The 72,089-nt window shown below is 36.9% G+C and overlaps 1 protein-coding gene and 1 long non-coding RNA gene across 3 annotated transcripts; both read right to left on the bottom strand.

Moving 5' to 3' along the window:
- Positions 1-1,437: 1,437 nt before the first annotated feature.
- On the bottom strand, positions 1,438-5,002 carry LOC106016994 (uncharacterized). The gene is made up of 3 exons (XR_011809741.1): positions 4,609-5,002; positions 4,016-4,072; positions 1,438-2,337 (listed from the first exon to the last, which is right to left on the bottom strand). It is a non-coding gene; the product is annotated as an uncharacterized lncRNA (long non-coding RNA).
- Positions 5,003-12,911: 7,909 nt separating this feature from the next.
- Positions 12,912-70,687, bottom strand: AQR (aquarius intron-binding spliceosomal factor). Of its 2 annotated transcripts, none has more exons than XM_027457516.3 (35): positions 70,484-70,687; positions 69,578-69,634; positions 68,424-68,464; positions 67,290-67,325; positions 64,877-64,997; positions 63,424-63,564; positions 61,362-61,430; positions 60,675-60,775; positions 59,918-59,994; positions 58,485-58,549; positions 56,713-56,829; positions 55,657-55,770; positions 54,752-54,855; positions 54,158-54,260; positions 52,956-53,076; positions 51,012-51,153; positions 50,092-50,270; positions 48,312-48,479; positions 47,713-47,882; positions 46,810-47,051; positions 45,393-45,539; positions 43,744-43,813; positions 41,227-41,337; positions 39,602-39,711; positions 37,112-37,247; positions 35,083-35,292; positions 34,072-34,209; positions 33,119-33,190; positions 29,488-29,675; positions 26,512-26,683; positions 19,478-19,648; positions 18,698-18,783; positions 17,718-17,892; positions 16,512-16,625; positions 12,912-13,432 (listed from the first exon to the last, which is right to left on the bottom strand). In XM_027457516.3, the coding sequence occupies exons 1-35, from the start codon at positions 70,565-70,567 to the stop codon at positions 13,193-13,195; spliced, it is 4,392 nt and encodes a 1,463-aa protein (XP_027313317.1). In that variant the 5' UTR covers positions 70,568-70,687; the 3' UTR covers positions 12,912-13,192. The 2 variants fall into 2 exon arrangements, with proteins under 2 accessions (XP_027313317.1, XP_027313318.1); XM_027457517.3 differs by lacking the exon at positions 70,484-70,687 and adding an exon at positions 69,912-69,930.
- Between the last annotated feature and the right edge of the window lie 1,402 nt (positions 70,688-72,089).

Raw genomic sequence — 72,089 nt, 5'->3', positions numbered from 1 at the left:
CAATTTTTTTTTTCCATAAGTTTGTTTCAATACTATTTGGTTATTGTTGAGCTATAAACAAGAGAAAAAATAGAAAATATCCAAGTAATTCTGTTTGTGCTGAATAGGTCAAACACATAACCATTCTTTTGTTCCAGCACTTTGAAGGCTCCCTACAGGCAGTCCACCACATGAACCACAAACTTGTTTTAGGGTTTGAGCTTGGGTGCGTTTATTTCTCCTTCATCTTCCTTATTCAGAACACATACTATGGTCAGTCAGAATCACATATTTCCACTTTTTATCTTAAAATGCATTTTGATAGATGTTAAATCTACTTTACATTACATTACAGCTGTTTGGTATGCCATAGCAAAATTCACATGTACTCAGTTCAGCGATAATACACAGGGACAGTTAAATGTTTCAGAGATCAGAATTAGCGGGGGGGGGGAAAAAAAAAAACAAAAAACAAAACAAAAACAAAAAAAAAAAACAAAAACAAAAAAAAAAAACCAACTTCTATTTATCATCACCTAATTCAGCCTAAAATGATGCTTGATGTTTGAGGGCAACTGAGTACAAGGGTTTTTTTGAAATGCCATTCCTGTTCACAGCTTACGTGCTCTTTTTTACTATTCAAGATTCACACCCTGAAACCTTCTTCTAAGGATTCAAACCCCTAGCTATTCTGATAAAATACAAGGACTTCAGTTATGGCAAACTTTGTTTTACAGTGTCCTTTTTATTGCAGTAGCTTACTAGCAAAGATGAATGCAATTGTCTTCTGTTCTGAAAAGAGCAAAAGAAATTATCAGTCATACTTACCTTTGTCTTTGTCAAATTTTAAACATGCAAATGGTGGAATGATTAGAACCTCTCAACAGATTGGCTCTACTTTCTTATTTTTACATAACACATAATCTTCCCCAAAAACATTTTCAAAAATAGCTATGTAACTTGGGGATTTTCCAACATCCAACCTGAGGATTTTTCATTTTACATGAAAAATCCCTGATCAAACAGCCACAGTTTTGGCAAAAATAGAGGAGGTCTCTTAACTATCAAGGCCAGTCGCCAGCTGCCAGAGACCCATGCAATCAATTAAACCTCTTCAAACTGCCTTCTAGGTGTGATCATTCCTGTAAAATGCAGTTACTGTCACCCTGTCAGCTGGCCACTATATAATGTCTTTTGAAGCAAGAAAGCAAACTTTTAGAAAACAAATCTTGTTTTCATATATTTACTCTCTATTATATAAAGATAACAGAACCAGCAAACATGGGTCATAAAAAGCAAAATAAAAAATACTTTCTCTATAGACCTATTCAAATTCTTGGAAATCACAAGTATTACAAGTAGGTGGTTGGATAATGCTTAGTGTTCAAAGGATCGTAAAAATATGCCAAAAAAAAAAAAAAAAAAAAAAAAAAAAAAAAAGACAAAGTAGGAGATATGTCAAGGAAAGTGTTTACAGAAATTCTTTATTTATTTAATATACTTGAAATCAGTGCATAGAGCCCCCCCATCAGTAATGTTGTTCCACTGAAAAGCTGTTGTTCACAAGAAATTAACACAAGACAACATCATAATACAAAATATTTCTAAAGTCTATTGCAAAGGAAATAAACTAAGAAGGCACTGAAACATTTATATGAAAACATGCACACTATCAGATCAGAATTTTATTTCTCTTACTACTGAGCATTGTACACTGGAGATCAAAATATTCACAAAAATAAATTTCCAATTCAGCATCTATTCTTCTCGTGTGTCTTAGTCCCACCTATTAGGTGCATTCCATCTCTTAGGCAGTATTTTCAACCACTTAACTAGATTTTGACATTAAGCTCAAATCCTGAGATAAGCACTTAGCTACCTTCTCCATGTACACAGCATCAGTTTTGAAATTGTACCCAATTTGAATACAATAGCTGCAACTTTTATTTTGTATTCTCAGAGACAAGCCTTTGAAGTGTTAAGGTTTCTAGACACTGTAAAGAGAAATGTACACACTGAAATACAAAGAAAAATATTTAGAGTTAAAAAAAAATATGAGACTAATAGTGTAAACAATTAAATTCTGTTGTATACAGTTGAGTGCTTGTCTGATGCAGGACTGTCCTCATTGCTTAACACGGGGACTTGCCATTGCGCACATTCTGAGCACACTGCCTCCCCAAACACGCACCCTTCAGCAATGCGTCACTTAATTCATCTAGTCCTATTAAAGTAGCCAAAGGAGAAAGGAATCCATGAAGGGCACACATGATTATGCTTAAGGGCCAGCCAAGAAACACCAGCACAATGAGCCAAAAGAATGCCCACACTATGCAGTTGCAGTCTGCCATCTGAAACCTAGCAACAGAGAAAAGGAGGGTTAACTTTGATGGCAAATGTATATAGAAATACATAGATAAAACTCAATTTTGTTTGGAAAATCTTATTTTGAGGGGTAAAGGGTATTTTCAGCCAAGAAAAATTTGTTTCCTGTATTTAACAAAAGTCTAATATAACAAACACTAAGTCACATATGCCTCCTGGGAAACTTCCTAAGGAGGAAAGGAAAATATCAGATTCCATTTAATCAATAGTCTTCTAGACTAGAATGACTTGGATGTAAATTCTTAAAATAGCTCTACAAGTTGCAATGTTCTGTTTATGCATGAGAAAATAGAGCTACAGATGAAAAAACAATTGATGTTTAGAACATAATGCAATACATTAGGAAAATCCTGAGGTCCAGAAAATAGGTGGCCCATAAAGCTGCAGAACTTCACAGGTTGTCAACAGGTAACCAACCCATGGAGGATGCCTCCCATTGCTTACTCTTTGGTTTAATGAAAAATGATTGCACACAATTGTAACCAGCTTATTTTATTTTATTTTTTTTTTATCTATTTGCTGGTCCTTTTCATTATCATTTACTCTCTGTACCGAGCTTTGAGAATATGTGCTTTTTTTTCTTTCTAAATAGATCCATCAAGCCTATCATCCACCAAGATTATTAACAGCCATCTCCCCAGTGACGGAGAAGTGTCGTGAGCTGTCAGAGCATTTTATTTCTGCCTTGTTCATTCTTTCAGCAGTCTGGGAAAATACAGATTTAGTTATATATATGAAAATGCTACACAATCCAAAGCACAAGCTGGAGTTTTCAGCTAGTCTTGTGAGATGTGTTGCAGCTAAATAAACCAAGAAAAAAAAAAAAAGAATTGACCATACATAAAACACCGGACCATTTCTCAGTATTTTACTATAATAATTCAGAATTGGGATTTTATGGTAAAAATATGAATTGTTGGGATACTGAGGAAATTATTTTAATATTAAAAAAAAAATTAATATGTGCAACTTGATTATAAAAGGATTACTAAACAACCATATATATAAATATGTATATATAAATATATTCAAATATATGTTATATATATAAACATATAAGTATATAAGTATATATAAAAGTGATAAAGTATACATCAAGGAGAGGGAAACAGAAACAAAAGGTAGAGAATTTTTTTTTTCTCAGTCTAGTGAGCTATCACTGCAGGTGGTAAAGTATTATTGAGTTAGATAGGTTGTCCTAATTCAGATGCTAGTAAAATACATGAACACAGCAACAGTCTGCTCTCAAATCACGAAAGAGTAAGAAGTGCCATGTAACACAATAGTAACTCTGGAGTTAAGGACATCCTAAACAGTTCCACTTCTTTAGCAATGTTCCATTTACAAAACATTAAAAATATATCCAGAAAGAACAAATATGGCCAGAAGTATTTTTTTCTTGAGTGACATAGTTCTACCTAGATAGAGTGACTCATGGACTAATTTCATACTGATATTTCATATTAACATCCTAATGCTGTTTCTCGGTTACTATTTAGGTGAGACAACAGCAGCATACAAGCAGCATACAGAGAAAGGATGGTGTGCATTTATCTGCTGAATTTATGCAGCCTCATGATACGGTTCTGAAAAGCATACAAATGAGTCAATTATCAGTAAAACCAGAAAAATATATGGCTAGTAGCCTTACCTTTAAAGAATAACTCTATGGTCCTTTAAATAGCAGAATGTTTCTTCCAGTCTTTCACTAAAGCAGAAAAGCAAGATAAACACCTTGTTTGACTAAAGCCCTTTCCTCCTCCTTTCTGACCATACCCCAACCAATCCCCAGCAGTTAACATGGTCTCTGCCAGTGGCTTAAATGCTAGACCAGGTACTGAGAACAGAGGGCTAACTCAAACACCAGATGGCCCAAACATCTTCCACAAATTGAGGCACCCCCATGCCTGGCCTTCCCTGACAGTCCCCCTCACAAACCTTCTGCCTTAGGTGACCTTTGTCTGCAAAACACACCATGGATGAGGGCAGGCCCTCACAGCTGTGCATCAGCCACCTCCTCAGGGCAGAGGATTTCACACACACACAATCACAGAGTGGCTGAGGTAGGAAGAGACCTCTAAAGACCATTCAGTCCAACCCCCCTGCCAAGCAGGATCATGTAGAGCATGTTGCACAGGATGGCATCCAGGCAGGTTTTGAATATCTCCAGAGAAGGAGACTCCACAACCTCTCTGGGCAACAAGACCACACCAATTTCACCACACCAAGGCCAACCTGCCTCACCTGGGCCAGCAGCTGGGGGCAAGGTGTGGGCCCAACACTGCCTCACCTGGGGCAGTGGCTCAACAGGACCTGGGATGATGTGAAGCAGTTGGTGCCTCTGTTGGCAGGGGTGGTGGAGAAGAGCCACAGGGAGCACCAGGTTCCACCACGCCTTCACCTCAGGGCAGACCCCTGAGTAATTCCTCACGCCAAGCCCTGGTTACAGAGAAGGAAATACAAGCTGTTTTCTGGCCATCTCTTAACCTCTCCTCCCTTCAGCACCACCTCCCAACGGTCAACTCCTGGCCGTTGCGGCTGAGTGGCCCTAGTGGGCCGCAGGGAGCTGTACACCAGCAGTAGAACATAGCAAAACACTGGTATTAAATCTTCAGTCTCTTCTTCACCATGCATGTCCTTGTTGTTGGAAAGCTTATTTTCTTCTCCTGATAGAAAACTAACAGGCTAATCTTCAATCTGAGCAGGTATTCACTGAAGTAATATTATAAAGTGATCTTAAATTTCTGATCACCTTTGGTAAACAAACTATATAATTAAAACTGTCTTCAGACATCCCGGGTGTCCATATAATCAAGATGTCCTAAATCTGCCTTCAATACAGAAAAAGAAAATGCAGTCTGTTGTTCTATTGAATGACTTCCCTATCCTGTTCTGAGCAGATTTTACTATGTTGATAGTCCACAAAATTTAATAAAACAACTAGGAATATGTTCAAGACTTTTCTCAGAAGTACCAAAAAGATCATTGTAATTGTTCCTTGTCCCCAACATCACTGGTTTGAAAAGGATGTTGCAAGACTCACTGCTTTTTCTTCAGCTATTCTTATGTATGCAGTCTAGGAGCTAGATCTGGAAAAACAGACTTTTGAGGCTATCATGGGATGTGAAACATTCAAATATAAAACTGTAACCTGAAAAATCTGCACAAAGCTCCTGTCTAATCCCAAGAGGCTGTATGGTTCATGAGAGGCCTTGCTGTATATAGACTAAATTCAGAGCCAGGCAGTAGCAAACTAGGTTACTGGCAGTTTGGCAATGTAGGCAGATTACCTTAATACACATTTCTACTTACATGCACAGTGTTTCCTTTTCACATTACATCTTTCACAGGCATACTATATCCAGTCCAGAAAGCAAACATGGCTGATGTCTTTTTCCCTCAACTCTGTGTGATGTGACCAGATTGCAAAATGCTGCAGCAGAAAATAGCAAAACTCAGGCAGCTAACAGTTACCAAGTAGGAAGAAAAAGGTCTGGTCACCAGCAGACTGACATATTGAACTCATGTCAGAAGGTGGAAAGTATGGGGAAGATTCCCACTTAATGCTTAGCTAGCTGACTTGAGAAAGAACGCTTTTTCCCTGCTTGCATGAGTTTGAGAAGACTCATAAGCAACAGCCTGTTCCCTACCTTCTCAAAGGAGAAAGGTAGCCTAAGGTGGAGACAGGTACCAGCTGGAAGACTATTTGATCAAAGCAGATGACGGAAAGACTAAGGATATCCATGAGAAGTGAGTCCGGTAATAGATATCTCTTTAATCCCAGGATTCTTGCCCTGGTTTTTAGCTTTGTGTCCCATCAATGTACTCACTGTTGTCTGCTATTTCTCTTGGAACAGTGCTACAATCTAGATTCTGAAATTGACATATGAGACATCCCAAACCCGAAATAACTTACATGTATAAATGCTCTAACTGGGCTGTCGGTTACCTAAACTTTCCTCTTTGTATTCTTTGGGATAACATGAAGGGAGAGTGAGAACAACTCAGTGTATGAGTCAGTGACCTCATTCTCTGAGAGAGCCTTTCCAGACTCCAAAACAGAACTCCAGAGATACAGCAATCATCTTTATATCCAGTAATGGCCACCCCACTTTCACAGGAATATTGTTTTTAAGTAGTTCCTTACTATAGACTCTACTGCGATGTTTTACTGCTTTCCCCATAGGTACAAACTGCTGCACAGAAGTTCTGGGAAGGAATTGGAGCTGCCTGCCAGGATACAGTCAAAGTCAGTGCCCTAAACTTACTGTGATGCTTCTCTCCAGGAAAAGTTGAGTGCTTCACTGGAGTGAAGTGCAGCTGCAGTCTAAATTGTACCACAGAAAAAATCAATATCTTTAGACACATGGGGTAAGAAATTTGCCATTTTCATACCTGGGTAAGACCCGGTACATAAACATGCACATACACACATATTTCTGCACTAACCTTTAGTCAGCTGCACATCTATCCCAGTTTTTCTATCTAAAATTACTAAAACCTTTACCTACTTGTGCATATATATATGTATATATTTGCAATTGTATTTATAGTTCATTTAAAAGATCTTGTTAGGTGAAACATAACTGTTATTAGATTCATAAATTAAAGCTAAAGCACTGTGGTATATACATGGCTTACTGCTATGCATTATGGGGCATATCATAATATGCTTAATGATCTCTGATCTAATGCCCACCACCCTGAAAAAGAGCATGGACATATATGCATTTATAGTTCTGTACATTGTAATAATACCAAAAACATTTTAAGTCCTGATTTAAACTAGTAATTTACTGGATTGGCTTTACCTTATATCAAGTGAGGTAAAATACCAGGTTTCATACAGACAATATCAAGGATATCACATTAGTTATTATAGTAAGAATTTCTCATAAGAGTTGACTCTCTTTAAAAAAAAAATACTGATACACAAGATGTGTGTGTGTTCCCCTGATATTCATGTGGAGCATCTAAATCCACCACATTAGCTAAGGTTTTCTTTCCAGTTGGTAACTGTTTCAGCTTGGAATTACAGGAAGGTACTGTGCTTAGGACCAAGAACCAAGATGAGTCAGGACCAGCAGCTGTCCTCAATGCCTCTTCTCATTACACAGTTCAGACTGACAGAGTGCCGGTGGGTGAACACTGCAGGAGCAGGGAGCAATCTAGGACAACTGCCCCATCGCTGAAGTATCTATGTAAGGAGTAGTACAATTAGCTCATAGTACATCATAGTACATCAAATGAGTTGAGGAACAGAGTACATGAAAATTGAAGTAGAAAAGTCCTTGTCTCTGTGTAAGCACTGCTGTGCAATGACAGAAAACATTGGTGTGTTATTTGCACTATTTGCATCAAAAATACAGAACACAGCATCATATAAACCTCTATAAAGAAAATTAACTCTATCCCAGCCAGAACAAACAGACAAACAAACAAACCAAACAAACAAAAAAAACAACAGCAACAAAAAACAAGACAATACTTCTGCAGTTGGGTTTTTCTTTTTCCCTAATTGTCTTGTTTCAGTGTTCTTGCATGTGTCCTCAAGCAAAAGAGGATTACTGTTAAGGCGCTTTCTCCCCTTTATGACTCAGCATGCAAAACATGTGGTATGTCTCATTTTAGAAAACATGGTATTGCCCAATAGGACATTGCTGCCAAAAATCACTCCCAAAAATAGGGCAAGTCTGCACTGCTGTGGATTAAGGTCAGAAACAGAATCTTAGTGCCTCCATACTGAGCTTCCCCTTACCCACTTCTGCTGCCCCTAAACTACTTCCTTTACACTGGTTACGATACATTATGTCCCTAATGACCGTGCCATCTAAAAATAAGTGCTCTTGACACACAAGAGATGTCAGGCTAGCACAACAGGATGCTGAAGCGTCTCTAGATGTGTAGCAGAGCTTCTCTTACTCTGGGTTGCAGCAATTTAGGAATTCACACTTGATAAATGCAATAAGGGCGGCTTCTTTTTATCTCTCACAAACAATGCCAAGACTGATATATTCCTGACCCTTATTTGGGTCTCTAGCTTATTCTTTTATGCTATTCTCTGGAATCATAAAATTCTAATGTTTCATCAGGCAAATGTACACTGTGGCTCTATTTGTTTTCTTACAGATATCTATAGATGAACCATGTAATTGACAACAGTTGGCTCAACTTTTTGCTTCAGTCTATATTTTCCTAAAAGTGAATCATACATGTATAGAGAAATGCATTCTCTGTTTCCTCTGATGTTTTTCAAGTAAAGAGATAATGTCTGAACTATGGAAAGTTTCTTACTTGTAGCTGAAATAACTCTTCTTCTTTTATCTTTTTTTCCAGGTACAACAGTACAGCAACAGGCTTCTCTGCATTACACTTAACTAATGTTATTATTACTTGATTCAAATATCCATGTCCTTGCTCTTTTTTTTTCTTTTTCTTTTTTTTTTTTTTTTCCCCAAGGTGATAGAAAATCTAACAAAAGGTATATGAAACTATTTTTCTCAATATTACATTATCCCTCATGTGCGCCAGATTAAATTGACTAAAGCCCTTCCAGAGCAAGGCCTGGAGAAATAATCTGCCCTTATTACCTACCATAGGAGTGGGAAATATCATTTTCTCAATTCAATAGTGGTATTTAGTGTCCTGAAATATTACTATTTACAAACAGAGATTGAATAGCACTGCAAGTATTGTTTCTTCCTCTTTTCTTGCATTCTTTTAATGTAGAGATTGTGTAGATACACCTGATGGTAAGGAAAAAAATGTTTTTGAAGGTTGAGAATTATATTTTTTCAGAAACCACACAAAAATTAGGCAAATGCATGGACTTACAGAGGATGCTTAGCTGAAAGAACTTTAAGGAAAATCTTTATTAATTTGTAATTTTGATAGCTTACTTTTAAAATGTGTTTCTTAGTACTACAGCACACAAACATTGTACAGAGTTTTTTCTTTTGTCAGGTTCTTAAGCAACCAATCCTCTGAGGTACAGGACTGTATGAAAACTACACTGAGAAACCACATAGCAGGGCAAGCACTAAGGGATGTAAAAACAGCCTTCAAAAATCCCCTGAAAATATTCGTTTTCTATTGATTGATTCTGCTGGGAGGATTACCATGTTTGGCAAAGGAAGCTACACTGCCGTATGTCTTAATGGCATTCACAGCTTCTTGACTGCTGTGGGTCGTGATTCATTTGTTGGCTAGGACATTTACTTTTGTCTATTTGCCCTATGAGATTCCAAGTGTTACCTAATTCTCATTTCAGTAGAATTGTAAGTCATCTTGTTTATCCACTATATGAGCAACTTTGCCTGCAGGTTCTCTTTTTAAAATAATTCTGATTTCAAAGAATAAAAGTAGTCTTTCCTGTCCTGTCAGCAAAGGCGTTCTGTCAACAGTACTTAACTTCTACTCCACATAGGAATACTTTTCTTCAGGACTGATACCCTTTTATGTCCCATGAAACAGCAAAGACCCAATTCAAGAAGGAAGTGAAGTGGCAGAACGCTTGCTTCGCTGTTTGAAAAATGTTAGAACCTTACCCAACACATACAGCAGTACTAAGGCAAAGTCAAGGTAGGCTAGGAAAAAACAACAGCCTTGTCTTTTGGAGTTTATGGATGCTGTCATTAAGATCTCCAGCTTCTTTAATCTTTTCCCTTGGCAAACTGGCAAACTTTTTTTTTTTTTTTTTTTTTTTTTTTGGTCACATGGCCAAGCCATTTCAAAGTTCCATAAACCAAAGCAAAGCAAAAGCAAACCATTACTAAGGCATTTTCCGTGATCATTTCTAAACCTGTACTTACTGCATTATTTCAGTCACAGATGGGAAAGTGCTGCGTAAGTACAGGCCCCTATCTCAGGTATGTATGGATGAAGGATCAGTAAGAAAGTGAACTGCTCTTTGCTCATTTTTCTGGTTGTTACAGAAATGAGTAGTACATTGAATTATGGTGTCATTTATTTTTATATCTGCACAAATTAGAGTCTAAGGATTTGAGCTGTTGCTGAATAAATTTGGAAAGTAGCTTCCAAGTTGTTTCACAGGCTCAGTGTAATAGAGAAAAAATAGACCAATTAATGGAAGCGCTGGCTAAGTAAATATGAAGAAAAACCACTAACACTTCTTTAGTTTCATTTAAAATGTCCTTAGTTTTTTATTGCATGGCTTTGGAACAATAATAATAATAAAAAAAAAGCTTTTAAATATTTTCCTTTTGTTCATATGTTTAAAGGATCTTCACAAGGATTTTGTTCTCTAGGTTTTCATGCACTGCTATAATCATTCTTTGCAATAATGCTTGAATGGTGGTTGTTTTTTTCATTTTTCACTTAAAAAAAACCCACAACATATATATATATCATGATTTTTGTTTGAAATTTCAATTATCTCAGGAGTTAAATACATTATTAACATCTAGACCTCGTTGGTCGCTAGAATAAAGATACAGACATCAAAAGGGGGATGCTAAATTCCAACCAAACATTGCCTTTGGAAAACAAAGTGTGTAGGTCAAAATTAACATTATCACTTCTCCCACCAACTCTTTTTCATACTAAAGTTTAAATAGAAAATCAAAACTAAATATATTTTCCTGGAAAATGTTATGTTTATTATTTTTTGGTAAAGCATAAACTAAACCGTTTTTTTTTCTTTTTCTTTTTTTTTTTTTTTTTTAAAAGGCCTCCAAATCTATAAAGAATTTTCCAACCACTGCTACATGATAAACATTATTTTCCAGGCTTCTGAAAATGCATTCTCCCAATGCTTTCATGTTGTCGAAAAGTGTAAAGTTTAACGTACAGAAGATTGCAGCAAGGACTAGCCAATAAAATCTTTGTCACAAGTCTACTCACCATTTTAGGGCAACACTGAGGTCTAGAAATTTAACTGTATACCTGGCTGTTGTTCTACAAAGACCCAGTGAGTCAGAAGGGACCACATATGCATGCCTGCACATGGGATGCAGCATCACACAGGCCAGTGTGCTCTCAGACCAACAGCAAGATTTCACCACAAACAACATACGAATCAAGGATGTCTTCACAATCCCTTTCAGCTTTGGATGCTTTTTCTGTTGTATTTATTGATAGAATCCCTGCCAGTTAAATCATCCATTTTAGGAAAACAAAACAAAAGAAAAAAACCTTCCAGAATCCTTTACCACTGTTTCCTAAAATTCTGAGCACAGTAAGCGATTGTCAGACTCATATTTATAGAAAATGGTTTGGAAAACAAAGATGACAACCCTCAGCTGAGTTTGTCACATATTGCCTGAAGGCCCTGTATTATTCATCCCTGCTTGAACATGTGAACATTACTGCAGGAAGCTTACCACCCTGACATCAACTGCTACTTGTCCTCCAAAGGTAGACTGTTTGTAAGTAAGCAGTACATTCCTTTCCACACAGAACAAACAATGACAGAATACAAATCTGTTCAAAAGAGTATTCTTGTCTGAGATGGCTCAGCAGTGGATGCAAAGCAAACCAGAAAAATGAATACTACATGTATGTGCCAATAGTAAGTATTATGGTTTGTTACTCCTGAGCTACCCTGTAACTGACAGAGTTAGAGGGGGGAAAGGCAGGTGAAATGAGTGCACAAATATAAAATACATGTGTTTCATTGAGCTTGGCTTATATTTGATTTTTTATTTGATTATACTACAAAAATATTAAGAAAAAATAAAGACCTTAAGTTGTAGTAATAGGTTAATGTAGGTTGATGAATCTCTAATCCATTTAACGAGGAAATTCTTCTGGCAGATCCAGAACTGCAATACTTGAAACCCAAGTACTTCCCCATTGTCAGCAGTCAAAGATGTTCCTCAGGCTACTACTCTGTTTGAAAATCAAACTTGGAAATACATGTTTTATTGGGTTGCTTAGGGACATGGTTTAATGGGTGACATTGGTCACAGGGGGATGGTTGGACCAGATGATCTTGGAGGTCTCTTCCAACCTTAATGATTCTATTACTCTATCACTGGAAAATTTGCTAAATTGGCAGATATTTTTCACAAACCAGGGAAAAACTTCTCACTTGTCACTTTATGAAAGACGTATTACTCTAGGAAAGATATTACTCTAGAAAACCCACTCAGCCATTATGTCTTTACTATCAGTATTACATGTTCTGTAAATCCTTCATTTAGTGAACTGCTTTAATATTTATTCCTCATAGTAGGGCTTTATCCTAAAAATGAGAGATTCTATTTCAAAGCACTAACTTAATAATGCTGTTAAAAAGCTACACTTTTACTTCTTGTGTAAGGAATGATTCAATAAAGCTTTTTAAAAATTTCAAAGTCCCATGGTAATTCACATAGCTCATCTGTGCAATTAAATCTTACTGAACTTGAGCCTAAACCTAATATGCCATCTCAGTGTATATAAGAGCAGTTCTGCGTAAGAAATTATCCACTGTAAAATATTAAGGAAACTACAAAGACTGTCTGGTCAATACTGGATACAGTTAATCAGTAAATTTTAACGTATAACTCAGTGATTAAATTAAAGACCAATAACTTAAAAAAATATTCACAACTTGTATAAAAGTATCTTTACTGGAAAACTTATGAAAAGGAAACTATATCATTTGAGGCAATTAAACAAATTACATTACTGACAAGAACTCAGTAAAATGTTTGCCAATCATTTTGCTTGTCCACAAGGTATTCAGTGAAAATATACAAAACAAGGTCACATTACACAAGCAACCATTTAAAAAAAGTCTATGTAAAAATAGCAATCATATTTCTAACTGCTTTTTTCCCATCTGTTTTCCGAAATACAGATATGAGGACAAACATCAGTTGGATTACTTTTCAGTCTCTTCTTCAGGTTCACTGTCTTCACTATCACTGTCTCTTCCAGGGTGTTCTGGCATTGTTCGATGTTCAGCCACTTCTGCCACTTTCAATTCTTCTTCCTTTATTTCTTCTACCTTATTTTCTTCTTTTGCATCTTCCTGCATGCCTTGCACTTCAACTTCTTCTTCAGTCTCTTGAGTTGGAGTCACTTCAGCTTCTTCAGTCATGGCAGGTGGGGGCAATAAACGCTGGATAATAGAAAAAGAAGTAATTTTCAGTTTTTACAACAAACAAATAAATCATTTTAGTATCTATTCCTACTTTAGCCTAAACTGTTTGTTCATTTTAGATTTAAGGATTTGCATTAGATTAAATAACAACAAAGCCTTAAAATTTCAAAGCCTTAAATAGGCTTCTAAAGCCTTTTAGAAAGTGCCTACATAAATAAAATGTAGAGTCACCTTGGCTCACACATGGGTCTTTATTTTTTTTTTGGCATGAAGACCAGGTGTTAAAATCTCAGTACTTCCAAGTCAAGAGTATCAAACATTTCATTATTCCAAAGAAACACAAAAGTGACAGGACCACAGTAAAGCCCTATTTGGAGCAACAACCACATTCCCACCAAAACCTCATCTATCAATCATTTTAAACTCCAAGATAAGCTGGACTCCTTTTTAAGCCTGCCTTTAACAACTTACTCCAGTAACTCAGTAATTTCTCCTCAAAACATCTTATAAAGTGTTATGTGGACATTATTTATGCAAGTTTCATCCACAGCTCTAAAAGTAGAACAATTAAAGTTCAAGTAACAGGTAAAGAAATACTTAAATATTTTTCACATACTACTTATGTAAAAGTATTTTAGTGTGTTCAAAGTGCTTTGCTCACAGCCAAGAATGTGGTTTACAGGTACAAAACATTACAAGCAGCAGCTGTAAGCACGTTACAGACCTGGGGCAAACAAACAAAGAATACAGTGAGCTGAAAACTATGATGAATGCTATTCAACTCAAAAGCTGTATAGAAAATCTTATACTTCTTGCAGCTTGATATTATTTAATGACATGATAGATACTTCCTTGAATACTGTGAAGCATTTCAATGAAATGAAAATTTGATAAATCTCCTGTGGGTGATTGGTTATGTTTTGCTTAAAGGCAATTTAGCTTCTCACGTACAATTAAGCGTTTAATTATTGTAAAGTCTTATCTTCAGTTAGATGACATTAATACTACAAATTTCTGACAAGCATGGACCAAATCTATGCAGCAATTATGACTACCAGCCAATAAGTTGTTTTTTTTTCTACATACTTTAAAGTTACGCTGTTCCCCATAATCCATTTGTTCATAGAAAAAAGAATGTCTAAAAATCAGAGATCCTTTAATTACAAAAATATGCATCCTCAACACATGAGACTTCTATAATGAAGTTAGATTCATACTGTGCTTTGTGACTAGTACTGTGAGGGCCAAAGGAAAAGAATACAAAAAGAATAGAAAGAATACGAAAAGAATACAAAAATAATAGAAAAACACCATGTTGTATTAGAAAGGGTAAAAAACAAAAAAAAAGCTTTATGTCTACATTTTTTTTTTTAACTTAACTCTTTGGCTACTGCTGCAAGAAGAGCGTGATTCATTTCCACAGTAGGAAACCAGTGTTTTTTTGTTTTTTTTTTTTTAAAAAAAAAAACAACTAATTTTAGCTAGCAATGTAAGATTAGGATGCTAAAAGAAATAGCTGGTATTAGCAGAAGGTTCAGCTGCATATTCAATTAGAGAATCAAGCAAACCCATCTTTTGGTAAAATTCGGTTGCTACCATCTGCTTTTCAGGACATTCATACACTTCTGAGTGTAACCAATTGCACAGTCCACTGTCTCCTCATTAAATGCAATCTGCAATACACAGCTACAAGAAACGATTTTACTGGTATCATTCTTCTTCTTTACTCCCTTTCTTTACTACAGACAGGTAATTCAAGCATTTCCCCGAAACAGCAAGAAAGCACCCAGCCTACTTGGCAAAGACTTGTTCTAGGTAGCAAAGTACTTAAATTTGACTGAAACTATATTGCCCAGAAGAAAAAAAAAAAAATCCATGATTCATTGAGAAAAAGAAATTGAGGAAAATAAATGTTCCATCTGTAAGTATGACATTAAGCTGAGAGAGCATTTTAGGTTCTGATCTCTACTTGTTACGCAGTTCTGATATTAGATGAAACAGTCATTGGAAGAAGGAAGGAAGAGGTGACAGAAAAACACCCCTGCATTAATGAACAGAACTTAGATCTCAGAGACAAGCACCCTATTCAGGAATGGAGAGTCATGCTCACACTCTTTCCACAGTCAGCTAGAAGAAAGTGAGTAGTGTTCCTTTTACATCAATTTCTTCTGCCTTTGGAAATTCTTCAGAAGAGCAAAAATCAACAAGGAAGCTATACAGAGTACCATGTAAGAATAGGTTATAACTAATATAACTGTAAAATACCAAGGTATTAAATGTAAGGTGTTGCAGTTCAGGGATAACAAAGACTTCTCTCTCTGTTTACTGTCAACTATCCCTAAGCATCTACAGATCCAAGTGCGTTGACTAAAGGCAGCTCTCTGTATAGCATTTAAACTGTTTTAAAGCTCTGCTCATGTACATGATAAGGAGTCAAGGTGTTTCTAATGTTTTCTGCTCCAGGGATTATGCAGTGACAAAATTAGGAACAAAAGTGAGAAAGGATCTACCCCCACTTCTAAGACCATACTACTTAGCTTGGTGCTGAACAAGTCCTGATGAAAAGTTCCACTAGACACTGCAGCTGCTAACCAGCCTGGATAATACTGCCAGCTAACTTGGTTAAAATGATTTGAAGACATGACCTAGTCTCTCTATACACAGCAGCCATGTCATGAAAATATCTATTACAAAGCATTATCACACCATGCTGCAGTGCTGTAACATTACTAGCTGCACTTACCTGAAGCATAATGCACAAGTTTACCTCAAGTAAGTATCAAACAGACTAGATATTCAGTATTAATAAGGAATTTTGCGGCCCAGACAGAATTATTTTAAGCACTCAGCACTAGTTATGGCTATTTTGGGGGCCTTAAATTGGGGCCTAAGTTAGTAAAAGATGCAAATCCTGCTACTGCAAGATGTTAGAGACATCAATATTCTCACTCTCAGCCATAAAACCTTCTTGAATTCTAAACATAACAGCATTCTAAACATAACAGCAACAATCTCAAACCTCAACAGTATCCCTAGTTACTTACTGAAATTTATGTTATTTTAGGTATGCACCTTCCAATGGTAAGAAGGCCCTTACCTGTTGGTAGTGGCGTGTACTCTGTATCATGTGCATATACATGTTGTACACAAAGTTAGCCATCTGAGGCATGTTCTTAATAACATGTATTTGGTGAGATGGTCGTTCTCCGTTCTAAAGAGGAAAAAAGTAGAAATTCAGCAAGCAAAGCAACACAGCCGTTATCCAAAAAGTTGTTATACTGTTTTAGGAAACGTAAACCCAGTAAATGAAAAAATGCTTTTTAAAGAAAGAAATAGCTAAATTCTTTTTGAATGGTAGGAAATGTGGGAATTGCATTTTGAGTGACTGGATTAACCATGACACTGCAGCCCAACGAAGAAATTTCATTTCAGAAGGACAGGCTGGGTTCCAATACTTAATCCATGAAGTACACTTAGGACTCCAGTTATTTAACTCAAGGCATAAATAGTTTCAGCTCACATTAGCCTACTTGTCTGCCAGAAACCACCTCATCCTTGCCTACACTCACACTCTCTCTGACCACGTACACTTGTACACTCATTCTTTGTTGCAGAATAGACCAGTTTCAACAGAAAGACTCCCTCCCAAACATGTCATCAGTATTTAAGACCAGGTAAAGATTTCTAATTGAGTTTTGGATTCATGCAGGTACCCTCCTCAAAGCTTCAGACAGCAAAGCAGACATGTTCCTCCAGTTCTTATTTGGCTGTTTAGCATCCTACTCATTGAGTGTCCTGTACTTAAACACTTAATGTTTTACTAAAGTTCTAGTACAACATTACATTTTTTTTGTATTTATATACCTTGCTCAGCAACAATTTTAATTGCTATCCTGAATTACTCAGTCAAATGCAATTTTACCAATATTAATGAAAAGCAATTAGCTTTGTGGTTTTTTTTTTTTTTTTTTTTGAGAAGTGACATTTATTTGTTTTGTAACAAGACTAAAATTACATAACACTGGAAAACCCTACATACTTATCCAAAAATAAAAATGCAGAATTACTTTCACAGGCAGAACTTCAGAAAAAAAAAGCAGGTATGACTGATAAATTAATTTTGTGGAATAATCAATTAAGAACAGCTGGTATCGTGATAAAAGTTAACTCCAGGGACATAACTATCCAAGGAGCATTGATCTAACAGTGAAGACACTGCATTCTCGTCTCTTATATCTCACTTAAAGGCAGGCAACAAGTACACCCCATTGCAGACAGCAAAATTCACAGTAGCTGTTCCTACCTGTCTTGCTGCTGGAAAACATTCTGTGGGAATTATATGGAGGTGAAGTGGTCTAGCTGTGAGCTGGCTGAATGCTGGAGTTAGCTCAAAACAGTTCTGAAACAGAGATACTCTTGCAAAGATATAAAGGCCAAGCCTGGCTCTTGACATGGCGACAACTAATCGTCGGACATCCCTTCAAAAAAACAAATAAATTAGTCATGTTCTTTCTCACTGACGATACAATTCCAACAAAAGTAACAAGAAGTACGCAGAAGTCTTAACTAAAGTAACTATAAAGGCATCTGCTAAAATACTATTTTGTTTTCAATTTTTCTTCCTACTATAGTTTCAATAACAAACAAAATCCTAGAACGTTTACATAAAAGAGAGCTCACTACATTGTTAATGATATGAAACTCACCCTTTAGCTCTAAAGTCCAGAAAAACAGTTACGTTTTATAGTTAAGTTTTACATTGGGAATAAGTCACAACTGCCTGTCTGTATCCCTGAAAATACGCATTCCGTAACTCATCTCGCTGCTGCTGAGTAAGTCTTCCCCCACCCAACCCCAAAACGGAAGAGCAAACATTTTAAACGGCACATGATGACACAACTTCGGCAGCAAACAGTTCTGATACAAAACAAAACGCTCACTTATAGAAAATAATCTATAAGAAATTTTAAGCCTGCATTTATTCAACAAGCATTAATTGCATTCCTATTTATCTACTTAAGGTGAAACCAAGTTCTGCCCACCTGCAGCAGTATACACTTCTTATTGTGTAAGAGCCATTACTAAAGGATAAAGTGGATGTAAAAAGGGAAGCAGACAGTTGTAAAAAGGAACTGGGTCTGAATTTCATTCAACGTACAGTACTAAACTTCATTTCTACCGTATACTGAAAAAGTTGAACATTTTTGCATAATGTTTTCACATCAGAAATATGTTTGTAATATGTGCACCTTAACGTCCCTACAAGAGTATTTTCTTACATACCTAAGGTGGCCTACAGCTTTGGTACGCACTAGTGACAGGAGGATATAATCATTTTGTTGGCCTTGAAATCTGTCCACAGTTGTTACCTAAACAATCAAAAAACAACAAACTAAATAGGTTAATCTTTGCCATTTCGATTACAATGTGATATCCAAATTTTAACATCAACTTCCTATTCAGACTGTATTAAATAAGAAAGGAAATGAGAATGTTTTAATTCTGTTTTAGTTGACCTCTAACAAAAGATCATCGAATTCCTCTTTCTGGGAGATGTGAGAGTAACAGTACACAGAGTCACTTTTTTATTCAATTAGGACAGCTAACTGTGGAGTACTAATAAAAAAAAAGCTTGTGGAAAGCTACCAGTGTATAGAATTTTAACCTGCAGACACCAGAATTTTGTCAATATTATTTATTTGTAAATATTATTTGTTCCTAAGATTCTTCATCATGCATTTTATCAAATTGCCATTTCTACTCTGGGTGGATATTTCTCATTTATTTATTTAAAAGGCAGACAAAATAAATGACAAAGAATAATATTCTGTCCTGCGTAGTCAGTGGCCTATCAAACTTCACTGATTTTGCAATTTCTTTGTATGACTAATTACAAAACAGGCAAAAAGAGTAGTGAAATTCCGCAGAATGCAAGTTAGTAAGTATGTGCTGTGACTCCATTCAATCAGACTGAACAGATTCAATCATGTCATGTCATGTTATAAACACAATAATCATGAAAAAACAGAACCACTCTAATGAGCGATATATTCTGAAAGTCACCTTGTTTGGCCGTCCGATCAGGGGATTATTTCCACAACGCTGGTTAATGACATCACGGATCAGGTGTTTCTGTCCATTGTATGTTGTCAGGATGCTTATCTTGTCTGCAGGGTAACCGAGCAGGCACATATACATGAATAGTGCCACAACATACTCTGCTTCACCAAGATTCTTAAGTTCAAAAGGAAGGAAAAAGAAGATACTCATTTTGTAAGGTTGTAAAGAACAACTGTCTATTTAGAGAAAAATCTCAGGGCTGAAACATTTACAGATCTGTTGATTTCACTTCATAAAAGTCATTTTGAAGGAATAAAAGAATCACAAGTAAGTTTAATAATTGTGATCCCTCTTCAGTCGCAAAACTGCTGAAAATCTGTCAACATTATTGTTAGGCAACAGATTTAGACTTTCCAGTATCAATTGACGAGTACTCAGTTTTATTTCAATTAAATTCTAAATATTTAGTACTCCTCAAATGTATTAAAATGTTTAAAAGAAGTTAAGTGTGCTATATATGGAGTGGTAATTCATGTCGAGAAAATGGTTGATATTAATAAAGAAGGGGGAGATTTGGGAGTGTGACCATGGGGGTCAGAAAGCCCCGTGGTTGATAAGATTAGACTCTTAACGAAGAGGCCATCAGGAATATAAAAGAGTTTTGAGGGAACAAAGAAGGGTGATTCAGGAGACTCCATGCAGTCTTGGGTTGTTTGTTCTCCAGCCATTAAGGCATGGAAGTTTCTGGGTGTTTGCCATTGCTGTTATTTGCAAAGTTGTTTGACCAATGAAAAGTTGTTTTTGAAAAGGACTGCTGTGGGGAGAAGGGTATAAGAGGGGAGCCTGTCCTCAAGATTAAATTCAGGCAACACGATATAATAAAGTTATGTCATCAATAGAGAAGCAAAAAGAAGGAATGAAAAGGAACAGGCTAGCAGAATGGAGACCGGAACGGGAAGAGGCACATTGATTGCCTCATGAAGATAGGCTCGGCCAAACTCAGCAAACCGCTCAGAGAAGCTCATACAGAAAGTTGCTGGAAATGGGCGCACTGGAGCTGGAGAGAAGCTCGAGCTGAGAGAAGCAGACCTGTGCACACAACTGCCCCTCGCTGGTAAGCAGTTGCGCATTATGGGGAATCATACGTCCTTAGAAACAAGGACTGTCCTGATAACCTTACAGCTTATTCTCCTTATTAACAATCAGACAGTTAATGATCCTGAAACATGGGACCAAATTAAGGTCAAGGTGTGGGACTCTGCAACTGAAAACGGCAAGGTTGCAGTGGGATTGCTCGGCACCTGGCGAGCAGTCTCTGAGGCCTTAAAGAGCCCTGTGGGACCACAGTCAGAAACGTGTGGTTTGCCAGACAGTGAGGGAGCTGCGGGCTCCTTTACTGATTCTACTGCTACGCCATGGGCCCCTCTGCTGCTACAGCCATCGAAGGCTTTTGCTGTTATGCCCCCTGCTGACCTGGACGTGCCTTTTGACCCAGGCCTATTGTCCTTGAAAAGGAGCTGGATATGCTTTTCTTTGATCTGGGAAGAACGGGATACATAAGGCCTGAAGGCCGAGTTGCTTGACAACTTAAAGCAAGACATATTGTTCAAAGGGAATGGAAAATGGGGACTGTTAAGTCATGGAACTTAAATGATTGTTTGTTATCTTTTCTGATTCTATGTATGTATAGGCATACTCAGGTTTAGTATGTAAAAGCAATATTCTGTATATTTAGAATGTTTGATCTTCGTGTGTGCGTGTTGGTGCAGTGTAGACTCCCCACACACCCAGCGCTGATTACTTGCCTTTTATAAATATTACTAAATTCAGATTGAGTTGATACTTCATTTATAACAAGTGTTAATATTTAAATTATATTCAAAGACGTAAATATTTACATATTTGCACCTAATGCATTTATATACTTGACAGCCCAAAAGAACCTCCACTTTAATGTATTTCTACAGAACTCAAGAAGTGTTAATACAAACTTTTTCTTCTACTTAATATACCAAAAACACACCTCTTATTTAGAACTGTGGAATTATAATTCCATGTTAATAGCATTAACGCTATTAAAGCATTAATAGTTGATAGTCTACAGATATCAGTATTTACATGTAAGGGGTTTAAAACAGAAACAAACAAAAAAAAGAGGCAAACAAACAAAATCTGTGTAGCAACAGTTTAACAAGTTTTTAAACAAGCAAGCAAAAAAAATTGCAGTGAATCACTCTCCAGTATGCTCAGAAAAAGAGCTCATTGAACTAGAATAATGAAACTCCTGTCAACAATTAATTAGACAGACAGACACCTGGATTATCAAATCCAGTTATTTCTATTTCAGGCCACACCTATTCAATCTCAAAGTATCTAATGTTAAAGTATATTTCCTAACTTTTCTAAATAATAATAATAATAATAATAATAATCACAGAATCACAGAATCTCTAGGTTGGAAGAGACCTCAAGATCATCGAGTCCAACCTCTGACCTAACACTAACAGTCCCCACTAAACCATATCCCTAAGTTCTACATCTAAACGTCTTTTGAAGACTTCCAGGGATGGTGACTCAACCACCTCCCTGGGCAGCCTGTTCCAATGTCTAACAACCCTTTCAGTAAAGAAATTCTTCCTAACATCTAACCTAAAACTCCCCTGGCGCAACTTTAGCCCATTCCCCCTCGTCCTGTCACCAGGCACATGGGAGAACAGGCCAACCCCCATCTCGCTAGAGCCTCCTTTAATATACTTATACAGAGTGATAAGGTCACCCCTGAGCCTCCTTTTCTCTAGGCTGAACAAGCCCAGCTCCTTCAGCCGCTCCTCATAGGACTTGCTCTCCAGGCCCCTCACCAGCTTCGTCGCCCTTCTCTGGACCCGCTCAAGCACCTCGATGTCCTTCTTGTAGCGAGGGGCCCAGAACTGAACACAGTACTCGAGGTGCGGCCTCACCAGAGCCGAGTACAGGGGGACGATCACCTCCCTAGCCCTGCTGGTCACAGTGTTTCTGATACAAGCCAGGATGCCGTTGGCCTTCTTGGCCACCTGAGCACACTGCTGGCTCATATTCAGCCGACTGTCCACCATCACTCCCAGGTCCTTCTCTGCCTGGCAGCTCTCCAGCCATTCCTCTCCCAGCCTGTAGCTCTTCTTGGGGTTATTGCGCCCCAGGTGCAGGACCCGGCACTTGGCCTTGTTAAACTTCATACAGTTGACCTCAGCCCATCGGTGCAGCCTATCCAGATCCTCCTGCAGAGCCTTCCTACCCTCAAGCAGATCGACACACGCACCTAGCTTGGTGTCATCTGCAAACTTACTGAGGGTGCACTCAATGCCCTCATCCAGATCATTGATGAAGATGTTAAAGAGGACCGGCCCCAGCACCGAGCCCTGGGGGACGCCACTAGTGACTGGCCTCCAACTGGACTTGGCTCCATTCACCACAACTCTCTGGGCCCGGCTATCCAGCCAGTTTCTAACCCAACGAAGCGTGCGCCAGTCCAAGCCAAGAGCAGCCAGTTTCTTGAGGAGAATGCTGTGGGAAACGGTGTCAAAAGCCTTGCTGAAGTCAAGGTAGACCACATCCACAGCCTTTCCCTCGTCCACCCAGCGCGTCACTTTGTCATAGAAGGAGATCAGGTTCGTCAAGCAGGATCTGCCTTCCATAAACCCATGCTGACTGGGCCTGATCGCCTGCTTGCCCTTCAAGTGCCGCATGATGACTCCCAAGAGGATCTGCTCCATGAGCTTCCCTGGTACTGAGGTCAAACTGACCGGCCTGTAGTTCCCCGGGTCTGCCCTCCGGCCCTTCTTGTAGATGGGCGTCACATTTGCTAGCCGCCAGTCAGCTGGGACCTCCCCCGATAGCCAGGACTGCTGATAAATGATGGATAGGGGCTTGGCCAGCTCCTCTGCCAGTTCTCTCAGTACTCTTGGGTGGATCCCATCCGGCCCCATCGACTTGTGCACATCCAAGTGCCGTAGCAGGTCACCAACCAGTTCTTCGTGGATGGTGAGGGCCACATCCTGCTCCCCGTCCCCTTCCACCAGTTCTGGGTACTGGGTATCCAGAGAGCAACCGGTTTTACCACTAAAGACTGAGGCAAAGAAGGCATTGAGCACCTCCGCCTTTTCCTCATCTCTTGTAACTAAGTTTCCCCCCGCATCCAGTAAAGGATGGAGATTCTCCTTAGTCCTCCTTTTTGTGTTGATGTATTTATAAAAGCGTTTTTTGTTATCTTTAACGGCAGTAGCCAGCTTGAGCTCCAGATGAGCTTTGGCCTTCCTAATTTTGTCCCTGCACAGCCTCGCTACATCCTTATAGTCCTCCCTAGTGGCCTGCCCAATTTTCCAAAGATTATAAACCCTCTTTTTCCTCCTAAGCTCAAGCCACAATTCTCTGTTGAGCCAGGCTGGTCGTCTTCCCCGGTGGCTCATCTTTGGGCACATGGGGATAGACCACTCCTGTGCCGTTAGGATTTGCCTCTTGAATAGCACCCAGCCTTCCTGAACCCCTCTGCCCTTCAGAACCGCCTCCCATGGGACTCCACCAACCAGTGTCCTGAGCAGCCTAAAGTCAGCCCTCCGAAAGTCCAATACAGTGGTTTTACTGGTTCCCTTCCTGGCCCCGCCAAGAATAGAGAACTCCACCATTTCGTGGTCACTCTGCCCAAGACTGTTCCCGACAATCACATCCTCCACCAGTCCTTCTCTGTTTGTGAAGAGAAGGTCTAGCAGGGCACCACCCCTGGTAGGTTCACTAATCAGCTGCGTCAGGAAGCTATCTTCCACTTTCTCCAGAAACCTCCTAGACTGCTTCCTCTGGGCTGTGTTGTGCTTCCAGGATATGTCTGGGAAGTTGAAGTCCCCCACGAGTACAAGCGCTGACGATTTCGCAACTTCTGTCAGCTGCCTGTAGAACTCCTCATCCGTCTCCTCATCCTGGTTCGGCGGTCTATAGCAGACCCCGACCAGGACACTAGCCTTGTTGTCCCTGCCGATCCTAACCCAAAGGGACTCGATCTTGTCATTCCTAGCCTCGAGTTCTACAACATCGAAAGACTCTCTAATATAGAGAGCCACACCGCCACCCCTTCCATGCTGCCTGTCCCTTCTGAAGAGCCTATAGCCAGGCATCTCAGCACTCCAGTCATGAGACTGGTCCCACCACGTTTCCGTGATGGCAACCAAGTCGTAGCCTGCCCGCTGCACGATGGCTTCCAGCTCCTCCTGTTTGTTACCCATGCTGCGTGCATTGGTGTAGATGCACTTCAGCTGGGCCTTTACCTTATCCTCCGGCCTTGCCACTGCTCCCCCTGGTACAGCCCCAACAGTCCTCGCTCCAGCCCCATCCCCCTTCTTACCTAGTTTAAAGCCCTATCAATGAGCCCCGCCAGCTCCTGGCCCAGGATCCTTTTTCCCCTAAAGGATAGGGACCCGTCTACGGCCACCAGACCAGGTGCTGAGTAAACTGCCCCATGGTCGAAAAACCCAAGATTTCTGCGTAGGCACCAGCCCCGGAGCCACGTGTTTAACAGGTGGGCTTTCGTTGTCCTCTCAGTACCCCTTCCTGTCAACGTAGGGACGGACGAAAAAACTACTTGCACTCCTGCTCCGTCCACTAACCGTCCCAGAATAATAATAAAGACAGTTGTCCCAGAGCATCACTCCTTTGGCTCTAGGAGCTTTTGTCCAATTTTCAGAGTTAACTTATTCATAGCCTGTTTACATCCATTTTCTGTGAGCAAAAATATCTTTCAAGTTAAAACGTTATTCTCAATTGTGGAATTTTATTCTTCTTATATTTATACAAGGATCTTATGGCCACTTAGCATGTGTTTGACCAGGCTGGACATGTCAGCCTCATTTATTTTTTCTTATTATTAAGGGGGTTCTGCTTTACTGCGGTTCCAGCAGACAGCTTTTTACTACTTATATGCTACAGTGTTATTGCTTAAACTCCAACACCAAAAACTCTCCCCTCCAAACAACCATCACCCCAAGCTAGAAATGATAAGCAGTGGACTCTGGCTCACACCTTTGTTTCATTCAGTAACAGCATGCTAGTTCGTATTTAAAAAAATAAATAAATAAAATAAAAAGCAAGAGGAACCCAAGCATACCCTATGAATACCTTGCAAAAAAACAGATTAACATTCTCAATGATCTCTGTAAGCAAAAAAAAAAAGTGAACATGCATATTACTAGCTTAAACTATATTGAACTATATTGTTTGCATTCCATAACATTAAACAAGATAAAAGGTGTTAGTTCTCTATTTGTATTAAATTCATTAACTTGCACACAAATCCAGCTTCTAATTTTTTGGAAAACCCAAATAGATTATTTAAGTGCCAGAATGTTCCCATCTTTGTTTTTAAAACAAAATTTTAGTGAAGAAGAATAAGAGAACTGAAAATGTAAGCATCTCACTACAAGTGTCAAAGGATTTCCTATTTTAAACAAATAGATAAAGGCTGTTGTTGCTGGCTTAATTTGAAAATTTAGTCAAGAAATTTCAAGGCTAAGCTTTTCTTTTGCAATTCACTTCACCCTCAATGTCTCTCTGCTTCTTATGCATACTTGTAGTACCGTTTCTTTCTTTTATGAATGGGCTCTTTTGCATTCTTATATACAGATCAAATTAAAACACTGCCACAGAGCAAATGTTGATCCTTCATACAGAGAAATGCTTGTGCTTATTTCGTTATCATGACAGTACAGCAGCCTTTAATTTGCCACAGGCCAAAACATTGTTTCATAATGAATTATGCACCAAATCTCTGCCCCAACCCAGTAACTTTGAGAAAATGGATACAGCAAGCAGTCATTCACTTTGAGCAAAAAAGCACAACGTAACACATTATCACCCTTTTCAGCATTCAAAACTTATTACGAGGAGAAAAAAATATCATTCATATGCATGGCTGTGTTATCTGAGAACATAAGTTTAACAATACTGTAAACTGATGTTTCACTGAAGATTTAATAAGCCATATCCAGATTAAATACACTATCCACTATTTCTCTTACCTGATAGAAATAAGGATTGGGTTCAGACTCTCCCACACCATTGAAGTCTTCTACATTTATAAGCTGGAAGTCATACAAAAACCCAGCGTTGGCTGTTCTAAACTCCGGCATAAGTTGGACATGAGGCAGATTACCCAGATTCTTATAGCGCCAGTTGTAGAGGTTACATAAACTGTCCAAAACCACACAGATAAAAATAATTAAAGGTGAATTCTTGAACTTAGTACTTTTTTTTTTTTTTTTTTTCCTATTTTGTCTGGTTCTTCTTTCACATAAAACTGTAGACTTCTTTCTAGAAAGCATACAAATCTGGCTAATTCTTTACATCCTCATCACAAATGGTTGTAACCTGAAGTGAATTCCCCCTTCTCCCGCTCTATGGCATCTTATACTAAAGAACTATACATAATTATATATGTATGTACATATATACATAACTATATACTAACTATATATAACTATACAGAACTATACATATGGCATCTTATACATAGAGAACTGCTGGCAGAAACTGAAAGAACCACAGTATATTTTGCAAACTGAGAACAAAAAACAAACATTCTAATAGCAAAGTTTTCAGAAAGGGTTTTGGCAGATCTGTTCAAATGCTGCAGCTAACAGAAATTTCCTGTGGTAACTGAACATTGTCACGGATAGCCTTAATTTATCTGTGGATTCCCAAAAAGGCAATGTGATTTACCTCTTTAGGAAGAATTTGGGTATTAGAACCTGGTATTTAAGCTATTAATGAAGAAGCTAGAGGCAAGGAAGGGAAACTAAATTGCTAGATTACACACATGAGCAATTCAGTTGCTTAACTACTACCTTCTTTTAAATATTTTTTCCTGCAGTGAAACACTACTGTATAGAGAATTACTCTGTGACCTCTCAAGACTGAATTCTTTCCTGCCACTAACCAAGGTTATGAGGTCATAACCTTGAATGCTTAATTCCTTCATTTCACTTTCATCTTCCATAAATGTGGAAGAAGGTGGATGGAGATCATTACTCACTGTTATTTCAGATTAAATTGGGGAAAAGCCTGACATGCTCCCCATTTCTGCTTTGTTTTGAAGTCAGAACAAGTCATCAACGCAAAGCAGTAGGCTAAAATCATAATAAATTTGGACAGTCATGATCTTGCAGAAAAATCTCATACCACCCAGTGATGTGATGCAGTTGTGACAAACTCACACCATGAGCTTAGAAGGACATTTTATTTAGAACTAAACTATCAGTCTGAAACAGGACAGAAGCCTAAAAAAAAAAAAAAAAAGTCTCTAACAGTTTGATCACCATCTTCTCCCCACAAGATAAGCTGTACATTGAGAGGTAAACAGGCAAGTGGTCCCCTCACATTTAAGAATTTTGATTTGTCCCCTTAATGTTGAGCCAATATGTAAACATTTTTTGCCTGAAGGATATGAATATACTCTGTATGTGGTTGGGGATAGAACTGATAACTTAGCTACAGGGCCAGTTTGACAAATAAGTTTTAAGCCTGATCTAAGTAAGTGTTGATGAAAAGTGTACTGTAACTACACAGACTGGCCAGCTTGTAACACAAGAGGTCTGCCTGCAAAACGCAAAGAAGCATCTCATTCACAGAAGCATACATGCATGTCTGGCAGAAACTCAGTACAGTAGTGTCTCAGCCATAAGCCTGCTCTGCCTGATCAGCTCTCCATTGAAGGGTACAAATTTCACAAAGAAATCTAGAAGGCATTTTAACATTACAAAATTTAAGAAATATTAATGCTTCTTTACAAGGAAGAAAGGAGTAAGGGCAAATGGATTTTCTGTATTATTTGTTGTAAAGACTCTTACTGCAAAATGAATTTTATTTTCTTATTTTGTGCGTTGCCATGTATTAACTGAAAAGCAAAGGGAAGCTGACAAAAATCTATACAATTCTCAATCATCCCTGTTACTTTCAGGGACAGTAATATAACCAAAATGTCGCAATCAGAAATGCAGAACAATATCCTAACCAGGTAAAGTAACAAATACTTCATGGGGCAGTTACCTATGAGCACAAAAGTAGAAAGGTATGGAAATAATACTTGATCAAGAAACTTTCTTCACTTTGCAAACATTCTGCTGTTCCCTCTGAGATGTTGTAAAATAGTAGATGGCAAAATAAGCTTCATTTATCATCACACTGAAGCATAATTTGCATTTTTATATCATAATGTAAATAACTGTTGTCCATATGGCTAGAAAATAATATTCTAAAAGCCAACATTTGTTAAATGAAAAAAGTTCTTCAAATTGTTCATTCTACTTTATACCTAAAAAAAAGACTAGGATTTAAGACAAAGCATGTTTTTATATATATATGCATACATATATGATTTATATGGAATCATTTTCTCTTCTTTGGTTTTATTTTTCCTTATTAATAAGATGCCACAAATATGAATAAATTTGATATCTAAATTGTCATACTGAAAATGTCAGTTAAATAGATAAAAAAATAAAAGTTCTCTCTTACTATGAGGAATAAGTATCTATCTATGCACAAAAAGGCATTATGTTCTTGGGAGGACAACCTGTCTGACTATCAGGCAGAGCTGAAGCTCATCTGAAATCCCGTAATAAAAGCATCTTTTTGCAGACCTTATGAGGAATAGCAAACATTTATTTAGCCTTGAATATATTAATTCAGAAAAGGAATCTTAAAAAAAAAAAAAAAAAAAAAAAAAAAAAAAAAAAGCTAACCTTCTGGGGGAGGTTACTCTGGGGGAAGGAATACTCAGAATACTACTATATAGAATAAAGCCAATCTTACTGCATTTCAGCAAAGTAAAAACTGCCTTCTAGTCTAAGCTAGTCTAGTCTAACCTGAAACAAATGGAACAAAATATAAATCACAGTTTTGCAAACTCCTGTCTTGATAATCTAGTTTCCAATACTATACATGCATTTTTCCACTTGACCTGGTATTAGCTACACATGCCATTTTCTTTAGCTTACCTTGCTCTTGCTCTTCCTTGTGCATCCAAATCAACAGTCGGTACTCCAACACGAACAAACCGTGTGAAGAGGGACTGCTCCATGTTGGAGTATTTTTGAAAAGCCATGTTCTTAATGACTGGTGGCAACTGGTGATGGTCACCAATCATAATCCACCGCTTCAAACGACTGAATCCATCCTGAGGGTTCTAGAATTAATTACATAATTGTAAGTATTACAATATAATCAAGGCACTCAATTACAACATGTTAATAGTCAAATTAATTGTCTAAACCCTAAATTTTATTCTTAAGCTACACTGAACTGCAATCATTTTAAAGACAACTATTAACTTCTTTCTAATCTCTATGTTGCCTGCCTTTCAAGTGTTTTTGTGGTTCATATGCTTCTCCTGTTTACCTCTAGAATTCTCACATTTTCTCTTCCATGACCAAGATGTGTCACCATGGCTCTTGGACTGAAAGCCCTTCAGTATGTTATGCATAGCTGTTTCCAGTTCCCCATCGTCCTCTGTGTACCTACGTTAAGTACTGAGAAAGTTCATGAAGGACTATTTTAACAGAGGGATGTAAAAGGAACAGATGTGTGGGTAACATTACCCTGGAATCAGAATCCTGAAGATTTCTGACTGCCAGTTTTTACAGTTCTGACCCTGTTAGTATAAACACTCCTCTGATATTTCCCTGTCTCCATGGGAGAACTATTCAAGACAGAGCCTGAAGCTCCTTTTCTTGCCACTTAAAGAACTCTGAAGCCCTCTCTGATCAGGGAGCAAGGAGGGAAACTGCACTCTGGACTGTCCACCTCATCAAGCCTGAAGATTCCTTAAGAAAGGAAGAAGATGAAAAATATTTTCAATAGCTGGGAAAAACACTATTTCCTTTTCTCCAAAAAAGATTATTGATTTGGAGAAGTCCAAGTATACTACATTCTGCTCTTATCATCAGTTTTAATCTCAGACAGCAGAGAGCTCTCTGATTTTTTTTTTTTTTAAAAAACCTTCTTGCTCTGAATTACAAGTGCAAGAAATCAAGTACTACTACTTTGTAAGCCTATTTTTTTTTAAAACAACCAAAAAAACCAAACAAACATAAACAAACCAGTCTCAATTCTCAGTGACTATTTGAATGGCTCCTCAAAGAATGATCATGGGATATCCCACAGAATGTAGCTTTATCATAAAAAAAAAAAAAAAAGTTTTGCCTTCATTACAGAAGTCTTCAGCTTCTGCATTGCTTATATATGCAGAAGCCCTTATATATGCAGTGAAGGCCCTTTCCCTTCACTAACCTGATGCATCATGTTATTCAGTATTCATTCAAATAGTTAAAAAACACTACATGATGATTATTTCACTAAATGGAATAATCTCATTATAAATGAAAACTGTGGAAAGAGCCATGCAGGAATTATTCATTACGCAGCACTACAGTAGCATTAAATTCAAGACTGCCAAAAGGCAAAAACAACATTCTGGAGTATAACACTTGTCTTTGAACAGAGATTTAAATAACCTAAGCTTCTACAGACCAGCTTGCATGAGAAGCCACCCAAACTACAACTTATGCTTACATACTGTTATGACACAGAGATATCTAACTAAGCAGAAATCTCCTTATATTTCAGTTTCCCTAATTTCACTGCTGTTCTAGAGACTACAGTGAGGGCTCATCAAGTCCACAGGACATAAAGAAACCAAGTCCATTCCACTTTATTATTGTAATTGCTGAACTAATAAGTGAAAGAGAGCAAAACTGTTCCTGTTTTATGACTTGCAAAAAGCTTCAAGTTTGATTGCTCTCCATACGCCGCCCAAAAGACAGACTCCTCTTCGGAGTTCAGGCCATATTTGGGGTTTAGATGGTAAAATAACTAGTTGCCTCCCTGCTCTGAATTATCAAAACTCGGTCATCTTTACCAAATCAAAAAGGTGAAGAAGAACCATGTTAATGGCCCCAAAACAGAAGAAACCTGCAGTAAGTCTGAACACAGGACTTGGTCTTTAATAGCAGTATCTTGGATACACACATTCTTTTGTACACTAGGCCCATACGGAGTTGCTTTCCTGCAACTGTATTTGAACTTCTATTGTTAAGGAGCAAAGCGAAAAATTATAAATCTAACCAATATTTCATGGAGTTTCTGTCATGCCTTTTTCAACTGACATTAAGTTTCCTTTGGAATGAAAGTCCGAGCTTGGATGTGGTTTTCTAGAGGAATTTAAATCATTGTTTTTCAATAAAAATATTTGCTCCAAGCAAAACATCTAAAACGGAAACTTACTTCTAGAAAATGAACAGTCTCTGTATTTTTTTAGAAAGCCACAACACTAAGAATCAAACAAATAACACACACTGTTTTAAGTTTCACCAGCTTCCCACACATCATCTTCTGATTTGCAGCTAAAGAGTTTGCAGAGTTCCTGAGGGAGCCCACACTTCCCTTCCAATGGTGAATTTTTATCTCACATTAATCTGAGATTACAGAGATAACTTGAAAGGGGTTGAAATTGTCATTTAAGCTACTGGTGTATAAGAAGCACTGTTTGTTTACTTAGGAAGGCCTACAGCTCTTAAAAGTAGGTGGTGATGCAGCTCAAGCTCAGGATGCCAAAACCAACCCCAGAGCTGAGCCAACAATCTTCACCAGCGGCACAACAAATTTAAAGACAGGCTGATCTTAGAAGGATAAGAGTAAATGTTTTTAGGGAAAGATATGCAACTGTAACAGTGTTAGCCCTCTACTACATCAATCCCTTACGTTACAAGGGTAGGAGACATTTCTTTGCATACAGAGCTACTGCTTTCTAAAGACTGTCCTATAAACATACCACATGTCACACTAGCTTCAGTTTCCTTCCTTCCTTGCATTAACGGCACCCTTCCAACTGCAAGACTTCTATTCAACCATATCACATACACATTCCTTTTATAGCTACCAATTATTGGTTTGCCAAACAGCGTAAGCAGCAGTTGATACCAAACCAAGCATTTACCAACTTAGCTAAATAAAAGGTGCAAAATTATTGGCCCAAAGCAGACATAGTAGAAACAGTAACTTTTTGTTGTTTGCTGTTTTTGTTTTTTTTTCTCTCCTTGTGGTGTTATCATCATTAACATCACTTAGAATGTCTCCTCTTTACTTGGCTACAGTTTTCCTCAAAGTTGTAGATACTTGGTATCCACTTTATCTCTGTTATTTTTGACTGAAACTGAACAAGCAACACTGGCAGTCAGGATGACAGAGAGCACTTATGATCCTGGGAAACAAAGTTAGAGCAGTTATTTCATAAAAACTGTTAAAAAATATTATTTATTACAACTAGCAATGACTTAGCAATATGTATTAAATGAGAAAGAATACAAGTAAGAAAGTGACAAAGCTAGTTCACTTAAATATCTTCATGCTTCCAAAGTGAAACCCTGATAGCACTACTACTTAGTCGCAGGTAAGTAAGACAAACAACTAACGAAGAATAACATGAGAATTCTTACTGTCTGCTCAATGGGAAATACAAGTTCTATTTTACTTTCTGCACATGATACTTTCCTTTCAATATTTGGTATTGTTCAAGAACACAGACTTTCAATTACCATTTTTTTGTAGCATGTTTTATAATTTAGGTCTGACCTGCAACAGGAGAGGTATAAAGGTCTCTATCTCCAGAATCTGTGCAGACTCCTCCATTAAGATGTTGTCATACTGAGAAAATAAAAATAGAGATGCCTATCAGCCAAGTAATACAAGTCAATGTTGTTATTCAACCTACCAAAAACAAGCATCAATTGCTTATTTAGGAAATTAAAGTTTTTTTCATTAGTAGGACAATTACAGCAACGTCTTCCTTTATAGGCAAAATATCAGTACTACTAAGTCAGTGCCAGTGGGTGAAATTCTACTACATCAATGGCAAATCCATCTGTACCTATCAGGCTTTACATCTAGAAAAAAAAAAAAAAAAAATCAATGACTGAACTACAGGATATGCTTCCCATATGCCATAATCCATCCCTGATGGAAAAGCATTCTACAGTGGAGCAAACTAATTTGGAATTCTTGTAGTGAATTAGAAAAGGTGCCCTTTTGTGATCCAATGGAGTCCATTATAGAAGAAAAATACAAAAGAATTATTGGTGGTAATTTTTTTTTTCCACATCTGTCGTAAATGAATACTTAGGGTTAACACTGCAGAGTGAAAATAGCACTGCATTATAGCTATTTTTCTCAAACTGATCATTTTTTAGGTAAGCAAAGTTAGAATAGACATGTTTTTCCCCAATTCATCCTTTATTTTATCACCCAATCATATCACTGCAGTTCACCTCATATGGCAAAGCTAACTTATTTTTATGCGCATACACTATTAAGCATTTCAATATATGTAATTTAAAAGCAATCTCATATTTTACTTACAGAACCAGAAGTTAAAATTCTCTTCTCTAAAATTACAATTAAAAACAGAGGTAAAAATATGCAACTCAAAATAATCTAGATGCAAAGAATTAAGAGAGATAAAGGTCTAAATGAAGCAGGGGGAATGACTAAAAGAAGAAAAAAAAGTGTAGTATCACTAATGTCATTACTTTGAAACCTAATTCAACTAGGTCGTGTCGTTTCAGAGCAGCGTGGGTACAAGTCATAGCAATGATTTTTGCTTCTTTCACCAACAGATATTTGGATCTATCCAGGCCACTGCGGAGAAGTTCAAATGCTCTGAATTCCTGTTGTAGAAAAAAGAAATTTTGAAGAACAGAATTAAAAAATAAATAAAAATACTGCTTATGAAACATATTCACTGAAACTATCTATCTGTCCACATTTTTAGTAAAATTAAGCAAGAAAATTATGAATATGTACTGTTAACAATTCCATCTTGGATTTTTATCTATTCATTTGTATCCTAAACCTGGAGACAACAGGATTTCAAAACATAAGCTTGTTAAAGTATATCCAAGAATTCTGCAACCTGTGTGCATATGAAAATTCTCAGACCATTATTCAGTTGACTCTCAGGAGCCCTCCCCTAAACAATTTTGCTTTACTGGTTCTTCGTATTTTCATTCTGTCCTCCACTCCCCTCCCTTTTTTAAACAGCATCATAACATCACATCTAATATTAGAAAGGCCAATACAGGTAATATGATGAAAAGATACCCTGATAACCCTTACCTTAGAGCTTTTAAAAGCCTCTCAAGCAATTTTGGGAAAAAAAAAAGATAAACCATTTATGTTACACTTTTAGGTTATCTGACTAAAGGCAAATCACTGTAAATACAAAGACCCTGTAAGGATCAAGGGAACAGTGAGTGATAAGTGCACCAACTTTAGTAACATAATCAGTGAAAAAGAAGCACATAAAATGTGTGCTTCTCAGGCTTAAAATAAAACAGATTAGACCCTTGTCTCTATTGTGGTGGACACCTGAATTACTCAAAGAGGGAAGTTCTCACCTGAATGCCGCCCTGCAATCTAAAGAAGGTGCCTAAAGGCATATATTGCTTTTAGGATTTAGGGCAAACTGTATTTCGCAACTGCGTAAACTTTCTTTAGGATTAAGCAGATTCATTTACCTTTCACAGTTACACATCACTTACCTCAAGCTGAGTGAATATTTTCTTAATATGTCTAAAACAGCCTTCAGCAATCTCCATATCTTCTTCATAGGATTTGCCTTTGAAAATTGGTTGAGGAGCATTTGCAAAATACTGGTGAAAAGGAAAGAAACTGGACACGTCTGTAACATTTGGCAATTTTCCACCTTTAACTTTCACTTTGCTGATATATTCCTCCCAACGGGACATTACCTATAGTAAACAAAAGTGTCATGCAGATGTGTTTTTAATGTAGTGAAGTCATTGGACAGTTACCATCTTGCACACTTACTAAATAAAATAACTGCTTTTAATCACAAAACCAAGATGTCTACATTAGCATTTGATCTTGTATCAGGAGGACATTTTCAAAGCTGTGGTGCAGTGTGTCGATGTTGGCTGGATGCCAGACCTACACCCAATAACTCTATCACTGAACCTCCTCACTAGGATGAGGGAAGAAAATACGATAGAAAAGCTTGCAGCTCAAGATAAAGACAGGGAGATTACTTACCAGTAAGCCAGAGGCAAAACAGACTTGACTTGGTGAAAATTAATTTAACTTAATGTCAATTAAAAATGGAGTAGGACACTGAGAAACAAAGACAAAACTAAAAGCACTTTCTCTTTGCACCCTCCCCTCCTTTCCAAGCTCAACTTCACACTCTTATTCCTGACCCTTCAACCTCCTTTTCACCCTTCCTGAAGAGCTGTTCCAGCATGGGTCCTTCCCCTAGGGTGCAGTTCTTCAGAAAACAACTTCTGGCCAGGAGCCTGCTCCAGCATGGGTTCTCCAAAGGCTCCAGCTTTCTTTAGGATACCTAAAGAAAGGGTACCGCCTGTTGTGGCATGGACCTCCACAGAGTGGAGTGTGAGTATGTGTTCTTTTGTGGCCCTTTAGAGACTGACAGAGGACAGCCTGCTCGACTATGCAGTCTATGGAGAGGACAGTCCTCTCCATAGACTGCAGGAATTCTCTGGCACCTGGAGCACCTCGTCCCCTCCTGCACTGACCGTGGTGCTTGCAGGGTTGTTTCTCTATCTCCTATGCCCCTCCCTGTCTCCCCAGCCATCAGTCCTCTTTCACAGCTGGAGCGATGTGAGATGTTTTTTCATCCTTTTTTAAACATGTTTTCACAGAGGCAACACCAGCATCACTGAATGGCTCAGCTTTGGCCAACAGTGGGTTTGTTTTGGAGCCAGCTGGAACTGGCTCTGTTTAACCTAGGGTCAGCCCCTGGCTACTTTTCACAGAGGTCACCCCAGCAGCCTCCACCTTCTGATATTAAAATCTTGCCACATAAGCCTAACGCACAAGCAAACTTCCTGATCATCTCTACTTAAAATACTTTGATTTAAATGCCAAACTGGATTCCTTCAGGAGGAAATTAAACCAGAAAATGTGCTTTAGTAGTGCTCCTAGCAGTCTCCAACACTTAAATGAATGTTTAATAATGTTTAGGAACACACTACAGCTATCCCAAATTAACTTTTCTAAAAATACCTGTAGTGTGGGGATTTGGTCCTAAGTACCATTCCCCAAGTCTGCTTAAGCCATATTACTTGCTAACGTGGACACGGTCAGTGACAGGTACACGGAGGGGAATGAAGGATAAACAATATACATAAGATCACTGTTCTGTACACTATGCATCTTATTTTAACCATAAAAGCTTTCTAGAAGGAACATTAAGTAGCTGATCTACTGTTTGTCTAAAATACAAAGCATCCCACAGATTTTATTTGAAGGAGAAACTCCAGGTTAGAAAATTTGCCAGTAGTCATAAAGGGCAGGAATGCTAGCCTGATGACTCACAAACTAAGAGGCAAGATTTAAAACAATAGCAATACAAATAAGTAATGTTATAATTATGGCTTTAGCTATTATTGTATTTTGAACCACCAAAGAAAATGCTGTGTGGTTTTGTTCTTTTAAGACTCAATCCTGAAAAATTCACTGTAATTTTTATAGTGTGTTTCCAGAGACTACATTGAGGTCATGTAGTCTCTGTAAAGCTATTTTAGTCCTTACTTGGTATAAGAAAAAGTGGCCAGCTGTTTCACAAGTGTAAGAAACATCTCCCGGGACTCCAAGACTCTCTTGCAATCGCCCAACCTCTCGTAGAAGTTCAAGTCTTCGAGCCAGAACATAATTAACTCTTCCATACCTACAAAACGAATTAAGGTTAACATATTTTGTATTTCAATTTATTTAATCCCAAGTGGTTTATTTAAGTATCACAATGCGATATCACACCTACTAGCAGCTTACAAAACACAAACGTTTGCTACCTGCTGACTATTTCTATCTTGATAAGCCCTAATAATTTACAAAGTCATGTAAGAACTATTACTGTAAAAGAAGTTTTTTTATCCTATCACATCATTAAAAGTTTCATAAATATTAGTAAAAATATTCTCATAACATGAAAGCATTACTTCCTATGTGCTGTTTAGGAACCATTAGACATTATACAAGCATATGCAAGTTACAGAAGTCTATGGACCATCCATCATAACTGGAACCGATAACCCAAGTTTCTATGCAAGTCTATCTTCCTTTGGTGATATACAAAATGCCTTGCAATAATGCTTTGACCACTGTAACAGACAAGTCTGCATCCACACATAGGAAGTCCTGTACTCAGAGCTGTCCATTGAAAACCTTTTATAGCTGATTAGTTTGTAACTTACTCCTTCCAGTCTGCTTTTTCTTATCTAATTCATTCCCAGCTTTTTTCCTCCCCTTTAAAAATAATTAAAGTAATAATTTAAAAAAATCACTATCACATTTATTACATCTTCATTTTAAGATAACAAATATGAAAACTGTTGGAATTACAAATGAGGGAAACAGGGCACTTTCTTTTAAAAATGCAGATTAGTTAGAACCTCAAATATGAATAAAGGCTAAATTTTGAGTTCCTATAAAACTTACTATTCATAAAAGAAACTTTCTGCACATAAAAAAAAAAAGACAATCCCTGGGACATCAATGGGTTCTATTGTCTTATTTACAAAAGTTAGAAAAGCTAAACCTAGTGATTTTAATTTACTAAGACACAACTGACAATCATATTGTCAGCAACTGGAAAAAACAAGTTTCTCAGGAACTAGGACAGTTAAGATCATCGCAATGTTATTTTTTTTTCCTTGAGCAAAACCAATCCATCATTATTACAAGTGACTGCAACCATTTTTTTCCACACTTCCCAATGTCCTCTTACTTCTCACAGTTCAAGTCATACGCCCGCCCTCTTTTATATATTCATTCTTTGCTACAAAAGTTTTCTTTAGCTGTGATTCCCTTTGTTTCTTAAGTGACAGTACCAGTTTAAACAGCTCCTCTGTTTAAACATTTTATGCTGGCAAAACTCACTATTTTGCTGTGTCTACTGCGGGTGCAAAATAGGACAAGAAGCTTGCAAGCAGAAGTTCTTTTAAGTGGTACTGTGCCTTCTAAAGCAGCCTAACACAGAAAACATGAATTCCAAAGCAACTTAAAAAACAGTAAAATAAATACAGAGGCATATAGGAAATAAACTTCTTGTCTGGAATTACTCTGGAAATTAATGAAAATAGACAAAACAGAACATCTCAGAAAAAACTCCTTTTAATGATGAACACTATAGTTCAAGGAATATTACTAAATAGACATTACTAAATAAATATCTACTCTGACATCATTTCACTAAGTTCTTGGTTATCAAATTTCTGGGAAAAAAATTATATCAAATGATTCATATTAAAAAAAAAATCCCAAAGTATTTCTTTTGCAAAATGAAACTCAAAGATGTATATGTGAATAACTTCTAGTGACTATATATAATTTTTCCTACAACTTCTAGAAGTCAAGGTATTGCTATAACATCACAGTCCAGTTATTTCCAGTGCATGACCCCTATACCCTCACTTGCATTTATGAATGTGTGTAATCCTATTGACGTCAATTGGACTAACATGTAATATAAAACATACAAGTGTTTACCAGAACAGGTTCTCAAGTCTTTGTACTTGATAGCTTGACTTATGAATGTATTTTGCAAAATGTATTACTTAACAATGAAACAAGCAATTTTGTTATTAATTAATATTCTTAAGAAGTAGGAGCACCAAGTTTTACTTCACAGTTACACATACACAACATTCAGTACACCAGCAGAGATGCTATCATATTTGCACAAAAATTTAACTTTATCATTCAGATTTCTCCCACAAAATAGGTCAATTTTATAAAGCACGTGTGTACATATAATATAGTGAACTACTTTTACTCAAGCAGATGAATTTGTGAACAAGCAATTGCCTGATTTTGTCATTTGGCTACTGAATAAAAATCAAAATTACTTAACCCTACATTGAAAACAAGCGTACTCTACATAACTGCAATTCAATGGTATGAGAAAGGTAAAACTTGCCAAGCATAGCCCCTTGCTCAATGACAAGGGAGGTAGAATGGATTCAACATGCGGGTCTCAGCTACAATACTTATACAAGCTATCATTAGCACCTCCTTTCTCACCTGCTGAAATCTTTCTCTGTCTCTAATTCCTCTTCTCCATGACCCAGACGCAGGAGGTGGCGTTCATCAATGTCTAGAGCCATGATTTTTTCAAACAGCTGGTTCAAGGCCTAAAGATTGACAAGAGCAGGAGAAAAGGTAGCTTTTAGAAACCCTTGCAGTGAAAACCAAAGAATTACTTGTAAAACAGTCAGCAAATAATGCCTATTTTGGTATAACAAAAGCCAAAGCATACATGAAGTCAACACTGAAGCTAGATTGTGTTAATCTTGACAATGGACGTATCTGCCTGCTGAAGCTCTTGTCTTCACTTCCTTTATGCAACAATTAAATTTGATTTTACACCTTTCGTTAGATTACCTAGTCAAAAAATCTAGTTGATAAAGCCGTCAATTTATACATTTTTCCTCAAGAGGCACAGTTTACAACTAGCTTTTTTAGATCACTTTGAAACAATTGTTCATTTAACTCTTACTGTAAATTAGAAGAGTCTGGTGGTGATTGACAGGTACCGTGGCTATTCCATATGGATAAATACATTTTGCTGAACTTAAAGGTTTGCTGTGGCTCCTGCCTTAAACTCTTCAGTTTTCTAAAGCTGAGAATCCACAGCTCAATTCAATGTATTCTAAAAGAGCTGAGTCTATAAGCACTGTAACATCAAACCACAAAACTGAGAGTGAAGTACAAGCAGAGCTTGTTCACTTTTAAGTCAAATGGAAGTCATGCAAACACGTTTAAGTACATAGTCAAGGCACAGGAAACAAACCCTGCTGAGGTACTATTTTATTTCCTGAAGTGCAATTTCAGATACTCACATCAAAAATTATTTACTTTCTTTTCTCCACAACAGAAATGCTCTCAACTCTAATACCAGTTACTCACCCACAACCCGTTGCGGACTGGCCTGTATTTTCCAGGTTTTAACTTACCACCAAAGCAAAGCTACACTGTTGACCAAAGAACGGTCAGTGGAAGTACCTGATCTTACTCTGACGAACAAAGATGAAATGCTTTCCAAATGGTAAGCTCAGTTAAGATAGCTGATAAAGGAGATAGGATAGGCTACTTAGGGAGACCAGGAAATGATGACTGTAGTTTTCAAAGAAACCCTTCAAAAGCACAGATGGCTTTAGAATAAGAATCTATAATACTATTATTATTATTTTATATATGCTCAAGAATTAGCAGGCAGACTCCATCTCTTACGAACAAGAAGCAAGCGTTCATCTGAACAGGCCATTCTACCTTTCCTGCCTTTCCTTGGAAGGATGAAGCACGGAGCAACTGGTGCCTGAGAGAACTAGTTAGTACAAGTCAAGTTTGGCACGCATGCAGTAAGTGTGCAATTGTAAAAACTGTGCAGATACTTTTTTTCAGAATACTTCCTAATTTCTATCCCGTAATGAGGTAAATATCCGGAAAACCTCTAATAAATACCTCAGAAATACTATCCTTAAATTCAAAATTTTCATGGCGTATTTTAGAATTAGCAAATCTGCTCACAAGCTAACTTAAGCTTTCATTAGTAAGAAACAACTGCAGTCCTGAACATACTGATTCTCAATATCCGCTGCTCTTCTTGATTTTAACTACAGGAAAATTTCATACATGAAATATCTCACCTGATTAGAGTGAGTAACTATAAGAGTTCGTTGTTCTGGGAAATTGTGATAAAGATTGGATATTATCTGGACCGCAACATCAGTTTTCCCTGTACCAGGTGGACCCACTACCTAAAACCACAAAATAAAGAGAAGAAAAAACAAACAAAAAATGGACGATTTATAAAAATTCTGCACAGGACTGAAGTATAGCCTGTTGGGAAAAAAAAAAAAAGTAATCTCACAATCTCCAACAAAAAAAACAAGCAACAGTAACAGAAAAAACATGCTGTTCATCCCCAAGACAGGCTAAACATAAGGGAAAGAGTGAAAAAAAAAAGATACATCAAAGAAACATAACTGAGAAATAATGAGGTGAAGTAAAGAATAGAAGACTCCATTCTCTTAACTTACTTAAAAATCTACAACTGATGATACAACACCAAGAGTTAATGTTTTTAAAGGATCAATTATACCGACAACTTTAACAAATTTTACACATATGACATTTTAAAAGTGTAAATAAATATTATAAACAATATTACAAACATCTCAAGTGTAATTTCTTCAGTGTTAAGAAGCAAATAGCTGCTTTCATATATATATTTACACATAACAACATAAATTTTCTGAATAAAACAAGCATGATTTTCTAGCAATCTCATTGCTAGATTCAAAAACAAGTAGGATTGTATTTCTCAACCGTATTTGACAGGAACAAATGAATAATGACAGAAAATAAAACACAGGCTTATGCTGCATAACTTTTCTCAAGCAGTCTGCCTTCTCTCCTTGCAAACACAAACCAGGTGATTTCATCAAAAAAGCACAAATACATCCTCAAAAAAAGCTGATTTGGTCATTACTTTTTCGCTGTTGAACTACCAGACTCCCATTCAGTAACCTCTTCTTAAAAAATTAGTAAATATATTTTTAGCAAAAAAGTTAAAATTATACATATATACACACACATATAAAGACCATCTTCTCACAGATTCATATAAGCTGATGGAATATCAGGCACAGTAAGTTACTTCTTTAAAGCCCTCAAAACGTGAGACAGATGGTAATTATGATTCATTACATGCTGCAATAGAAAGTCATTTATAGCTCAGCAAATATTAAATGACACTAATAAACAGTATGCAGTGCTATTTTAAAAAATAAAATGAAAGCAAAAATTAGGTGACAGAGATACAACCTCCCCCTCATTGGCCCTGTGTTTTTTGTTTTTTGTTTTTTTTTAATTATATACTAAAAACGGTAACAAAGATTTTTAATTTCTCAGTCTTCTTTCCTGTTGACAATAATATTGATATAAAACAATACTCCTATTCACTGGTGTGGGTGTTCTTACACAAACACTCTAATTATGTAAAACCTAGCAGTTCAGATCACTGGGTTCATTCCAAAAAAAAAAACAAAACAAAAAAACAACCCACCACCCTCCAGCGCTGTTGAATAACCAAATTATTTAATTTATCACTGTGACATTTTTACAGCAGTCAAAATTAAAAACTCCTGATTTATGAATAAACCTTAAAGTTGGTATTCTATCAACATCGAGTACTGAAACAGAGAACACATCATACTCAAACACTACAAAGAACTCAGGAACTTTTATACATGGTTTAAGACATTATGAGTATCAGCACACCTAGTAAGGCAGTGACAAATGGCATACAATTCTACTGAAATTTATTTTCTCCTTTGTGTTGCACTTTTCATGTGCTAGCTACAGAGTGCAGAAGGAATAATAAAAACATAAGGGAAGGGAGAAGGAGGACTACTTACTAATGAGTACTACTACTAATAATAAAAAAAATAAAAAAAATAAAAAAAATTAGTATTAAACACCCATATAGTCCAAGAAGAGATTAACAGTACCAGAGAAGTCATTGCACTGAGGAGTCACTAGTAGGACAGACTGTACTGCACTGGAATGCAGGCACTTGTAGTCAGCTAAGCCTTGGAGACCTTTGCAGATATTCGTTGTTCAGAAATTACTTTCCTAACAAATCTACAACTCTTTTACAGCTTCTTATATCTAGAAGTCAGCAGGATATAAGGGATTATAGATTAAATTTCAGAAGACAGAAGAAAAAAGCCCCCTAAGGACAATTTAGTAACTTTCATTTTCTTCAATGGAGCTAGACCAAACTAAAAATGATGCAAGTACTTTAAAACAGAAAAAACAGACACACATAGCAAAAGCTAAAATTAGCAATCTAAACAGTCTAAAATTAGCAATTCAAGCACTGAAAAAGTAAATTTTGATTGTTGTGGGAAGTCTTCAGTCACTAGGACACAGGATCCAGTTATACAGAGATCAAATGTGTTTCCGAAGCATGATTTAGTGAAGACAGGAGGATGTTGAACATTTGTTATTTTCCTATATTTTAAGCTACTAATAGAGTAAGTACCCTCAGAGAGGCTACAGAAATAGGCATTTCAGATATTTTATTGAATGTACCTGAAGCTAGAATCAAGTGATAGCATAAAATGTTTAAAATAGGTAAATAAATGAAAAATTCTTACCATAGTTAGCCCGGGCTGCATTCCTGCTCGTATAGCTTCAATTTGAGTATGGGTAAATTGAATAGTATTGCTGTAACAAAGAAAATGCACAGAAAATCGACGTATTTTGACAACAGTTTTTGGTAAAAGCAACTGTTTAAACATTTTTAAGCCAAACTAATTGGCTATATGTTTCTCCAACTACATGCCTACAAATATTTATATAAATTAAACCAAAATTACAATTATCTTCTTATTAGACCTGGCAATTTTTCAATTTCTAAGCAAGACTGTAAATCACAATGGCCACGTGACAACAAAATCATCCCACTTAAAATGATGTCCTCAGTTATTATCGGCTAAGAGTGCCACAAAATTATTTAACTATGATTCTTTTTAATCCTATAGTAATAGCGTGACATGCTGAAGTTAAATGACTTTACTACATTACCTGGATATAGAGAAAATGTAATGACTTTTTTCCTTTCTCCTTTAAAAAGGCAATTTGACAAAGGATTGTCAAAAAAAAATCAATTTCAGATCCTGCTATTCTTCAAGCAAGAAGAGTTCTACCAAGGCTCTTCCTACTTCGCACACTGTAAGCACATACTTATGCCACTCATCTGAAGTAGGAGCAGACCTAAGTTAAAATACTTACACTATATAAAGAGAGTCTTAAGTATATGTATGGATTGATTCTTAATTAATTGCATCAAATTATTGCTGATGCTATAATAAAATTCCTTTGCAAAGTGATAAGTAAAGGAATTATTTGTAATGGAATTTTATTATAAGTCTTTGTACGAAGAGCTAGCTACCTGTTACTGTAATTACTACAAAACAGTTTAAGCATGATCAGCACTTCTTTGCACTGATTAAGTGTTCAGAAAATCCAGTAGCCAGGTTTCGCTGTAAAGAAAAAGTTTTCCAAAAAAACTGCTAAATTCCAAAAGGTGCATTCCTCCTAACACATTCATACTCTTGCAGATATCATAGCTAGGAGTAGATGTTATACTCCATTCCAGTCCCCCTCACCCCTACCCCCATCTTTTAACATGCAGGTCTTCACCTCTAATAGATCCACAAGTCATTTATTTCATGAATAGGGTCACATGTTTGTTCTGTGACTGTGCATACAACTTAGTGTTCTGATGATACACAGTATTTCACATTTCTAAATGCTTTTAAAACATATTATTGAAAATAAATGGAAGCTTTTAATGTATTTCGTTCATGTAAGAGACCCTTCAGATTCCAGTGTTACAGAAAAAACAAGTATTTTGCATACTCATACAAGAAAAATACTTATCCACCTCTGTCCTTACTAAGCTCTCAACTGTTATAAAAAGTCATTAGTTAGAAAAGATCAGTAGAGAAAACAAGGGCAACTGCATGAAGCATTAACTTTTCCAATACTAATATTCAAAGTCCTAACAATACTAAAAGCTAGTCTCTCTCCATATTTTTCAATGGAATAGTTTTAAATAGAGAGTGGATAATAGAGTACTTTGATTTAAATACAAAGCATAATAGTCTCATATCCAAATCTTTTTTTGGTAATGAAATCAAAGTGACATTTAATTTATGATGTACAACATGATATTTTGAGTTCTGAAACTGAACTGCTATGCATGTTAACATTTGCAACCAAGTCCACATGCATCTATTACCGTTTAGGTTGATTATATGGATATGGTCCCCTGTTTGGAATGACATGAGGCTCTACAATCAACGTTTTAGTTTCTTCTGTTTTTTCTTCATTCCCATCATCTTCTTTTCTTTTCTTTCCTTTACCTCCCTGTATTGGGAATGTTATCCTGTAACAAATAATATAAATTTACACTTCAACACATACGCTATGACACTGGATTGTCTTAGAATTTTTTAATTAAGAAAGTTTTTTTTGTCTTGTTTATAAAGATAAACTTTCACACAACAGGGTAACAGGAGATGAAGATAGCAAAATGTTGATGACTACATGGAAAAGAAAAAAAATATGTTGGTAAAGCAGCCTTTAAGAAAGCATATTTGACAAAAAGTATGTTAAAAGTGTACTTTACATAGCTATAAAAGGCAAGGGCAGTGCTGTGAGACAACTGGACGAACATTGACAGCAAAAAAATTTAGAAATAAAAACTTGAGGAAAGGGAGATAATTAAAAGCATTTCATGGTAGAAGAATTCCAACAGCAATCCAATCATCTTGATACAACAATGCAGACATTTTTAACATCGATAATCTCTTAGTCTCTTTAGAAGGCAAAGATATTGCAATAGGAAGAACAACAAATAGCTCTTCATACAGAGGAAAATCTGTATTTTGACCCAAGATCTGAAAATTAACAACAGTTCATCAAGGGAAACTGCATGTGGTAGCTTTTTGTGATTCCTTCAAACTATTACATTATTTATAAAGCGTTAGTACTTTCTCCACATACACTCTACGTGCCATATTTCAAAAAAGCTGTTAAAGCTTGTGAAGCTCCATGCAATGCAAAATTCAGTTCCAAAAGCACAAGAAAGCCAACAAAGAGGGAAGAGAACTTTCAAATCTAAAAATTAGTCACTAAAATTCTGGGATGGAAAACAGTACCAGTGAAACAAAACACCTAAATCTCACTTACTGGTCACAAAGGTAGGCATCCTATTTCAGAGACCATTTCTAAAATAAGGCAAGCATTATGGGATATCAAACTTTAACTGATGTTGAAATTGCTGTAATTTGCTTCAATGTGACATATAAGGAAATTTTGTAAATAAAAATCACTAGGCTGAACTTGAGGTGGGTAGGTACCACAACCAACAAGGGAATACTATGTGTCTTGATTCTATTTCACACTTGCTTTTCTCATAAAACCAATAGGCTGACCTACAAGTAACAAAGACGTATGTTTGTACAGAACAGCTAAGATGGTCCTGAGTCTAACTGTAGTATACAGCTACCTCAATTATACAATTAAGTCTTGATACTAACATATGAACACATATTCTTAAAAGAAAGAGCACCTGACTTCAACCTCTGAACTCAACTGCACGTGACAAGGCAGAAAGAATACCAGATGAAGAGTACTTGAAATTTTGAGATCACCTGAAGGGCGGCACTTGCAGATCTGGATTGTCAACAGTCACTTTAATATTATACCCAGGAAAGCTAGCTTTTAAGTGATCAATGGACAGGAAAGTGTCATTAAAATCCAGAGATGCAATCTGATTTGGCATTTTTGAATAATGTGCACTACTTGGGTCTCCATATCCAAGAATGATATCATGCAGCCAGTCAGGAACCACACAGTCTGTGTTCATCAAATTCCTAATAGTCTCCAGAACAGCCTGTAAATTGGAGAAGGGAAAAAAATCAAAAGATTGGAGGGTGACTTTTTAACTGAGGAAGTATGACATATTGAAGACTAACCAAGTTATTCCTGCATGTTAGCATGTATCAATCTTTCACCGACAGTTATTTTTTAGACGAGTCAATATCTATACAGTGCATATATGCAAAAACTAAAACAGTGTAAAATTCCTAAGCTGTCCTGTCAGTGAAGAGCTACGAAAGAGCACACATTTCTGTTTCACGATCTTCTCCGGGACTTCCAGAAGGCCATTCTGTTTGTATCACAAATGCATTAGAATTTCTGCATGCTTATAACATAGGAATATAAGCTTATAGCCCTGGATCGCAGACGCCTTGACCCCAAAGGCCAAACACAACTAATCTGTATGCTATCTCTTGAAAGACTGAAATTAAATTATAATTTTTTTTTTTTTTTTTTTTTTTTAAAATCAATGCTCAAATGAATTAAGATTGTTCTTATTTTCAGTTACTCCAGCACTTAGCTGTAGGAAGAAATTAACATCTGCTGATGGGCTCTGAGATCCTAAAGTGGTCCAACTCCATTTGGAAAGGCTACGTACACATCACTAAAATGAACTAATTTCAGTCAGGAAAACTTCATCTGAATGTGCTAAGTGTCAAAGAGCAGTACCTTACCTTGAAGTTGTTTTCTTTTGGTTTTCTTCTCATTATAATATTAAATGTCTCATAGACATCTTCTGCTCCATTTTGGATTGTATTGGTCATGTCTTGTTGATACTGGTTTGGGTCCAGAAATACTCTGTACGTTCTGCAATCCCCTTTCAGTCTAGGTTTGGGTTCGGGTCCTGCCCATAATGAAACAGTAAAATTAGAATTTGACATGTTGCCAAAAGTAGACTAGCACCCAGATAAATGACCCATAATCACTTCTGAAATGTATTTTAAACATATTCATATAATTGTTTTCTGCACAGCATTTCAAACATTGTTTCATGTTTTTACACCATTTCTAGTTGAGTTTTAGAATACAAGCTATTTTATTCTTAAACCAAAAACGTAGTAGGCATATTTAATTAAATCCACTTTTATCAGATTGTACCAGAGGAAAATAATTAACCTCTCTTGGGACTGCATATATAAATATAATATTTTTTCTCCAAGGAAGCATTTTCCAATAATAATTCAGTCCGTGTTATTTACAATAGAAGCAAGTTAATAATTAAAAACCAACAAAAGACAGACATATATTTCAAACAAGTTTTGGTGCATTATACCTTCTTCAATAACACGGCCTTTCTCATCCAGCATGCCTTGGATTTCACAGCCTCTGACATATACCAGGCCAGTTTGCTCAACAAAAGGTCGCCGTCGGTCAAACTTAGTGCCATAAGGTTGTGTGGGACGTACCGTAACCAAAAAACAGACATCATGTTTACGCAGACCTGAGTCCAAAAAGGAACATTGAGTGAACTGACTGAATGCCATTTTCCTTTTCCATTCTTTAAATATATATACCATTAATAAAAGTAAAACTCCACCTGCTTAGATCATAATGTATTCTGTTTCAAACCATCCCTTTAACTCAGACGATACAGCACCATAGGAAATTGTCTTTTCCACTACTCTTACATACTAAAATCTGCTAGGACTTCAGATAGAAGAAGAAACTGATTGCTTTTTTCATGACATCACACTTCATATTCTGAGATTATTCTGCTTCCAATAATCTTATCTCAAAAGTAATGCGTCATTAATCTCTTATTCTTGTTGCTTTCTTCTGGATTACTCTCAATTTTATTTTTTAACAATTTATGTGTGGTGCCTAGAATGAGCATAAAATTCCAAAGTTACTTCAGTTATCTTCTTAGTAGGGTATAAGGTCATTTAACCAAGTTATTTGTTTTCCATGCTACATTGCAGTTTATAGAGCCCAATATGATTTGGTAGAGTGTTTTTCCCTCAGGAGTAGCGTATTGTTGTGGAGTCACATTTGCTTTTGAACCATGATGAACTCTGACTTTTTCCCTCCTGCACAGCTACTGCCTAACAAGTTACTCTCCAAACATATGCTTGTGCAGTAAATTGTTCTTGTTTAATTTAATTTCTTTTATTAATCTCTGTTGAATTATACCTTACTTTTAAAAGGTCTTTTCTCTACTTCGCTGTTGTCATTTTGAACACTAACCCTTTCTTCCAGTATACCTACCAATTCTCATGTATCTGCGAGAAAAAATTCGGTAAACACACACTGCATTCCACTACAAAATTAGCAGAAACTTTGCACAGCATTAAGATCATTGAAGAACTTCGTTTTATAGACCTCCTTTATCTGAGGTAAGTACTTTCTCATTATTCACCGGATGTTGTTATCCAACTTTATGTAGTTTCATCAAGACCTTGTTATGCCAGACAACGAGTCATCAGTTCTCCACCTCTGTCCTGATTCAGCAATAGTTTTAACTATTTGTTTTAAACATTACCTAGCTTAAAGCATTACTGCTTTTGATCTCTCAGAAACTATTATAGTGTTTAAAAGCAGTGGAGGAAGGATCAACCTACATTGGTAAAGTAGAGCCACAAGAAGGATATTAGCTACTGGAATATTCCTGCAATCTAACAATATTCAGGACACGATATGTTGCTGAATGCCAGAGTTTTACCATGACCAATTAAATAATCATAAATTTAAAAGAAGAGCCTGTTAAAGATAACTGGAAAAGAGAAAACATTGGAAAAAAAAAGAAAAAATTTGTCTGAGTCATTTACCCATACAACCTAACGCTAAAATGTTTAAAAGCATATGCAATTCTGTTGAAGCAGAAGCATGATTAGAAATTAAATCTCAATATTAGTAACAAACTTGGATCTATCTTAATCTTTGTTTCAGGAAAATCCCAATTTCTTGGGCTTGGAATTTGAATAACATGCTTTTAAACAGTGTATTAAGATGGACAAGTCTACCTCAGATACAGAACTCTACAATTAAAATTAAGGCAAAGGATATTTTGATGAGCATTTATTTTGAGCATCTTATTTCAAACAACCACATGGTACCTTCCCATTCATCTTTGATGCTATCTCGGACATTCAAATTAATTGTGACATCTGCTCGGACTCGCATAGGCCAGTTTTCACCAATATTGGGCTTTGCAACCTCCACCACTGTGAAAGAGACAATGGGTTGTGCCATCCTAGCCCATCCACCAAAAACCACGCCTCCATATTCTGACAGCCTTAAAAAAAATAATAAAAAAAATAGGCTTGTTAGTCATTATCTGATAACAGATTCAGTTCCTAAACTCTGACAAAATTCATCTCAGTCAACTCAAAGAAAATAGAAGTCTTAATTTTACATGCTACTGAACTAGATTAATGTTATCCTGCACTTTAGAATCGAAATGTAACATGAACTGATTTATTTTTACATTTCAAGAAGCAAGGGCAACTTATGCTGGCCTTATTAAAAAAAAAAAAAAAGAAAATCAAAGTCAGAAAGAAAATACGAAAAAGGGAAGATAACAAACAGCAAATAATGAGTATAAGAGAGGCCATAACAAATGACCCCTTGAAACATAAAGAGGATCAAAGTGTAGCAGATGGTAGATTCAAGAATACTCAGTAACACATTTAATATACAAGAACTGATGGCAGAGTTTCCATATTTCATGAAGTCAGAAATGCTCAGCTCAGTACTTTTATGTTATGTTGTTAACACAACAAAGGTTGGTTGTTAACATCCAACATACTTCTTAACATATCAGGTATACATATTCACGCACTCTTGCAACATAATCTCACAGGATGGCAACATCCTGTGGAAGAAGTTAATACAAAACAAAATAACATTTTAAATTATAATAAAGTATTATGTATTTAGTACACACACAACATCAGTTATTCATTCTCAAAGTCACTTTGATCAAAGTTGAGCTGCACCAGTTTATAAATATTTTGCATCAGTTAATAAATATTACCATGGTTTCATCCTACTGACACTGTCTTCAATATCCTGTCTGATTTCATAGGTGGACTCTAAGCGGAAGAGATTGAAGTTCCTTAGCAGGTAATCATGAAGAGTCAAAAATTGTAGATTCAATTTGGGAAGTGCAAGACAGCCTAAGGTGGACAGAGGTGGTAGGCAAGAGGTATTTGATGGGCAAAAAAGAAAAAAAAAAAAAAAGAACATGAATTAATATATTGGTTCTACAAATTCATAAACATATTATAAAGCACTATAACTGCTGGAGTTATCCTAGAAGATTCTAAGAACTTATCTTTTTATGAATATACTTCACTAAAAAAGTACACATTTTTCTCCTTCCCTCCCCCAGATTTTCCGTTTTTCTCTAGATGAACCTGCACACGATTAAAGGAATTTTCATCCTTCTGGCAGTAACACAGGGGACCAATAAAGGACTGAATCTTTTGCAGTTGAGACTCCCATGAAAATGACTTTATGAAAACCAAACCAAAACAAACAAGTGAAAAAAAACAAATGTAATGTAAAGTAATTGTATTTTGCAATTCAACAATAAAACCAGCATTAAAAAGAAAAGGCTCATTTACTAGTAAACAATGCATTATACAGCAATTCTCTGACTCCAATCCTTTATGTTTATTAAAAACCACAAAAAATCACTAATGTAGACAAAAAAATTTAAGCCAAGAAATCCATTTTTAATAAACAACTTTTCCCAAAAGTTTGTTAATGATTATAGATTTTTCAGTGAAAATGAAAACATAGGAAAATTAGATTTAAGAGTATCAAAGAGTATCAAAACTCCTAGAAAAGTCCACATAACTACTTGCATACCCTTAAGGTAGTCTTAGATGTGAATCTGCCATAATAAAAATTTTTAAATGTTACTTATCATTACTGGACTACTCTTCCAGTTTAATACCTGTGCTTAACACCTGTGAAAGCATCAGGCATTTGTAACATGCAATATTATCCTTGAAACCAGTACTACACACTGGCTTTCACATGTTCTGAGATATATTGGCAGTAAAGAAAGGCAACAGAATACAATTTCTATTCTGGAAAGCTACATGGTGATAAAATGCTTTAACACATTTCCCAACACCAAGTAACAAGCCCTGTCCTGTAAATCTAGTTATATGCACAAAGGGCAGGGCCTGAAGCAACTCCTCTTATGGCTGCACAGCATTTATCAGACAGATACTCTTCTCTCCCATTTTATTTATTTTAAAGAAATATCTCTTTCTCAGGCTAAATTAGTTGTCTTTAAGTTTCAGACAAAAAGAATTTTGCTGCTTTAAAGAACACAGAAAAGAAACATCTCTTCTTGGGCAGATATATAAATGGTATTTGTATAATATATGTACGCAAAAGATCCTCTGTTGTCCATAAACCTACGTTACCTAAAGTGGTTAAGATTCAAATGTCTATCTTTCTAATCATCATTGGTGCTTCATAAAGAAATCACCCATCTAAACTTTATCTGCTTAACAAAATTCATTAAGTCTTATATCCACACAAAAAGCCCACTTCTGTATGAAATTTATATGGACAAGGGTATAGAATACACTCTGTTCAAACCAGAAACATACTTTGCGCTAGTCTTTTGCACTGATTTTCTGCTGCATATTTAAAACCTGTTTCACCTCACTGAAACCATGTGGAGGTATACTGTATTTGTTGCCCAGCTTACAGGTAAAGAATTGGCTTTATGTAAACACAAACTCTTGGATTTTTCTTGAAATATACTATTTTTTCAATAACAATTTCACGTCAGAGCTCGAGTCACATCTCAAAAATCTGAAAGCTGACCCTTCCATAAGATACTGAAATGCGCCAATTGCTGCATAAGTTCTGAAGACAGGATAAGCACAGATATCAGAACTGCTTTTTAGAGCATTTACTGCCCTGTTCTGCCTTTACTGAACACTTATCATACCTTCTCCAGAATAATATTCAGTTGGGACAATATTTTCATCCCAAATAATCTTCTCCGTGGGATACAGAGGCATCTGGTTGAGTTGCTGAATTTGAGATATTCGTCTCTCATGACGGGAAACCTAAAGGATGCATTTAGAACATTTAAAAGTCAAAAAAAGGACAATAAAGCTACCTTTGAAACACTAGTATTAATCCATAAGAACGCTGGTGTTCATTTGCCATTTCCTGTTTTAATAACTTTTTTTTCCCCCATTAAATATAACAATCTATACAATTGCATTGAAAGATACTCCAACTATCTATCATAGCTCTGGAATCAAACAATCACCTGATGAAAAATGGCGCAACAAAACCGAAAATACTCAGTGTATACTTTGCAGAGAATCTAATTAAAATAAATTTTAAAATTATATATTTTTTGCATTAAGCACATGTTCAATAGCTAAGTGTAGCATTGCTCATCCAGCAATAGCTACTCTTAATTCCATCAGGGAGAAAAAAAAATAAATCAATATTACTATACTGTCAGCTGAACAAACATCTCTTCATAGTATCAGTACACATCAAATTCCTACTACCTAATACTTAGAAAAATCATATAAACATTTTTGAAGGAAAAAAACAACCACAAAAAAGAGTTCTGAAAGATGCTGAAAACAAATACACCTTTCTAATATTGAGTCTAATCAATATTAGATACCTACAGTAACTGTTAATACACTGAATATCCAAAAATAAAAATCATGTGCATGAAATGGTGTTACAAATAGGTTTGGGAAACCGAACAGATAATGGGCAGCTAGATTTATTTTAGCTTTTTTTGTTTTTAAAAGAGAAAAACAGTGAGTATATAAATAACTTTTCTGGAAGAACAAAAAACTGTTGCTGGGCTCTGCTTATTGACCTTTACAGTTATGCCAAATGTACTAATTCTTCCACAAATACATTTCTTCCACAAATGCAAAGACTAGAAATTACATCTTCAAAGAACAATTATATTCTTACATTCTGTAATTTCTTAGGAAAACTACTTTTACACATTAACATTTCCAAATATTTAATTTATATAGTTTAAAACCCCATCTTAGTGTCTACTTTACTGTTATAGCACTGCTGTGGTTCACTGGTGATTTAACAAGAGGTGCTAAATAGCTACTTTAGTACAGTTTAGTTGCTAAATTATATGAATGGCGGTTTTACCAGCAGCTCTAGCAGAAAATCCTTTTCATAGCTAGTGTCATTCCCTTCAGGAAGAGGAGGCAGTAAGCAGAGGTATGATGCCACCTGGTGGAGCGTGTTTGAGCTGCATAATAGAAGATAAACTTTAGTCACAAATACTGAAACCTGTGAAGAACAGGTTATGAGTATCTTTTTTTTTAAAGTACAACTACAAAATTTCATCAGAGTAAAAAAAAGCTAAATTAAACAAACTGTAGCAGTAATTGCCTTATAGTAAACAACCTTTATTTAAAACAAACAAACAAACAGCTAGCTATTTTCCAGGAAATTAATACTTTTTCTTCACATTAGAAAAAAACGAAAAAGTTATTTTTCTTACGGTGGAATTCTGAGAATTCACTACCAATTTCTACTAGTGGACCCAAACTCTCTATTTCTCCCTATTTCAACACATGTAAAGGCTCAAAAAGTGAAGAAATACGAGTTGGTCTTACTAATGTGAGAAGCCATACAGAAAGTCTTACTAATGTGAGAAGCCATACAGGAATTTGTTAAATTAAAAAACTGAGAACAAAGAACATCAATTTTATGTTAAATTTCATTCTGATGCATTACCTGAGGGGTCCAAATAACTTCACCAGTGAATCACGAGTATCTACTGCAGCCACATTTGAGAGTGCGAAGTCATATAACTCTGGGAAATGTGCAAATGCTGTTCTCTACAAAAGATCCAACCCCCCAAAACTGAACGTAAGCACATTAATGAAGCAATTAAACAACAATCTAAATATTTGTACAAACCAATGTTTTATTCTGATTCATAACACAAAGTACCCTGTGGACAATTTCAGACTAGACATAAAAAACCAGGTGAAATCTCCATTTTTCTGAGCACCACCTATTTATTATTCCTGGACTTTTGATACACTATCTTTCTGATACACAACCTATCAGCATTTGTTCTATCATTAAAATAAAAACATAAGGGGACAGACATGTAGCCTTGTAGACAATTAAGGAAGACAAGGAACAAATTTATTTTAACCATGCTTCCTTGAATTTTATTGTCAAAAGTGATGTGAAAAACTCTGGTAAGTGTAGCTTTCCTTATATGAGTATAGGCAATGTGAATCTTTATTTTCTATCTCTTATGTAGAAGGTACCATTACTGCTATCATGTGTGGACTGAACTTGAAGAAATGATGCCACCTACTGCATAAATCAGGTTCCTACTGCAGTGAATGTTCACTTCTGAACAGATTTAATGCGTGCAGTTCACCTAACTTAAAAACATCAAAAGTGATGGTGTCTTGCTAGAGCATTTTATTTAGTCTTAGTCACATATGTGAATTAAGTCTTCTGTATAGCAGAGAAAGTCAAATTATAACTATTCCTGAAACTCAACATAAAAATTAAGGGGTTTGCTTTGGGAAATAGCCTAATTTGTACATAGAAGAGTTGTATAAAACTACAAAAAAAAAAAAAACAACTACATCCATTCACGCCCCTAAACACTTTACCTGTAAAGAAGTAATTCTATCATAGTGAATTGTCGTCATCTCATTCTCTGTCAAAGCATTTCCAGTCTGATCATTGATTTCAAAGCCAGTGTAGAATTTAAGCATATCTAAAAGCTGAGACATTATGCATACACATTAGTGGATTAACAATAAGAGGCACCTTACCACAAACAAAAAAAATACCATTTAACAAACAAATCTGAGCACCATGCACAAACAAGTTTATCAGAGTACTTAAAGAAACAGACCACGGAGTGGTATCTAAATTTGGTTGATGCACAAAATTTTGGTAGGTATCTCATCAAGCCATGGAAACTATAGCACAGACCATGGCCAAAGTTGTTTCTTCTACAAATCAGTATTAGAAACTAAGTATACCACATTGACCTAGCCAGAGGTTCAGAAGACACTGAATTCAACCTCTGGCTTGCTGGTATCAAAAGGGAGAGGTCTTGCTTCACTCCCGCCCTCTCTGATGCCAGCCCTGGAATTAATAATACTTTTCAATTATTTTCTTCTTCCAAGTTACATATTGTCAATCAGATGTGTTGCTGGCTTTCTGTTTCATCGACCCTCAGAATAACTGAACACATGCCAGAGATCGGGGACAGTAAGCCTCAAGAAAAGCAGCTGAGAAGCAGAGAAGGGAAAAGATCTTCAGATCCTTAGTAATATACTGTCTATGGCTGAGTAAACTGAAGGACAGTAGTGAATAACATCTGCATTGTAGAACTGTCAGAGGTCAAAACAAAGGCAAGAATGCATTGGTGACATGACTTCTGTTATTCATGGGGTAAAGCAAGCCATATGTTCCATTGCTTTCTAGGTTGTACTTTTCATAACTGCTGAAAAACAGTCAGAAATGTAAAAACAGACACACACAGACACAGTTAAGAAGGGACTACTGTCTGAAGGATTTAAATAAACATATAATTTGCATGCATCAGAAATATTCATAAAAACTTGTCTTAACAATCAAACATAAAATACAGCAATTGCAATATTCAGAGTTGCATCAGAATGAAATAAGTTATTTTCAACAACTTCCTATTTCACCTGGCAGAAGAGATGACCTTCCTTCTCTCTCTTGGCAAGACTAGATAGGTAACAGTGAACAACAAGATGGGAGTCATCCAACACTGTGTTAAACCAGCGTCGTGTGGGAAGCAAAGCCTGTGGCAAACAATCTCATGTTAGTACAAGCAGTTCTTCAAAATTTAAGAAATCTTAGTTTCTCAAATTTCCATTTCAAGAAAGCAGATCAAGGTAGATCGCTGCACAGTTATTTTCGTATCTAATACCCTAACAGAGGTCTTCGTATTTGTCCTGGTTTCAGTTAGAACAGAGTTAATTTTCTTCCTAGTAGCTGGTAGAATGCTATGTTTTGGCTTAGGATGAGAAGAGTGCTGATAACACCCCAATGTTTTAATTGTTGCAGAGCAGTGCTTATACCAAGCCAAGGACATCTCAGCTTCTTGCTCTGTCCTGCCAACGGGCAGGCTGGGGGTGCAGCAAGAGCTGGGAGGGGACAGACCCAGGACAGGTGACCCAAACTAGCCAAAGGGGTATTCCATACCATCTGACGTCATGCTAAACAATATATAGGGGTGGCTAGCTGGGGGAGGGGGCTGGACTGCTCGGGGTTAGGCTGAGCATCGGTCAGCGGGTGGTGAGCAATTGCATTGTGCATCACTTGTTTGTACATATTATTAGTAGTAGTACTATTATCATCATTGTATTATTATTATAATTATTGTTATTATTATTTTCCTGTCTTATTAAACTGTCTTTATCTCAACTCACGGGCTTCACTTTCCATTTCTCTCCCCCGTCCCAGAGAGGGAGGGGGGAGGGTGAGCGAACGGCTGCGTGGTGTTTAGCTGCCGGCCGGGTTAAACCATGACAGTATTAAAGCAGCATTTACCTGTGCCTGTTTTTTATGTGGGTAGGCTGCTATGAACACTGACTTTTATAGGTCTGGTAGCATGGCACAAGCTCATCACAAGGCAGAATGCTCCTATTAGCAATAAAACTAAATTAATTATAGCAATTGTTCTACTACTAAGTGTCTGTATAATCATTGTGTATTACATGATACATCAAACTGCTGCAATATTGTTTTACATGTGTGCATTCTACACTCATTTCAGTCATTACTGCTTCAGCAAATTGTCCTATTCCGAAGTGTCTTCTAAAGCTCAAATTATTTAAAATATAATTTGTTACTTGTGTGAGAAGGTCTTTTAATGTTTTACTTTTAATTCTGGTACCGTGAAGCTTGAAGTTGTCCCATTTTCTCAGTACCTGCAGATAGAAAACCTCACTTGGCCTCCTCATATTATTCTGTAACAAAACTAAATCACCAAAACTGTTTCCTGTAAATAATGAATTCTAGTCAAATAGGAATAACTTGCATTTCAGAACTACGGATGCCTCCTAGGATTATAATACGTAACACTGAAGATATTTTAAATAGCCTATCATGCTGTGGGAGGAGCACTCCCAGATTAATCCTAATAGATTAAAGCCTCACACATTTTCCTCAATTGCTGGAATTATCACCATTCCCATTAACAGTCTTCAGAGAGCAATTCAGTATCCTAGATTTCTCTAACAGTGTATTTGATTTATAAACATTACGTTAGTTCTCAGTGTAGCTCCACTGTTACAACCTCCTAGTTACAGATGGAAAACTACTATTAAGCAACCATAATATGCACAGCTGTGATATAACTACCCGTTAATTGGAATAAGGCTACAATAACAATTTTATGCATATAAAACCTAGAAAAGTATACCTGGAAACAGGCCGAAACAACTTAACTTACCTCAAGATCTATCATGAGTTCAATGAATCTCTCACAATAATGAACTTTGTCCATAGAAATAGGACCTAGATAGAAATAAAAATCTTTGTAATTGACTCACACCATAATATGCTTATATTTAACTATTCTTTAAAAATATATTAAATGTTGCTAATACACAGTATTAACACAGTATGACCTTATAATGAGACTAGAAAACTAACTAGTACCTTTTTCTCTTTTCCAGAAACAATCCTTTCCTTCACTGCAAACTAGAAGATTTTTGGATATAGAAAAGTAATGGAACCAGACTTTTAGAAGGGAAGTTATTAAACGTCCAAACTCTACTATTATATGATCTTGTGAAAACACTTAAATGAAGCACTTAATAAATTAGTGTGAAATAGAAGTGAGATTGGTGTTAAGATTTTCTTCTAATGAAGCAGTCAGATGTGCCATCTTAGATCTAAAAAGAAACAAAAATGATCTAGAAAGTGGTACTTTTACCAGTATCTTATCCATTTTATATTGGAACTTCACCAAATGAAGCATTAAGGGCTACACTGCACAATGACAAAAGCAGTACGTAGAGCCTTTAGGTGGACTGCTGAGGAGCTTTTAAGATCAAGTCAAAACATAACACCAAATCTACTTTAATGAACATCTATTTCCTAAAGCCCCCAGCATTAACTGTTACTCTAAGTCTTTGTAAGACTGATCTTTGCATAACTGGGAAGATGGGAGGTGTTAGGTATCATTTTTGAGGAAATCCTAATACACAGAAATTCCTGTACAGCTCAGGAAAACACTTAGCAAACTTCAGCTCTCAAAAGCAAAAGCAGAACTTTGAGAATTGATTTTACTCAGTGATTGGTATACTACAGTGCTGTGCTTGAAGTATAATAAGCTTTTTTTTTTTTTTGTCAAAAGGCTAATGCCTTCCTGTAGAAACACTTTTCCTTTCTAAATCAGGCGAGCATGTAATTTTGCTTGTCACAATGATTTATAAATCAAGAGCAGTCAAATCTTACAGAATTGCACTTCACTTAGCTTTTTGTTCTCACCATAGAGAACAGTAGTGAGAGAATATATACTTATGATATGCATTTATAATATCTGTTTAACAGGACAACTAAGTACGCACTAAAATGCTTTAATGCTGTAAGGGTATAAGCAAGCAATGAAGAATATCACTTCCCCAAAATATATTTTTAAGTCCATACTGAAAAGAAGTAGAGGAGATTTAAGGTAGCTTTCTGCTATTTCATTTTTAAAGCATATGAAAATTTGAGTACTAATTTTGACATGAAATCCATGCAGTCTTTCACTAAAACCCTATATAGATAAGTTCTCCAATGTCAGGTTGGTATCCTAAGGAGTAGTTGCTTCTCAACAACAGAGAAAAATTTAAGGCTGATTATTAGATGTTAAAATAACAAAAGAACCACAGTTACCTGAGACGGGTATTGATTTCAGCACAGAAATAAATTTCTGAATGAGCTGTGACAGAAATCTTCTCTCCCGATAGGCTCTAAAATGAGACATATGACAAAAGTATTAACACTTCTGAAATGCAGACTAGAAGTACGCCTTATCGAAATTAGCTGCTTTAACATTTGTATAATGATAAGTTTGCTTGAAACCATACCTAAACTGTTTAGATGATAACTTTTCTCCTTTTGTTTGGGCAGACAGATTAGCAGAATCTCTATTTTTAACTTCCAGCACAAAACTGATTAACAAGCCATGCTTCTACTGAGTAATAGAGAAGTAGGCTACCACCTGCACTTTACTTCACTGTGACACCAAAAATGTTGGAACACTTATCTTTGTTAAGATACACACAGGTTTATTCACACACTTTAATCGCTGTTCAAGTAAGAGCTAAATCTTTGCTGAAGGTCATAAAAAATACGAGTAACTATATGAATATTCTCATACGCATCTCATAGCTCTAAAATTTGGAATCATGAATTCACTGATCAAATAAAATATTAAGTTCTTTAATATTGTTTTGCATAAAGACTACTGGAAAACAAAAGTTTCCAGGGGACCACAGATGATCAATCCTTATTTGCAATCGTTAGAGGTTTTAGTTTATTTGTTTTTATACTATACATATTATTATTAAAACAACTTCACTTAGCTGAATTATAATAAATTCATTAAGGGTTTAGGCTTTAATACAAAAAAAAGATTTCTGTAACATACTGTGTTCTTGCCTCTTCATTCATTTTCTCATCATTTTTCTTAATTAGATTCCAGAATTTTCTTAGTTTTGGTGTCTTTTTCAGCTCTTGTTCCAGTCGTTTCTGAAAAGGTAAAATGGTATTAATTCACCAAGAATTAAGAATTCCCCCGTTTTCACAAGGGAAGTAAGTATTGAGAGTCTCAATAATCCCAAGTACTTATTCTGAGAAATACCATAGAAACCACTGATACATATCCGCATAGTGCCAGTTAATCCAGTCCCACTGCATTTATCATTCTCAGTTGTCTTTTTGGTATTATTCCTCCCTTCCCTATTCCGGTGTTTTCTGTTCCCACACAGCAGATCCATTTCCCAGTCCCAGAGTTCTCATGTCCTTGTCTACAAATTATAGCTCGGAAATGCTATAGGCATCAAAGCTTTGTTTTATGAAAAAATAAAATAAAATAAAATAATAGACAGAACAACAAATACAAATGAACAATACAATTACAAGGAAATGTACAGCAAACGGAAAAGGCCCTCCACCAGCTTCGTAGCCCTTTTTTTTTTTTTTTAACCAAAAATATAATACCATAGTAACATAGGTAGCTTCATACATCAGACAAAAATCAGTCACTATACAATTCACACCCCAGGACTCCCATACTGCCTAGAAGATGACTGCCAGTTTACAGTGCTATGCTTACAGGTTGTAGAGCCATCCACATTGGTAAGGAAATTAGCTGTTGCACCTGACTTCTGATCAAATCCACTTCCTGTTAGAAAGTCAGAGACATAAAAAGTGTTTATTAAGAGCTCTTGTATTTTCTTATGTGCCAGTCTTACAAGTATATTCTTACAAAATGGATCAACAGACATTACCATCAAAGTATATGTATGTTGCAATATTAGATTTCACAATTTCCTGAAAAGAAACTACACAGTATCTCTCCCCGGTAACTCTTAAAATTGTTGATGACTTTCTCATTTTAGGTTCTTTTCATGGATTCTGTCAGTTCTTAATACTTTGTGAGGGGCTTTATCCAGGTAAGTATTTTAGGATAGAAGCTGAGAACTGATGTTATATCTTCAGTCATTTCTTGCCCTTGAACTGAGTTTTCTTACTCTGCTTTCTTTTTACTCAATTCTTTTTAAAATCTATTCTAGAGGTCTCGGAAAGCCCTTCAATTATCAAATTTCTCCCACTTCATCTACATTCTTCTAATTCTAAAATACCAAATTTCTCTGTAATTCAATGCTCTTTCTCCAACTCTGCCTGTGATCTGCATCCACAAAATTTTGCTTCTTTCCTTAACTACTGAAGAAACATAGAATCATTAAGGTTGAAAAAGACCTTCAAGATCATCTGATCCAACCATCACCCTACCACCAATATCATCCACTGCACCATGTCCCTAAGTACCAGGTCCAACCTTTCCTTAAACACCCCAAAGGACAGTGACACCACCACCTCCCGTGGCAACCCATCCCAGTGCCTGACTGCTCTTTCTGAGAAGAAATGTCTCCTTATTTCCAACCTAAACTTTCCCTGGTGCAACTTGAGGCCATTTCCTCTAGTCCTATCACTGGTTATCTGTGAGAAGAGGCCGACCCCCATCTCCTCACACCTTCCTTTCAGGTAGCTGTAGAGAGCAATAAGGTCTCCCTTGAGCCTCCTCTTCTCCAGACTAAACATCCCCAGGTCCCTCAGCTGCTCCTCATAGGAATTGTGTCCCAGGCCCTCCACCAGCTTTGTAGCCCTTTTCTGGGCACGTTCCAGAGCCTAACTTCCACCAACATCTTAAATATATCTTCATGGACAAATATTCCGTATTCAGCATTCTGAAACTTCACACTTTGGTACTCCCTATTTAAAACATCACTGTGACTATCCTGTTCTGCACCTCACAAAGAAGTATAGCTTCTAATATAAGTATGCTTTTGCAAGCACATTTATACCAGCTTACATATTGCGTTTTATGATAAATGTCCTGCAGACAGGACGACATAGAGTCACTATCAAATTCTCCTTTAAAAGGAAGATTAATGAACTAGACACGTGAGGGTGACGATGATTACTGGCTCCAATGATCATCCCTAATTCCAAAATCAAATCACACACTTCCTCAATTGCTTTTTTTGTGAGACACTATTTAGTTCTTTGCTTGTGCAAACCCTGATTTTGACCGATACATCCTACATCTAACACAAAGTCCAGTTACAAGAGAGGTAACAGTACCATGTCTGATATAAAAGACTTTTGTTTTACTCTCCACAATTGCAAACTAGGATCAAGAACTGTGCCCAGTTTTTACTGGGAGGAACACAATCTGGCCAAATGGTTTCTTAAGACTAACTCAAAAAAGTGCAGACAAATATTACCTAAAACCTAATTTCAAAAGCTAATAAGTCTGCCATCTGTCTCAACTGTTAATAAAAAACAATGGTTGCAATGTGGCAACAAAACTAAAAAAGTACAGTAGTAACAAATTTGCTTTTAAGGGTAAGCCACCTTTTTAAATAAAAACATTTTTAAGCACAATTTGAAATACGTCTCTAAATTGCAGTAAGTGTCATTACTCCAAATTTTTAGTCTCTTACAATGTTGTGTCAACATAAATGTGGTGACAGAAAGGGTAAAAGCTGTTCAGTACCACCATTGTCTCTAAATGGAAATTTTGCTTTATTTGTTTCCTAAGGAATTACTAAAACTAAATTGCTGCTAACTCAGAATGGTGTAACCACAAGTATTAGTTGCTTTTAACATACCAAACTATTGAAGCAATGATCAAGGAAAAGCAGGAGGACTGTTTGTTCATGCAGAGAGAATTCATTGTCATTCTCAACCAGTGACGCTTCCAATATGCATTTGAAGAAGAAAGGAAAGTGTTCTGGCTTTTTTTTGAATGTCTAGGAATAAAAGAGAAAGTTAATCTTGAGTCAAGGTGATACAAATTATCTTCATTCACATAACACAGATTGAGACCTCCAGGTTCCCTTAAATCTGTAAAAGGAAGAAGGATTTATTTCTCTCTCTGTCGTTTAGTCTGACCAGGCAGAGCAAGCAAAACACTTGATACCTTCTTACAATATCCTCCTATTAGGGAATCCCAATAGACAGGAGAGCTTAGAGGAACTGCTGCATTCTGCTTGGCCTCTAACACAGGTGATGCATAAGACAAACTGAACAAGAAGAGCAAGTGGATTGGGTTGTATTATGGAAACACTCAACTGATGATCACACAGTGTTACTGCAAAATGATACAGGTTAGAAAAATTCCTTTAGATCCACAGAATTGGTAGATTTTAGCCAAAACTATAGCAGCTGTTTAGTGATCTAGAAAAAGCAAGCAAGTAAAAACAACAAAGATTAACTACAGTTGTGGACCTTACATTCAACTGCCTCAGACAGAAAAAGATAGTCAGTAACTGTGGCAATAGTTTCTTTAAAAGGGCAGCCACATACCAAATAACGAATTTAACTAAACTGCTTGGATGATTACATGCACCTGTCATTTTGCTTCTAGCACCTACACCAAAGCAAAATAGAAGACACAGACATCACATGCCCAAGTTATTAATCCTTTGTGTTTTGCCAGAACTGAAGTAATAGCACAACTACCAGAGTAAGCGTGCTTCTAAAGTGATGCTTGCACAGAATTTCTAAGTAGGCTCATGTCATTGGGATGTCCTGTGAGAACTGAACTAATTGTAGAAAAACACATTATTTCTGAACCTACTACTACAAAAAACAGTATAAATAGAATCAGAATAAGAGATTACTTTATGATAAATTTCATGCAGAAACCATATTCACAGATTTTAAGCAAGACAGTATTAGTTAAAATGTCAGACTTCCAGCGGTGCCTTCTTATACCCCCAGATATAAAAATTCTCTCTTTTCTTTCAATATCAGAGAAATAACTTCTCTGCAAATGCCAGACTTGTTGAGTGGCAAAAAAAACAAACACTGCTGATGTAAAAGCATCATGCAGCAGAACAAAAGACTCATGCTCCGAAAAGAATCAGGTGATCTTCCATCCATCCCCTGCCTTCTCAGAAAAGAACACACTTTAAAATACCATACGAGACATTCCAGCTGAGGAACCATTTACTGTTAACACTACAAGATTTGTTACCTTCTGTCAGTGTAAGTGAGCACACTGCAGAAGCTGCAACTTGTGGATAAAAGTCAATTCTAGCTGTAATTGTAATTGGTTACCTCCCACGCAGGGACATTCTCTCTGAACTTCTCATTCACCATACAGCAGATTGACATTAAATATGCCTTACTGGACACCTCTGGAGAATAATTCATCCATAGGTAATTTTCAAGGTACTGGCTGTGAAGAGACAAAGAATATTTCATTAGTTGCTGCCACCCACATAATCTGTCACTCATGTGAAAAAGCACTTATCCACAGGGTTGGGTTTTTTTCTTTTTGCCATTTTTGTAGTTTGTGAATAGTTCCTGAAGTTACCCCTCATCTAGGTCACTGCAGCAGAACTTGTTAACGGCAGGCTCAGCTCAGATAACTGCTACAAGAGACAGATGAATTCTCATCAGGAAGAAACACCACTCAAGGAGGATTTCAAATGTGCTAAGTAGCCACAGCTCAATGCAAAGTCAGAACATGAACTCAAACTGATTTTCCAGAACGAAAAAACAAAACCTGCTTGTCTAAAGAATGTCACTTATAGCATTTCCTAGCATAAAATGCAAAAGACAACTACTGTATAACGCTATTTGTACTATTAAACACCTCTTGCTATAAAAAAATAATCATCCAGAGATTTTGTTTGCAATCATCATATAAAGGTAGTAAAAAAAAATAAAACAGTGTAACTAAAAAAATTTATTATGGGAGAGATCAAGTGATTTCAAGAAAGTAGGAAAAATTACTGGACACTGGGAAATAGCAGCTTCCTAGCAACATGCACTTCTTCATTAACATGGCACATTTCTCACAGAAGAAACTCTTAGAATAAGAGCTTGGAGATGAGGAGCAATTTGGACACACAACTGTTGCCCTCTTCTAACTACCAATTGAACCTACACAGGATAGCTACTCCCAAGGAGGCACTCTCTAAATTCAACCTTTTCAACAGTGTACTTGCACCCTATGCCATCAGAAAGTCTTGTTTCTTCTCAGGCCAGGTGTTCACCTGCTCTCTTCTTAATACCAGCTCTAACATTCTTTTTGCCCTTCCTGAGACAATCCAGTTTTACTTATTTACTTTTTCCACAGCTTACTATTTTCTTGATGCAGTAAGCTACTTCAATCACTTCAGGTAAGACAAGTACCAGAGACAGTGGAGAAAAAAGGCAGAAAGGGCTTGTATGTAGCCAGGACCAGAAGACTCAGTTAAGGGTCAGACAAGAATTGATACTTTCTGGGGGCTCAGCCAGAATGCATAGCATCAAATAGAGCAGCTGAGATAACTTCAGAGGCATATTCAAGATGGAACATATACTGCTTCCCAAGAGCTTGAATCTGCCAACAGTAGGGGAAGAACATCCACAAAATCCAGAGATAGTTCCATACTTCATTTTCTCTCAGGCATTTTAATAAACTTCAATACATTTCAATAATAATAATAAAAAAAACAGTAACACCCCCAAGTGAGGATAAACACATGTGAGTATGAATGGAGAATAGGAAAATCCTATGTATTTTGTACATAGGATGTGTCAAGAGAACTTAAGGGACAGATGAGGAAAGAAGCAAAAAAAATAGAGAGAAAAACGACTTACAGGACAAATGGCAGTAGATGGGGCTATACACCAGAAAGTACTTCAATTACATTACAAACCGATAACATTAAGAACATTCACAGAAAGGATTAAAAGACTAACTCCATGGTATTGCTTTCATGCAGATTCCAGAACAGGCACGCTACCAGTGCACTATTTGTCAAACCCAAAATCATAGCTTACATTTGCTCTGGTGCCTTTTCTATTAAAGAAAACAAAAGAAAGTTTATCCTACTTTTCCAGTTAGTGGTACTAATATATTTCAGCCTTTCCAAGCAAAGAAACCATCTCAATGAAAACCCATCTCATTCTGCCTGCTCATAAGATTTGAGACAACCAGAATACTAAATATTCCATTTGTAAATATGTAAAATTGCAAACGTGTTTTACACCATTTTAGAATGCTAAGCAAGCCCAGCAAAGTCTAAAGTAGTTGTAAGAATCTTCTAAACTGACTTCAATTTCTTTTCAATTGAAGAAAGTTTCATGATGGTGTTGCAGCAAATTTGTTTTTACCCTTGCAGGAAAAGACTTAACCCAAAAAACTTCCACTGACTTCACTGAGTGCTGATTTACCACTTAATGACACATTTCAAATTACAGACCCAAGTTTTTCACCTATTTCATTCCTACTCTGTTCTTTAGTGCTTCATTTATACTAGAAATTCAGAGTCATAAAACAAGATATTCTGATGTTACTTATGCTTATGAAACTATTTTCTCATAAAATTCAACTCTCCTCACTCAATTTTCCTATGTGTTCAAGGCTTTAGTAAGCAAATGAGTATACAGCCTTCAAGCAGATTCACTGTTCTGCATTTGCTTCTCATCATTGAGTTCCTACAGAAAAACAACTTAAATTTCACTCATTTAAGTTTACCTGAATTCAAGAAGCATTATCTTTCTAATAGCAAACCTAAAAAAGGAAAAAAATTAATCAATTAACATAGAAAAGAAAGCCTCCCATGCACATTTAGCTTAGCTACTTCCTCCCACACACCCACTCTTATATAACAAAACCGATTGAAGCATCTAGAAGGTATCTTCCCACACACACACATATACATTTCTAGGCAACAGCAATCACTGGAATACAGTGCTTAACTGCTATAACATTGTGAAAGCTAAAGTTCATGCAGGATCATTAAGTAACCAATGAATTTACATATAAAAAAAATCTATTTTTTTTTTTGTTTGTTTGTTTTTGAAATATGAAGACACCACTTCCAACAGTCTTGAAGACATTAAATTGCTGGAAACTGACCGAGTATTCTGGAAAACTACAACTATATATTTATTCAGTTTGTAATGGTATCACTTCTCAGTCAATGGAACTGCAAGCTTGCTCTGATTCTTCATGGCAATTTTTTGATGACTTTCATAAAGCAATCATAAATAGGATTATCTCCAGAGTTCAAACTTCAGAAGAATAGATACAAATAGCTTTGGTCACTACTCTTTTCTATACACAAAGCTGTAGAAAAGAGTTTATCGAGATTTTTTTTTTTTTCTCCATCATCTAACATTAAAACTTACTGAAATGAGACTCTCACTAATTACAATAATTACGAAAAACAAAAAAGCTAGGGGCACCACAATCCTTAACTGTTTTTTTCTTTACATACCTCAGTGACAAAGGAGGGACCAGCCTTCTATAACCACCACAACACAAAACTAACACAAATCACAACATACTAGCAGATCAAGGAACCAAGCAATATTATGCCCAACCCTCATATTCAAGGAGAATGAGCTCATGAGCCCCTCATATTCAAGGAGAATGAGCTCATGAGCTTTCTTTTTACCACATTCAGACTGAAAAAAATATAAGGATTAAATTACTAGAATGAACTTGGGCCATCTTCACTTGCTTCAAACAGAATTTCAATGAATTCTATGGAACATTAGGAACAACTGCAACAATGATGGAATGCTAGTCTATATGAAACTGACTAGTATACTTTGCACATGTTTATACTATACTGTTTGTAAATGTTTATACTAGTATACTTACTTTGACTTGACAATTTCTTTTGTATATACATCTTCAATAACCTATGGGGAAGAGTAATTCAAAAAGTTTATACTTCATGAAATTATTAAAAATGTATTAAGATATTTAACAGAGTCAAAGTTCCTCTCTATTAGTTACTCTCTGCTTAGTGCTATTTGATGAAATATGTCATAACAGGTAAGTCTCAGCTCTGATGAGACCAAAACCTTCACAGACATGTATTTCTGACAAAGAAAATGAATCAACACAGGGAGGAAAAAAAAAAAAAAGCACCTAACGATACAGAATCGATAGGACCTTCATTCAAGTTATTCATTAGAAATAAGCTAGGTCTCACTGAGACTTTATGTAAAAGTCAAAGAGATATGCAAGCCTTATTGTTGGCTTACTGTTGAATTTAAGGAACACCCTTTGAGGAGTCAAATCTGTATCAACCCAATCATCAATTGTCATTGTTGCTTTTAAACAACAACTAACCAATTCCTGCCACTCCTACCCAGTTTTTACCATAGGAATAAAATAATCTGTTCTATCCGCTGCAATACTTGCTTTGACATCACATGACAAAGATCTGTAATTCAGCTGCTTATCTTCATCTTAGTTCTAACAGTTGCAAGTACTACAAAAAGCAAGCAAACTGAGGCTGAAAATGGAGACTTTGCTAAAGAACCACAAGAGAAAGAAACCTAATATTGAAGGACCCTGCACTAAAGAAAGCCATCACAAAACCAAACATATTAGGCCAAGCTTTAAACATTAAAAACACAGATATCCACCTGAACAGCACTCAAGTTGTCCACTCAAAACTCTCTGAAAAATTTTTAAGTTAAGCATTGCATGTATCTTTCATCCATTGATTTTTAAGAATATCTCCTCAGACATCTTTTACACTCAGTTTCTTCGCTCAAATAAACTGAACATATAGCACACAAAAAAATGTGCTGCTATTGCATATCATCACAACAGTGCATACATTTATGAATTACAAATAAATAACAATCAACTTATAACTACTGCGTGTTAAGTAACTGGTGAACTTTCAAACAGTCTCCCATACTCTTCTACAATATAGGTATCATCAGAGGTCAGCATGACAGAATATCATTGATCTTCCTTCTTTCACACCCTGGCACAGTTCTGGTAGGATTTCTTACCTTTGAATCAAAGCACAATTTTTTCTTCACATGCGGAGCCCAGTATTTATTTGCTAACTGTATGAAAAATAAAAAAAAAAAAAAAAAGAAAAAGAAAGGGCAAATACATTTATTTTCAATTGTAATGACAGAATAGCTCTGTAACAGATCCAATCCCCATGCTTTATTTCACTTTTTTTTTTTTTGCTGAATTTCAGGTTTAACTACATACACCAATGCTGTTTTTCCAACAGCAGTGCTTTTCAACCACTTAATATTCTACATCTAAACATTTTCTGAAAGAAGCGCGATACTCTGTAAGAGTTTCTGATGCAGACCATTATATAGTAAACACCTTCTTTTGTTATTTTTGTTAGGCTACCCCTAACAAATCCCTCCAAGATACACCAGGATTTTTCAGTGGCTGCAAACTGCAGCCTGCAAGCCTCAGGCAGAGCTGAAGGCAGCAGGTCAGGGCCTAACACTGCAGGGCTGCCGCTGGAGCCGCCCCTGCATCGCTACCAAGCTGCGCCGCCAAGGCTTTCCTGGACCCCTTTAACCACACTTATCCGTGCTGTAGAGGAGGATGGAAAGCAGCATTTTCAGCACCTGTGAAGCTACTTTACGTACCAGCTGCGAGGCACAGCCGGCCGCTGTTTACACATTGCAACAGGCCTCATTACTTTTACAGCGCCCTAATCTGAACGTTTGGGGGCACACGCGCTTCCCTGCGGTGACACAGACCCTCAAGCACCCCCGCGGCCCTCCCCGACACCCGCGGCTCCCAGCGGCCATTTAAACGAGGCGCTGGCACTGCCAGGCCCCACAGCGGGGCCGGGCTCCCGAGCAGCGCCGGCAGCCTCTCCAAACCCCGCCCCGGCTCAGCCACCCGCGGGGACCCCCCCGGTCCCTCCTCGCCGTGCCCACCTGGGTGACGAACTCGGCGTTGATCTGCGATACGGTGGGCGCCACGATCTTCTTGGGCGGCGCGGAGGCCGTCGGCGCCGCCATCGCAGCACCCGCCGGGCAGCGCCGGTGCCTCTCCCTCTCCCTCCCCTGCCCCGACCCGACCCGGTCCCGGTCCCGTTCCCTGCCCCGGCCCCGTGCCTCCCGGCGCCGAGGGGAGCGGAAGGCAGCAGCGGTACGAAGCGGTTCCGGGGCGCGACGGCCGGGCGAGGGGGACGGAGGGGATGCGGTGTCGCCACCTGCCGCGCCCTCCCGGCCCTGCAGCCCGCACCCGGCCGGTGGCGGCGGGGCAGCGCCCCCCGGCGAGGGAAGGACAGCGAGACCCGAAAAGCCTGAGGGGAGCTGCAGCCGCCTGGGCAGGCCGAGGTGGAGCCCAGCAGCCCCTATAGCCCAAGGAACCAGGCATGGAAAGCCTGAGCGATCCTGTTTTATTGTTTAGAGCAAAAGTTGTGGTCCAAACAGTGTCCAGGAGGTGGAAAGGACCTGTTCTTATTAATGTCGGGCAGCACCACCGTCACAGCACTGCTGCGTGTTCTGTTCGGTGTGTGCACCCATAAACTCGGGGAGGAGAGGGAAGGCAAAGGTAAGAGGGAAAAACTACGTGCTTACACAAGTCGGCAATTTGGTAATCAGTTAGACCTGAGAGCAATTAGCTTACTCTATTCGGTACGCAGATTAATTAGGGGGGAATTTAACAGAATCTCTAGAGAGGTTCCAGTGCTTTGTTTCTTTGCTCATTATCCAGCACCTGCCACTTGAATACTTTAAACTTCCAGGCAGATATCATTGAAGTCTGTTTGAATATGACCTCCTTTGTTTTGATATCAAGGTGATCTCCACTTCATTTCTTCAAGCAGAGGTTAAACTAAATATTCTTTTTGAAGTTGAATTAGAATGTGCAATGGGAATGGAAAAAGTAATGACAGTGCCTTGAATAGGATCAGACAATGGCTGTATTCAAATAAATACGCCCACTGCATGCCTTTGCTTTAAAGCTTCCAGAACGTGTAAGTTTTCTGTATGGAAACAAGTTAAATAAAAAAAGTTACAAAAGTACTGGTAACAAATTCTTTAAATAACAAGGACTGAACACTATTTGTCTAACACTTGAAGCCCTTAGAGAAACAGGCATTGGATGAAAATATGCAAATATAAAGCAATTTATTAAAATAGACTTACACCGATGCACCCTGTCTGACACTTAAGTTATAATAAAAGTAAGCAAGTTAAGATGCTTATTTTAAATTAGTCTGGAGTTTGCAGCTTCATGATTGATTTAGGCTTATCAAAATCTACACTTGACACCAAAAGGGTAATTATACTTGCCCTTTCTCCATCACTTAGTACACCATCTAGCATCCATGGACACATATAGAAAATATGAGTAAAATTTACCTAAGCTCTGAGCTGGCTGGATGAGCCATGTTAGCATGTTGCAGCACCCTAGCTAATGTGTTGGAAAGAACACTGTAGGCAGCACCATCTTCCACATTAGCTTGTATTATATCTGACTACTTCAGAAATCACTGTAGCTTATGTTTGCATGTATCAGAACAAGTGGAAATGT

The sequence above is a fragment of the Anas platyrhynchos genome, chromosome 5, assembly GCF_047663525.1.
Source record: "Anas platyrhynchos isolate ZD024472 breed Pekin duck chromosome 5, IASCAAS_PekinDuck_T2T, whole genome shotgun sequence".
Lineage (NCBI taxonomy): Eukaryota > Metazoa > Chordata > Aves > Anseriformes > Anatidae > Anas > Anas platyrhynchos.
Note: the sequence above shows the minus strand (reverse complement) of the source record. Positions and strands in the feature narration are given on the sequence as shown.

What these genes read in the sequence shown, in the direction of transcription:
- AQR (XM_027457516.3), bottom strand. Translation starts at nt 70,567, where the DNA reads ATGGCGGCGCCGACGGCCTCCGCGCCGCCCAAGAAGATCGTGGCGCCC. An exon ending in AAAGAAATTGTCAAGTCAAA is followed by an intron (nt 67,326 to 68,423) that starts GTAAGTATACTA and finishes TTCCTTTTTTAG; the next exon opens with GTTTGCTATTAGAAAGATAA. An exon ending in CCAATCCTTATTTCTATCAG is followed by an intron (nt 19,649 to 26,511) that starts GTAAGAGAAATA and finishes TTTGAACTTAAG; the next exon opens with AATCTTGGTGAAGCAGAGTA.